The sequence below is a fragment of the Solanum dulcamara genome, chromosome 1, assembly GCF_947179165.1.
Source record: "Solanum dulcamara chromosome 1, daSolDulc1.2, whole genome shotgun sequence".
Classification (NCBI taxonomy): Eukaryota; Viridiplantae; Streptophyta; class Magnoliopsida; order Solanales; family Solanaceae; genus Solanum; species Solanum dulcamara.
Window position 1 is genome coordinate 22,741,554 of NC_077237.1, and position 72,089 is coordinate 22,813,642.

The 72,089-nt window shown below is 36.6% G+C and overlaps 1 protein-coding gene across 2 annotated transcripts; it reads right to left on the bottom strand.

The window, feature by feature from the left end:
• Window positions 1–15,843: 15,843 nt before the first annotated feature.
• Window positions 15,844–37,059, bottom strand: LOC129903111 (uncharacterized). 2 transcript variants are annotated; one of them, XM_055978606.1, is made up of 5 exons: window positions 36,571–37,059; window positions 36,308–36,358; window positions 20,024–20,157; window positions 16,413–16,513; window positions 15,844–16,319 (listed from the first exon to the last, which is right to left on the bottom strand). In XM_055978606.1, the coding sequence occupies exons 1-5, from the start codon at window positions 36,940–36,942 to the stop codon at window positions 16,141–16,143; spliced, it is 837 nt and encodes a 278-aa protein (XP_055834581.1). In that variant the 5' UTR covers window positions 36,943–37,059; the 3' UTR covers window positions 15,844–16,140. The 2 variants fall into 2 exon arrangements, with proteins under 2 accessions (XP_055834581.1, XP_055834589.1); XM_055978614.1 differs by lacking the exon at window positions 20,024–20,157 and having other exon boundaries at window positions 16,413–16,545.
• Window positions 37,060–72,089: the final 35,030 nt, after the last annotated feature.

Genomic DNA, 72,089 nt, shown 5'->3' on the forward strand with positions numbered 1-72,089 from the left:
AATCGACGGAATTCCATTCTGAGACCCGTAACTCTAATTGACCCCAAATACCACTTTTTAACACTTAAAGCTTATGAAACTCAAAATTTCCAAGGACTTAACTTTTAATAGGATTTTCTAAAAATCAACACCCGGTAACAATTAGAAATGACTCGGGGTATCTAAAGGGAGGGGTAAAATGGTCATTTTACAAAAATTCCAAAAATGACCTTGAGGGTCATTACACCTATTATGTCTGATTAATTAATCAAGAATTTGAAAAAGAAAAAGAAATATCCTGAAAGTAGTAATTTATACTGATCTTCTATAAGGAATGAGTTATTTGCAATTAATAATTAATATTATTATTAAGAGAAGAATAAAAAACTTTTGTCTTATATTGTCATTGATTTCCCTTTATGGCAATTGATGACTCCTAATTGGTGAAAATGTTTTGATTCTTTTCCCTTCCCTCTTCAGTAGAGAAGTGGATATAAAAGGTTGGATAGGACAAAGAGAAAATCATTCTTTTCTGAAATAAAAATTACTTATCCACACAACGGTCTCGATTGGAAAATTAATCAGGAAATAGTAGAAGGCTAAAGATTTGGATTCATCAGTTCTAAATAATTTTGAAAGCTTCAACAGATTGGTTAAGCTTTATATTTTTCATTTTAATTAACAATATTATGTTAATATATAAGCTTTTGATTCATGATTGTATTTCCGCTGCGTATATGATTTATATACTCTAACAGTGTTACCTTGTTGTTTATGTCAATAATATTAGGACTTGAAGAAACAAAGTCAAAATTAAAAAAAGAAACTTCTTTTAGGAATAAAATGCATTAAAATTTCTATTTTTCTATTCTTTATTATTAAAAAAAATATCATACAAGTTTTTGAACTTGGAAAACATTATAAAGACATCTTAGAAGACATAAAAATGACACCAGTATAGGAGTTAATGTTCACTGGTTGTAACAGATACTTTAACATCTAATGAGTTTTCATTAAATATAGAGGCAACTAATATATTCTAAAGAGAAGTTGTAGAACATCATCAAAACTAAATCATTCTTTAGCCACTACAAAACACCGGCTAATTCATAGAGAGCAGAAAATACAACCACTTAGATAATTTTATTTGCGTGCTAGAAACAACTTACCATTAAACTCTTTATTAAAATTGACAAAATTCTAGATAAATTAATGCAGCAACTTGGTAGGTGAAAGTTTGGTAAACTTTGACATATTAACACAATGTGATGTCATGGATGACATCAAGAGCAAGAATTTTTTCCTATAAATAGGTAGATCTTAATTCATTTGAAACAAACCTCTCATCACATCTCTTACTTGTCTTCTCATATTCTAAGGCATTTGCAAAATACATTAGTATTGATAGAGCAATTCTCTTAGATGTATTTGAGATCTCTTCCCTTTCTTTGTTAATATAAAGGCAGTTGTTCTCTGATGGACGTAGGATCATTCTGATCCGAACCACATTAAATATTGTTGTTCTTCCTTGTTCTTTATATTTTCACGTTTCTGCTAATAGTTGGTATCAGAGCCAAGGTTTTGTCTGAGTATGCTCTGTGGTTATAGCAGAGTCTGAACTTCCACATCAGAAAAGAATTACTTTGGTTTCCTGTATTGCCAAATACTTTGTAGTAGAAGAGGAAAAGAAAGTAAGAATGAGTTCCATGAAATTTAAAATTGATACATTTGGGCGCCAACTTCAATATCTAGAAAATTCAGATGATAGCGTTATTGCGGAGGTAAGGTTCAATCCAGGCTATTAACGGAAAGAACCCCGATACCACATCGGTTTTCGACAAGAAGAATATTGAAGGAGAAGTACTTTGTGAAGTGAGTACAAGTACCGAGGAAATGGACAAACAGTTAATTGAATTCTCAATACCACGATATTTTGAAGTCAATGAAAATAGCAAAGCATATGCAAGCGTCTCTTCATCCTTCTTAATTCCTGCAATCTGTAAGTCCATTGCAAATTTATTGAATGCATCTAGGTTGGAAGGGCTTTACCAAGATTGATTGGTTACAACAAAAATGTTATTACAATAGCGCCTTCACACATTTAAGATGGAGTCAGGTACTTTGTTGCAAGACCATCTAGATGCATTCAATAAATTTGCAATGGACTTACAGATTGCAGGAATTAAGAAGGATGAAGAGACGCTTGCATGGGCTTTGCTATTTTCATTGACTTCAAAATATCGTGGTATTGAGAATTCAATTATGTATAACAAGGCACCTATCACTCTTGAGAAAATGCGGCAAGCACTTAACTCTTTTGATGTGTAGAGGCACTTTGAAGGAGACAAAGATGATGAAGCTAGTGGGCTCTTTGTAAGAGGTCATACTAGCCAACAGGGAAGGAGAAAATCAAAGCACAAATTGGAGGAAATCAAAGTCTCGTATGTAAAAGAAAAATGTTGAGTGTTGGGGCTGTCACAAAAATGGACATTTTGAACAAGATTATCCTATTTCAAAGTGTAAAGAAAAGGTGAATGCATCCATTATTGAGCAAGTACATAATTCTGATGATGAATATGTATTAACAACATCATGCAATAGTAGAGTCTGACAACAAATAGGTGTTAGACACTTGTTGTACTCTACATATGAAATTCCAAAAAGATTGGTTCAGCACCTATAAGACAAGTGGAGGAACTTTAGTAATGGACAATAATGCAACTTGTAAAATAGTTGGCATTGGTTCAATTCGGGTTCACTGCCATGATAGAATCATAAGGACTATTACAGAAGTCTATCATGTTCCAAATCTGAAGAAGAATTTAATTTCCATGGGTACTCTGGATAAACAAAGTTACAAGTACATGAGTGAAGGAGGTACAATAAAGGTGGCTAAAGGTTCTTTAGTTATGCTGAAGACCAAGTTGGAGGATGGCCTCTACACACTAGTAGGAAGCACTATTATTGGCTCTATAAATGCATCTACAGTACAAATATCTGATGATAACAAGGCAAGATTATGGCACATAAGACTGGCCATATGAGTACACGAGGACTGGAGATGTTGGGAAAAAGCAACCTTTTGAATAGTGAGAAGATCAGCACACTTGAATTTTATGAGCATTGCATCCTAGAGAAGTAGAAGAAGGTTAGTTTCAGCACTAGCAAGCACAAGACAGCAGAACAAGGGTCACATTCATTGATGATTTTTCACGAAAGGTTTGGGTGCATTTTTTGAAGGCAAAAAGTGATGCTTTTGAAATATTTAAAGAATGGAAGATTTTGGTTGAGAATGAAATGGAGAGAAAAATCAAGTATCTTCGCACAGATAATGGCTTGGAGTTTTGCAGTGTAGAGTTCAATAATTTTTACAAGGTTTATAGGATCGCAAAACATAAGACGGTCGGGCACACACCACATCAGAATGGAGTTGCTGAGAGAACGAACAACACTCTTATTGAGAAGGCTCATTGCATGCTCTTACAAGCCAAAATATCCAAAATGTTCTGCGCTGAAGAAGTTCACACTACTTTTTATATTGTCAATCGATCTACGACATCAGCTATTGAATTTAAGACTCCGAATGAGGTATGGTCAGGTGAACCCTCTAACTATTCATATGTGCAAATATTTAGGTGTTCGACTTATTATCATGTTAATGAAGGAAAGCTTGAACCAAGGGCTAAAAAGGCTATATTCGTAGGGTATGTTGATGGAGTAAAAGGGTATAAACTTTGGTGTTTGTCTTTATTCAAAATTTATAGTTAGTACAGATGTTACCTTTGATGAATCCTCTGTACTTGATCCTCGTAAAGTTTCTGTAGAGTTATCAAGAAATAAGAAAAATAAGCAGGTGGAGCTACCGGTAGAGCTTACCAAGGAAAAGGATCAAGAGACTCAAATTAATTCAAAAGATGCAGATCTTAAAGAACTTTTTATCAATGAACCATACACAATTGTGAAGGGAAGGGACAAAAGGCAGATACTGAAATTGGAACGTCTTATAGAGCAAGCAAATTTGACTATATATGGGTTTGTAGCAGCAGAAGAAGAGATTAAAGACCTTGAGCCCTCCTTATATGTTAAAGCAACTTCTTGCAAAGATGTTGCACAGTGGAGGTTAGCCATGATGAAAGAGATGGAATCTCTTTAAAAAATGAGATATGGGTCTTAGTTAAAAGTCCAAAGGAGAAGTGAACAGTTGGATGCAAATGGATCTACTAGAAGAAAGAAGGTATTTCAGAAGTGGAAGATGTTAGGTTCAAGGCGAGATTGGTTGCAAATGGTTTCAATCAAAAAGAGGGAATTGACTACAATGAGATCTTTTGTCCAGTCGTGAAACATAGCTCAATTCGCATGCTACTAGCATTGGTTGCACAATTTGATTTGGAGCTTCAACAGCTTGATGTTAAAACTATTTTCTTACATGGTGAACTAAAAGAGACAATCTATATGGATCAACCTGAAGGCTTCCTAGCTGAGGAAAAAGAAGATCATATATGTCAACTGAAGAAGTCTTTATATGGTTTGAAATAATCCCCTAGACAATGGTACAAGAGATTTGATGCATTCATGACTATACATGGATTTGCGAGGAGGGCATTTGATAGTTGTGTGTATCACAAGAAGATGTCTGGTAACTCTATGATTTATCTATTGTTGTATGTTGATGATATGCTTATTGTTGCTAACAACATCACAAAGATAAATATGTTGAAGAAACTGTTGAGCAAGGAATTTGACATGAAGGATTTAGGAGCCGCAAAGAAAATTCTTGGAATGGAGATTTCAAGAGAAGATAGCATTGTACATCTTTCTCAGAAGTGGTACATCGAAAAGGTTCTTGAAAGATTCAATATGCAAATGAGCAAGCTTGTAAGTACTCTGTTAGCTTCTCATTTTAAACTTTCAGAGTTACAAATGCCTATGTCAAAAGTTCCTTATGCTAGCGTAGTTGGTAGCATTATGTATGTTATGGTGTGCACACGTCCAGATATTTCTCAATCTATAAGTGTGGTAAGAAAGTACAGGGCCAATCCAGGAAAAGGCATTGGAAAGCTGTTAAGTGGATATTGAGATATCTCAAAGGAGCTTCTGATGTTGCCCTAACCTTTTAGAAAAGTAAAGGTATTTCAGTTCTCGGTTATGTGGATTCTGACTATGCAGGGGATTTTGCTCAAAGAAGGTCCACAACTGAATACATATTTTACTCTCACTAATATTGGCGTTAGTTAGAAATCAACTTTAAAGTCGATTGTCTCTTTTTCTATAACAGAGGCCAAATATATGGCAGCAATAGAGGCAATGAAAGAAGCTATCCGATTGAAAGTTTTGGTGGCAGAATTGAGTTTGGCTCAACTGGAATCAACTCTAAGATGTGATAGTCAAAGTACTATCCATTTAATTTAAAATTAAAGATTTCATGAGCTCACCAAACATATGGATGTCAGGTTATATTTCATTCGAGATATCGTTGAAGAAGCTATCAAGATCGAGAATGTTATCACAGATGATAATGCTGCAAACATGTTGACCAATATTGTTCCGCTTGCCAATTTTGCACACTACAAAGACTTGGTGGGAGTATGCATCAACTGATGCAACTTTGGGAGAACAACTGCGGGTGGAGCTAGTATGTTCGACAAAGGTTTCTTACAACGGGATTTTCTAGTAATCTTAAAAGTTTTGGCTAGAGTTGTTCATATGCATGCTCAAAATGCAACCATAGTGGAGATTGAAAGAGTTAATGTTGAAGACAAAATCAAAAGTTATCAATAGAAAGTTGAAAATGGAGAATCTTGCCAAGGTGGAGATTTGTAAAATTGACAAGATTCTAGATAAATTAATGCAGCAACTTGGTAGGTGAAAGTTTGGTAAACTTTGACATCTTAACATAATATGATGTCATGGATGACATAAAGAGCAAAAACAAATCCTATAAATAGATAGTTGTTGATTTATTTGAAACACACCTCTTAGCTTGTAGCACCCCCTTTGGGAGGATGCCACTTACGAAAAAAAAGGTAGTTTTACTTCTTTTTTTCTTTACATCATAATAAGAAGGTGGGACATACTTCTTATGAAATTCTTTCAACAAATCATTCCAAGTAAAAACAAGAGGTTTTGCCCTAGCATTCAGTACATTTACCCACCAATCATAGGCATCTTTTTGAAACAGTGAGACAACATACTTAAAATTTGGCAGCGTCAGAACACTCTAACTACTCTAACACTCTTTCAATCTATTCCAACCAAGATGCCACGACTTAATTCCTTCATAAGGGAAGATCACATTGCATTAGGTACATGTACATGATGCATATGCACTATATACAAAAACAACATGTAACAAAAAGAAACAGTATACCAACAAGTTACAACAAGAGTCCTAGAAGCATAAACCTAGGCTTTGATACCAACACTTGTAGCATACCCTTTGGGAGGATGCCATTTACGCCTAGAAGCATAAACCTAGATACCAACACTTGAGCAACCCCTTTGGGAGGATACCATTTATGAAACAAAAGGTAGTTTTACTTTTTTTTTTAAAATCACAAATAGTCAACACCGTTGCAGGTCCATAAAATATACAAAACTCGAACCAGCAGTTATTACAAAACTATTATCTTCCTTTGTGAAAAATGACAAGACAACATATAAGCACAGAAAAGGCATGACTTGAGTTAAAAGCACACCCTAAAATAGCAAAATTAGTCACCCTGTTCATGTTACAAGCATACAGTTTTGTTTTCACAATCCACATGTATCATGCACAAGTCCCCCAAAATATTTATAAAAACTAGATGCATATGCAGATGTGATCTTCACAAGGGCTCCAAAAAGTCTACTCCAAATGGCCATATTCATACCTCGTCCTGCACATTATCTACGATAGAAAACAACTATCGCTAAGTATAAAGCTTAGTGGTGTAAAAACTTTGGGCTTGGAGCCATTAAATTTTTCAATTCTCTTGTTCATCGCAGGTGGATCAATAAGGTAAAAGTAAGCCCAAGTGAACAAATATATCAAAGTATCGAATACAAACCTTGAAGAGTTTCAAAATCAATATCAATATTCAAAGGCTCAAGTATCAAGAAACTTATAATTCAATTCGAAAGAGTTGTCAAATAATCAATTTCACCCAATAGGTACATCATGCCTTCACACTAAGCACAATCAATATCAAGACAGATAGAAGCCCCAAACTCAAGAAACACCAAAGCCCATATCAAGAAGGATCGTCACCCAATATCAAGAGAATCAAGAACCATGTTGAAAGTGGCTTTCCACTCATACTCGAAAATATACAAAAATCCCATGTCAAGACAAAATGTAAATCCAAAGTCAAGATGGGTAAGATCCGAATCAAGAGACATGCCAATATCAATGCCAAGTCACCGTAACAAGAAGGAAAAAGTCTCATCAAAAATGCAAAATGATCAAGCAATTTGTACAAGTGGGCGGTTTAGCGAAAGTTTTACAATACTTGAGATAATAGTCATACCAAAATACAAAATAAGGAGCAAGGAAACAACCCATCAAAATACTTCAAATTTCAGAAAATAACATATTTTAAGTTCAAGTTTATTCACAAACCTTGGTGTTTTAGCATACAACAGGTTCTATCAAAACTCGAGGAGCTCAATTCCTCTCCGCCATAGACCAACCAAAATCCACTTCGTTAAATAGTTCCTCTTAGCTTGTATAAGAACATATACATCTTAAATACACAATAAAATATCTAATTGAGTTTAAAAGTCTCATCATATCGAAACTAAATATGAAATTAATAAAAATCAACCTAAACTATTCAAACCGGAATTTTGGATAGCCTATTATCCTATAGTGTTGCTCGGTTTCGAAGGGGTAAATGGGGGAAATAGGCTTTATAGTCTCAATAAAAGTTATATACATGTGTCGTAGAGTCGCATACAATTTTGAATCACCCCTATATCAATTCTTTACACAAAGATATGCCCAAAATACCAACAACAGTCCATGTAGGATTTCCAAAATAAAATCTGGGAAGCACCTCCCCTATACTTCATTACCCTTTTTTGAGTAGATAAAAGCACAACTGGATTTTAGATCCTAAGTTAAAGTTATAGAACTATGAAATATCTTTCCAAAACATCTTGAATCACTTAAAACGAAGCTTTACACAAGGAGTTATACTAATATTACTAACTATAGTCATATCCAAAAATGGGTTTGCTACCAAGAACAAGAACCTCCTCGCTGCCCCAACTACAATTTTTACGTTGTTAAACACCGTTACTTAACCAAATAATACCTTATATAATTAATTTATGAAATGAAATCGGAGGACTTACCTTGCTTCAAGCCAAATTTGTGGTTGCCTCTCTCTTTTCTTTAAGTTTCTCTCTTCTTTTCTCTCACTTTCTAATTGCAAAAGATGACTTATCAAGAATTAGTCATCACTTTACATGTATATATATGCTCCCTTGAAGTGTGATATGTGGTAGCCCAAAAACAAAGTCCATAGTTATTCTTTCCCATTTCCATTCAAGTATCGACAAGGGTTGTAACAAATCAGTCGAGACTTGATGTTCGGCCTTTATCTGTTGACAAACTAAGCATCTAGAAGTATACTCCGCAATGTCCTTCTTCATACCATTCCACTAGTAGTGTTCTTTAATGGTTTGGTATATTTTAGTACCTCTAGGATGCATTGCATATAGTGAAGTATGTGCTTCATTCAAAATTTCTTTTCTCAAATTGTCATCTTTAGGGACACATAACCTGTTTTGATAAAGTAGAACACCATCCTCCCTTAATTTAAAATCAAGCTTTTCTCCAATTTGAGCTTCTTTGATCAATTTCACCAGCTTGTCGTCTAACTTCTGTGCTTCTTTCATCTGTTCAAGTAGAACTGGCTTGACTTGCAAACTGGAAGCAATAGATCCATCAGAGTTAAATCCAAGACAAGAATTCATGGCTCTCAATTTAACAAACAAAGGCAAGTGGCTTAGCGATAAACTAGTAAGGGCTTTACGACTTAGAGCATCTCCTACCACATTGGCTTTACCCGGATGATAATCGATCGTGCAGTCATAATCTTTAATGAGTTCAAGCCATCTACGTTGTCTCAAATTCAACTCTTTCTGTGTACCCAAGCATTTCAAACTCTTGTGATCAGTAAATCTGTGACATTTTTCGCCATATAAGTAATGCCTCTAAATTTTTAAGGCAAACACTATGGCAGCGAGCTCAAGGTCATGAGTAAAATAGTTCAGCTAGTGTGGTTTCAATTTTTGGGAAGCGTATGCAACATTTTTCCCTTCTTGCATCAAGACACAACCCAAGCCACGATGAGAGGCATTAATATTTATCACATTTTCCATCCCTTCAGTTGGTGGAGTAAGTATAGGAGCTTGTGTTAATAAGGATTTGAGCTTTTCAAAACTCTTCTGGCATTTGTCATCCCATACAAACTTGACATCCTTCCTCAAGAGTTTAGTCAAATGGGAGGCTATAATGGACAAGCCTTTGGCAAACCTTCTATAGTATCCCGCTAAACCCAAAAACTCCTTACTTCAGTTGGACTTTTATGTGGTTTCCATTCAACGATAGCGTAAATTTTACTAGGATCCACTTTTACACCTGCCGCCGACACAATATGTCCCAGAAAGGCCACTTCACTGAGCCAAAATTCACATTTAGAAAGCTTGGCACAAAGCTTCTTCTCTTGTAGAATTTGCAAAACAATTCGAAGATGCTTTCTATGATCCTCACTATCCTTGAAATATATTAAAATATCATCTATAAAAACCACTATAAATTGATCAAGATAAGGTTTAAACACGCGATTTATCAGATCCATAAATGCCACAGGAGCATTCGTCAACCCAAATGGCATCATCAAAAATTCATAATGGCTATATCGAGTCCTTAAAGCAGTTTTAGGGACATCATGTTCCCTTACCCTCAGTTGGTGATACCCAGACCTTAAGTCAATTTTTGAGAACATACTAGCACCTTTTAACTGGTCAAATAAATCGTCAATCCTAGGCAGTGGGTATTTATTCTTAATGGTTACCTTTTTCAGTTGCTGATAATTAATACACAGCCTAAAAGTCCCATCTTTCTTTTTCACAAATAGCACAGGAGCTCCCCAGGGAGAAACACTCGGGCGAATAAGACCTTTCTCAAGGAGTTCTTGCGATTGATTTTTCAACTCTTTCAGTTCTACTGGAGTCATTCGATAAGGAGTCATAGAGATAGGAGTGGTTCCAGGAACAACCTCTATGGGAAATTCAACCTCCCCCTCCAAGGGCAGTCCAGAAAGATTTTGAGGGAAGACATCAGGAAATTCACACACCCCGGGTATATCCTCAAGGCTTGGACCTTCCAGGCGTGTATCAAATATATGAGCAAGATATGCTTCACAACTTTGTCTAACCATCTTCCTTGCCACTATCGCAGAGATGATATTAGACGTCAATGATCTTTCACCTTGAACAATGATGTGTGAAAGTGGAGGAGCTCTAAAGGTCACATGCTTTGACCTACAATCAACTACCACATGGTATCTATAAAGTCAATCCATACCAATAATGACATCATAGTCTTGGAAAGGCATTTCAATTAAATTAGCAGGGAAGACTAGATTTTGAATCACCAAGGGACAACCTCGATAGATTTGATTGCAAACAACTTGTTTCCCCAAATGACTTTGGACAAGCACCCCACAATCGAGTCTCACAGATTTCACATTTTTAGGAAAAGTCAATGATGAGCAAACATACGAATATGTAGAACCAGGATCAAATAATGTAACAACACATAAGTCGAATAAGTGAAATTTACCAACAACCACATCTGCTACATCCTGGTTATCCCTCTGTCTCATCGCATAAGCTCGTGTTGTAGCTCTTGACCCACCAGCTGGATTGGCTGCACCTGCACCTGTTGCTTGTGTGTTCCTAGATCTTGCACCTCTATTCCCTTGAGAGAGAGTGGTAATAGGTTTTTGAACCGAGCCTTCTGTACGCAGAGAAGAAGTGGGGTTAGGATTAAGACAATCCCTCACCTGATGATCGAAGCTCCCACAATTAAAACAAGCGCCAGAAGCTCTTCTACAAATACTAAAGTGATTCCTTCCATATTGTGCACAAGTGGGTATATGATTCTTTCATTGGCCAGAGCTTGGAGTGCTGGCAGTAAAGGAACTTGATCTATTCTGCTTATGTTGTGCTAACTTGCGAAAAGTATTATCTTGGGAACTGTAAAACCTCCCCCTTTTTGATGGACCTCCTGAATCTGCATAATCTTTCCTGAACTTATGTTCATTTCTACCAGCTTGTTCCTTGTCGATCCTTTCCCAAGTAAGAGCAGCTGAAACTAATTTACAAAAGTTTTCATGTTGTAGGACCGCTACAGATTTTCTGATAGAATCATTCAAACCTTCTTCGAATCGCCTGCACTCATCGTTTTCATTATTAATAATACCCCCAGCATAGTGGGACAGCCTGAGAAACTTCTACTGATATTCAGAGATAGACATACTCCCTTACTCTAAATTTAAGAACTCTTTTTTCTTCTTTTGTGGGTTCGAAATCTCGTCTCAATTTAAGAACCTATGTAATCCTTGCTACCTAAGCTCGACGTGTACTCAACTAGTTTTGTTATGTAAGACATCCCAATCATTAGCTTACGTAGAACTTCATAGATAACGTGGATCACCTGGAAATCCTTTAGAAAAACCATAAAAAGAAAATTGGTGTGTTACACATCACATCTCTCACTTGTCTTCTCATATTCTAAGGCATTTGCAAAATACATTAGAAGAGTAAAGAATTGATAGAGCAATTCTCTTAGATGTATTTGGGATCTCTCCCCGTTCTTTGTTAATATAAAGGCAGTTGTTCTCTGGTGGACGTAGGATCATTCTGATCTGAACCACGCTAAATATTGTTGTTCTTTCTTGTTTTTTATATTTTCACGTTTCTGCTAACATTCTTCGCAAAGCTTGTCCTGTTGGTACCCTTTAGCCAAGATCGTTTTTCCTTATTCTCGTTTCTTTTCTTCGTTTTTTCCTTGGACATTGAATTTATTTAGTGATTGAAAACAAATATGAATTTTAGCTCATTTTTACATATATTTTAGTCATGAATGACTGAGGTGTAGACATATATGAAAAGAATCAGACATACAAGACTGAATGTTTAACTAATTTTTGCATGTACCTTAGTCAAAAATATTCAAACTTTTATCTTTGCAAGTCATACTAAACATCAAGTGAAACCATCTGATGTTTGGCTTTTATAAGGCCAAATCTTCATATGCGAATGTCTGAAGTTATCAAACTTCAAATACGAGTGTCTCGTCTTTTACCCAAAGCGAATAAAATTGCAAAAAAATAAATAAATTATGAAGCGAATATTAATTAAATGACGACCTTAAAACCAGATATCGGTGAACTTCCCCTCTTTTCCTCCGTCATTTTCTTCTTTTTATTTTCTGTTTATTCTTCCATTATCGTTGTCGCTGCCTTCTAGGAGTTTTGTTGTTTTCAATTTCAAACATTGTCGTCTTTTCATATGCTCTATAAATCTGATTTCCTTAAGTAAATACATATACAATCATTATCAGCATTATGTATAGTTAATTGGTATCATAATTCCTTTAGTAAAGTTCATTATCCATTGATTACATTGGTATAATATAATCCCACTTTGGCTGAAACTCATACTTAAAAAATGAAAATATGATACCACAATTAACTTTTTTTGTGTGGATAATTTATTTATTTTTAAAAATACTTAAGTAATTTATAAAATAAAGTGAGTTGGGCATTATTAAAATTTATTTTCGTGTATGAATAATTTAAAATTTAAAATATTGCAAAAATAAGTTCTTCTTTTGGTGTTAACAATTTTAAGGATAGTTTAATCATTTTAACAAAAAATTATTTTCACCAAACACAACTCTTTATTTTCAGTTTCAGGATTTTAGCCGAACAGGTAATTTCTTATTTTGAAATTCAGCTCAAGCTCTATAAAAGTGTTTTTAAGCCTAAATAATTAAAAACTACTTTTATTCAACTAGTTCAAACGGACTCTGATAATACAAAGTTTTTATGAAAACGTTGCTTAAGCTTTTTGAGTGAGTATGAATTGAATAGTCAGTGTATATTTCATGTATAGTTAAACTATATTCAGTTTTTTGAATGTATCATAAATATATAACTTATATATAGGTAAGTTACATTCAACTTTTCAAGTATATCATAATGTATAATCAGTGTATCTGTCACGACCCAAGTCTAGGGCCTAGACGTGATACAGCGAATGAGGAACCCGGAGGTACCTCACCCAAGCCTCTTAGCATTCAATTAGTCTTTCATTGGTAATGACGATAAATAATAAGTGAAAATAAAAAGGGGAAACGGGACTAAGGGAGAATATCATAGAATAAGAGTCACTATCAACCTTAGATCATCATACATTTGTGTCCAAACATACCTCTACTCCTAGACTTGGCGGGGACTAAGACATGTCCGTAACTCACCCTCAAAATAAAGGTCAAGAAATACCATAATAGAAGTATTAACGTTTTGCATGGAATAATGCTAGAATAAAAGAGATGTTGTTCCCGAAACATGGAAACTCACCAAAAGTAGCATTCAAACAAAAACTCGACTAGCTACTTAGAGGAGAACGAGGAGAGCACCGTCCCTACATGGTAATAACATGTAGGAAAAAGTATGTGTTAGTACTTTGAATGTACTAAGTATGTAGGCATGCAATATACAATAGTCAACATTAAAGCATTATAAGGTAAAGTACGTGAGTAGATGCATGCATGAGACATCAAATAAATAGCATTGAAAGATCCATTTGTGGGAAGATGACTATAACCGACATTAAGACCATGTGATCTATAATATGGAATCCAACATAACCCCCTACGTTGGCACAGGAAGATTACTTGTCGGGTAGAGCTCCATCAAACTTCATTCATTCCTTTAACTTTAACTTTAGATGGCTATATCTGGATCCACTAGCCTAAAAGCCTATAAGGGCTCCTATGTTGGCACATATATAATGAGACAAGGGGTTGCTACTAGGATTTCCTTACCGAACCCCACCTCAATGCCCATTCGGTGCTAAGTCAAATTCCACGGAATAGTATATCACAATAACATAAGTATGCATATAGTTTGAGACATCAAATCATCATTCGGTAGAATAGCTCCTTAAAACCCTTAGTGATTCAAGTATGCAAGAATTGTCCCTGTTACATAAGAATCCATCAAACATCATTCTTTCATTTCATTAGACTCCCTTGTGATCATAGACAGATCAAAAGTTTTCAAGTCAAACTTCATTGAAAACATAGTAGAACTAGGTGAGTTCTATTCAATCCAACTTTCAAATCATTAAAATCAATGTGAGCATGAATGAGAGTAATGGAATACATCAATTAATACATGAAACAACCCACTGATTCACTTTAAAACCCTTTCATGCCTTCATTTAAGGACCTTTGATAAATCAACAATTTTATGCATTTAAGAGTCAATATAGACTAAGTTAGGTAAATAGACTTCAAATACTCATTAATCTATACATTTGGAATCATGATGTGAAAACTCATAAAAGTTCACAATTTAAAATTGAACTACTAGGTTAGAAAATACTTGGGCTCCATGGGTGGAAGAACCCATGAATAAAGACTCACATACCTTGAAAAATAAAGCCCTAATGCAAGCTTGAAAATTGGTGACTTATCCTAGACTTTGCTTGAGATGAAGAAGACCTAGGGAGAAGCTTTGGGAAAGAAGGGTTTTGTGAATTTGGAGCTTTAGTGTAAGAGTGAAGGGTTGGGTATAGTTGTGGGAGATTAGATAGGGTAGATTTTGTTTCCAAAACGACCACACTTTAATGATAGAATGAGGATAGACTAAATTACCCTTCGTAAAAACTGAGCCGGACAACCCTACGATTGGTCCTTACAGGTCATAGAAGGGTTCACGAGTCGTAGAAACGACTCGTCCTGTGGGGTTTGGACAAGACCATGAGAACTGACCCTCAAGACTTTCCCTACGAGTCGTAGACCTTTCTACGAATCGTAGAAGGGACTCGTCCTGCAGAGTTTTTAGAACCCTAAGGACTGAGCCTCTGAACTTCCTCTACGAGTCATCGAGTAAAGGAGTCGTCAACTTGACTCGTAGGGTCTCCCTGACCCTTAGTCCATTTCCCAACCTCCACCTCACTTCTACGAGTTAGTTCTACGACTCGTAAAAGTACCGACGACTTGTAGGTTGAGTCATAGGAGTTCTTTTAGTCCATTTTTCAAAGTTTGTTCCTTTGTTTCGACTTTTCGATTTACAGAGTCTTACAGTATCACTCATGTATACATAATTTATGTTCAGACTTTTCAAATATATCATAATGTATAGTCAGTGTATGTTTAAATTATAGTCAATTTTATATTTTTATTACTTTAATAGCTATATATTTATTATAATCTAATTACTTTATTATATATATTTGAAACTATCCAAGAAAGAGCAACAAATGTTACATTTGGACCCGTGCAAGGGCATTAACTTAAAAAGGGCAGCCCGGTGCACTAAGGCTCCCGCTATGCGCAGGGTCCAGGGAAGGGCCTGACCACAAGGGTCTATTGTACGCAGCCTTACCTTGCATTTCTGCCAGAGGCTGTTTCCAAGACTTGAACCCGTGACCTCCTGGTCACATGGATACAATTTCACATTTAACATTGAAAATCATTCTCGTACTACTCTGGTTACTTCATATCTAGCATATTCTCAAGAAATATCTGTGGTTCACCATGTGCAAATATAAAATATTCAAATTGTTTCTGACAAATGCTTAAAAATAAAATTGAACAAATTAAGTAGCTCATTAGTGAATGACAAGATAACCATGGTTGCTGTGCAGTTTTGACAATCTCAAGCACAAAATCAAGCAGAAGAAACTCTCGTTCCCACACAGCAAGCATAAAATACGTAGCTGCCTATCTCATTCTTGAAAGATGGCTAATATTTACAGAAAAACATTCTGAATCATTGCTTTTACATGTGCTGTTCATGTTCAAGATTTTGTTTGGAACATATAAACTTGTTTTTACTCTGCCAATGATCAAGTAAAATAGTGGAGATGTGCTCTCTAAGGTTCCAGATCAACTTCACTGTTGTCTTCCATTTCTGAGCCAAGTTCACCTCCAGAGATCATATTCATGAATCTTCTCGTGGCTTGGCTAACAGCACGAGAAGTCTTCTTTGCTGCTCCAGTTACAACCGGCTGCAAAGATATGACTGGAAGATCTGCTCTCTCCTGAATCATTGCTAATGACACAATCGAACAGAAAGTAAGTAATCTTAAATTAGGAAGAAATCACATGATCTGCCTTTATGAAAGGAATATATGAGAGAGCATACACATTGTTTGCTGGTGAGCACGAGACCCAATTTTTCTGATTCCAGCTTCTGCTGCTTGCACAGCTCGAGCAGATTTGTTGACACCATCAGCTATCTCTTGACTGAGCATCACATACAATAGCAACATTACTCTCTGGAACATATATTGAGTTGTAGTTTAAATATATTGACTGGAAATCGATGGAAAAAGGGTTCAGCTTCAAAAAAAATTATCGAACTGACAATGGACATTAGTTCATACATTTACTCAGACCTTGGCCACCCTATTTGAAAGCTTCACGTGAATCACATCATATTACCTTGCGAAAGAGTCGAATTTTATTACGTTTTTTCCATAATAAGAATGGCCTAAAGCTTCTGAAATAATGTTGCCCAGGTTTCTCGAGTTTGACTGGTTAGCTATTTTGATATTTAAAACATGAACCTTTAATACCCAGAAGGTGCAATTCCACCGGGCACCTGCTACCTCCCACTTTAGATTGTCTCAGTGTGTTATTGGAATTATTTTTGAATATGACGAGGTCTCTTCTTAATTCCCATTTTTTCATGAGCTCTTAGGAAATGTCTAACATTTCTTTACATTGAAGTTCTTTTTTCCTATTTGTATTAACAGGTAAACTCTAGGAATTTCTCTCAACAAATAGCATTATAGAAATCTAATGACCAAGAAACTACCACAAATCTTCTATTTTCCTATTAATTTCTTCTCTAGTTTCACATTCAATAACCCTCTTGAAAACTGCCTCTTTTCAACCCTAGCAATTCAAAAACTTTGTAATCTCCAACCTTTGCACATTAAATCAATAGAATACTAGGGATGGCAATGGTGCAGTGCGGGGCGGGGCAGGTTAAAGACTTTGCGGAGCGGGGTGAAGAAAAAATCTAAGCTTCGAAGTGGGGTGGGGCTCTCAACAAAAGCAGAAGTAAAGCTCTTGAGTCTCTAGTCTCATTCCCATTGAAAGACTCTTTTTTTCTCATGCAATAACCGAGTAACCAACAGTTAAGAAAGTCAATCCTGAATTTTTATTTTAAAAAATAAAATAAAAGTTGTTAATGCTCTTCTATAAATATGCAGGCCATCATAGTTATGATTCGATTGCATGATTTGCACTACTCATATATGTGATAACTGATAACTCATAACTTTGTGCTACGGTTGATAATTTAATTGACGGACCAATTATTCTTGAAGAAGCTCTTGGTTTGCAAGATTAACTGTTTGGTAACATCAAAGTCTCTATTTTTTGTACAGGAAAAAAAGAACTGTCTAAAAAAATTAAATGTTAAACGTGCGGAAAAAAAAAACTTAAGCGGGGCAGAGCGGGGTGGGTTTTGGTGGGGCAGGTTGAAATCAGAGAAAAAGTTTATGTGGGGTGGGGCGGGTTAAGATTTTTGCGGGTTTAGTCTCAACCCGCAACTTAATCGCCCCATTGCCATCCCTGTAGAATACCCATCCTCAGACAGTACAAATGACACTATTTTTGTTCTCTCCTTCCCATAGTTACAAAAATTAGTTCGTGCCTAGAAGCATTACCAAAGCAGGAAATTACGTCCAATTGTGCCCACCAAAGAGGATTAGGAAAGGTGGTCAAATATAAAGGTAATATCTCAAAACCATTCAACGATGGTATCAGAGAGTTGCAAGAAACTCTTAGTTAGCCACTCAACCCAGTTAGGTGGAGAGTAAGCTGGAATTATCCTTGATCCAATCTGCTCTACCTGTACCTCACTAATGTTGGATTCATCAGAGACTCTGAATCCATAGGAAACTTAACATTCTTTTGATATTGAAAACCAAGTACGTAGAGCACACAAGAGCAACCAAAGAGGAAGGCTGTCGGAGAAATAAAATATAATCGGCTACTCACTGTTCCTAATTCTACTACTTAATAAGGAGAATAGAAAAAAATTCATCCAGTGTACTTCAAGTAAAATTCTTTAGACATTTCATACCTTACTCCAAACTGTCCAAGGAAATATCAAGAAGATAATGCTATTACTAGCTGAACAATTCTTCCCTGAGATGGATTTGAATCTTATCATGTTGTAAACAAACAACAACAACAGACCCAGTGAAATCCCACAAGTGGGGTCTGAGGAGGGTAGTGCCTACGCAAACCTTAACCCTGCCTTGTGGGGTAAAGAGGTTGTTTTCGATAGACCGTCGGCTCAAGTAAAAACATTATAAAGCAGTTTGAAAAAGGAAAACAACGAGAGAAGAAGCCAAGACAAAATGCTAAAGAAGGCATGACAAAATATACTAAAAAGTAACCGGCACTACAACAAAATAATAAGATAATCGAAATGCAAGAAACATCAAATAGTCACAGAAATGGAATAACAAGGTAATCTCAAAGTAATACTACGACTACTAGCAATAAGCGAGACAACTCTCGACTATCTAACTAACCAACTACCTTAATCCGTGTCCTCCATAACCTCCTATCTAAGTCATAAACATTTATCATGTCGTAAACAACTACACTAATTTGCATTTCTTAGAGGATATGTTTCCATCATACATGATTCCGAGAACAGACTACAAGCGGAAAGTGAGAATTAAAAGTTTTCAAAAATCAATAAATGTGACAGAGGTATAAGATAACACTTATTTTGCAGGAAATGAAATTTATGGAGAGTGGAATCAGCAGTGACACACAAGTAGTGAAAGAACGAAAAATGAACAAGGTTATGAGGGTTAGATATTCACCATAATGCAAAAGATATAGAATGTGGTAACTAGAAACATAGAAAAGTAATTGTTCGTTAGCATCTTGTCAAGTATGGGTCTATGGGGAAGCAAATTCAAAAGAAAGTTCAACTGGCCCAAGGTAAAGTTGCTGCCATGTGACCAGGAGGTCACGGGTTCAAGCCTTGGAAACAGCCTCTGGCTGAAATGCAAGGTAAGGCTGCGTACAATAGACCCCTTGTGGTCGGGCCCTTCCCCGGGCCCTGCGCATAGCGGGAGCTTAAGTGCACCGGGCTGCCCTTTTTTTTTTAGTGCAACTTTTGAGTTTTTTTTTTTTGATACGTGTAGTGTCTGGACCAGCTTTCATGCACCTAGGTTAATTCCACGGGATACGAACGACCTCCCACCAGCAACAAGTGCCAGCTACTTTTGAGTTCTTGTAGAAGCAAATTTGTTTATTTCCCTAGTTCTGATGAAAAAGTGATACCTTTCTACCCGTTCCATAGGTATACTTCCAATAAGCACGAAAATTTATATTCCAACCATTATTATACGACTATACAACTTAATAATTTTGATAACTCCAACAAGTTTTGCAGAATATCATGTTATTTTTCCTGAAGCTCTTAATAATATGCTGCACCAAATTATATTGCAAAACCAGCAACATGACACATAAACAACAAACTAACCAAATATTTCTTTTGGTTTCTCATTTGAAGAATAAGCTTTTAAATCATAAACCATAATAAGTACATAATTACGTTGAAGTAACTTAGTCCTTGAGATATCTAGAAATGATTATTCCCTTCGAAATACCAATACTATCTTGCTTCCAGATATTTGATATCTTCAAAGAACTTCAGTAAGTTTATCCTAAGAGAAACTGGTCAGGCCCCTTTTGAGTGAGGAAATTTGTTACCTTAAATCACTCAATTCCAGTGTAAGGTCACTGATTTCCATCCCAGAGAGTCTGATAGCAGCCATTGTACTAGGAAGCTCCTCTCGAGCAGTATCTGCCAACTTTGACAGAGATATTGCTGCTCTACGCATAGCCTACAGAAAAAGATCAAATGAGTTGAACTGAGGTGTTTCGAAACTATTGGCTCCACATTCACACAGTAATCAGCATTTCTCTCACAATTCATAACTTATAGGCCATTATGTTAATTATTTGTGTTACGTCTCAAATATTTGTTTCTAAAAAGGCATGTGTAAAAAATGAGACCAAGTTCACAGGTGGCCTAGTGGTCAATGAAGTGGGTGAGAACCATGAGGTCTTAGGTTTAAATTTCATCTGTCTTAGCCTTGGTGGATAGAATTACCTATTACTTGTTGTTGGTGGGAGGTGGGAGGTGGGAGGTGGCACGTATCTCGTGGAATTAATCGAGGTGGATGCAAGCTAGCCCGGACACCATAGTTATCAAAAAAAAAGAGACCACGTTCTATGAGTACTCCACTTATCCTTTGAATAAGAAGAGCAGGTCTTTAAGACAATTATTTTTGTATCAAGCAAAAATGCACCACAAGCACCACAAAAAGAATGTATTATGTCTCACTAGATGCATATCCTTCAGACTTTCATGAAGAAACTTTTTTCTTTTGCCTCGGTGTAAGAACAGGTGTTTAGGGTTTGACTAGTAGGCAGATAATATTAGACAGTGTAACATCTGGTTATAAACTTATAAGTTGAAAATCGCAAACACAAGGACTACAGACAGAACCAAGATTCTGGACATGATGTTTGTTTCATAAAATTCAGAAACAGGGTTGTATCGCTTAAATACCTTACATTTCTAACTTAAATAAAAAGAAAAATAACGTGCAAGCACCAACCAATATTCTATTATTATATTACAATCTTTCAGTAGCAAGGTAAAATCAGTAAGTTCGTATACATAAAAAGGGCAGCCTTGCGTCAAACTTTGAAGCAATAAATAAAACGCAGAAGGTTGCTATGACTTATGAAGCTATATTAAAAAAATAATATACTAAAAAAGGAAGATAACTAAGAGATGGTTTAGAGGACAGCCAGCATGAGGGTGACAAGGAGAGGACAAAGAGGGAAGTTGATGAAGGGTAAGTTCAAGATCCAAAGGGAGGAATGTTAAGATTATCCCTAAGGTTACTTAATACTTAGGTGGTGAGTTCCGATCTTAGAAACCTTTATTCCCATCCCGTGTAAGAATGCAGGTTTCTCCCGCAATTTCTACTCTCCTTGATTTAGCTAAAGAACTACATTTAACTTTAAGTAGGGTTCTAAGAGCTCTACCTTAGAATGAGTTAGATTTCCTGTGTTAACAAGAAAGAATGGGGGAACACTAAAGAGATGGCTATGAGACTAGTGCAATCAAGTAATTGACCAAGTAATCTACATACATGATAAAAGAGCATTTCAACGCTAGTGTACTTATCTACTGGCATTGGAGGGAGAAGAATGACAAGTTCTGCTTCCACAGTAAGAATTGTTTCTTAATCCAATCCAAGAGCAAACAAGGGACACCTCATTATGCAAGAGCTCAAGGTAAGAGTGCGGCAATTCAATTAAGGTATAGAGAAAGCTCCAAGCAGTTAAACATGATCAACCTTATTTAGGCACATCAATCAAAGATCTTGCTGACATGATAACTTCATTCTCCCAATGAGAATTTTCATTTCCAGGGTAATTGGCAAGAGTTATAGGAACTTACAATGTAGTGGATTCACAAACATCGTTAGGGCGGTTGGTGGGAAGTCGGATCAGGCCAAAGCTTAGCTTGTGAAACTTGGGCATTAACTCTACATGGAAAATGATGCAGTCTGATTGGGAACTTTCAACTTTCACTAAACAGAATGAGATCAATTCCTTTTTAATGATGGTGTTGTCTGGAGCAGCTTGCACGCATCTCGATTATTTCACTTGGAACCTTCTATTTCTCACCAACATAGGTACCGGATAACTCTGTCCACTAATACTTAGGCAGACAGGAAGAATTTCAAACCTAAGACCTCATAATTCTCCTGCCACTTCATTGATCACTACACCACACCCTTGGGTGCAACACGATGCGATCAATTTTGATCTTGATTAGCTGCCTAATCAGTATATAAGAAAAACACTTCATTGTAAATCAATCTCTTCATTGTAAAGCTCGTAGGTTGCTCAAATAGGACTACTCATAAATTGATTGATGTAGACCACAATATATATGTACACATAAGTCATGATTTTTTACTAAAATCAGAAAATCAATACATAGTATATTCCAACAAATTAAATAACTATAGGATCTTTATGATGAAACTTTAGGAGCTTGTATTGCACACTGTTATCTTCTCAAGGTCTACTGAACCTTCTAAAGACCATTCACAACCTAAACAAATGCAAGTGAAAGAAGAACAAAGCTAAACTATTTATTTGTTTTAAGATGTACAAGGATGGGAAAGGCTTCTAACATGTTATGACATTTTAAAAGGGTCTAAAATTCCCCCAACATATTGAAAATGGTTTAAATATTTGCCCTCCTTCCCCCTATTGGACCATAATTGCCCTTAACATTATTTTCTATTTAAAAATGTCCCTCCTTCCACTATTGGACCCCAATTTCCCTTTACGGTTATAAGTGTCACTCCTTTTAATGGAATTATGAGATGACACATATAGGACTTTAATTAAATAGGTGGTACTTATTTGTTAAAACCCCATGGACCCCAATTTCCCTTTACGGTTATAAGTGTCACTCCTTTTAATGGAATTATGAGATGACATATATAGGACTTTAATTAAATAGGTGGTACTGATTTGTTAAAACCCCACATATGACATCGCATAACTCCATTAAAAGAAGGGGCATTTTTGGTTCCAAATTTAACGTTAAGGGGAAATGAGATCCAATAGGTAGAAGGAGGGTCATTTTTAACCTGAAAATTAACAGGGAAATTATGGTCCACTAGGTTGAAAGATGACAAATATAAACCATTTTCAATATAGTAGGGACACTTTTGACCCTATTCCATTTAAAATATAACAATTAACCTCAGCGCTTTGGACCTTGTAAAATATAGAGACAACAGAACAATCTTCCTACTCATATCATTCCAAGAAGGAGAATTATTTATGTGTACAAGCAAGTCTATCTAAGGAAACAAAATTAGAAGCAAATTCATCTAAGGAAACAAAATCAGAAAATTCCTAAATATCTTCTATCTATGATTGTGCTATGTATACAATATGATAATGTGTCTATGTACATTCAGCAACCCTACCCTCAAGTTGGAGCATAGATATTAATCATGCCCAACTTGTGACAATGATATTCGACTCGAGTTCCATTTAAAGATTTGTCAATATTCCATCCAATTGCTCTCTTGTCTTCACATAACCAGTAGAAATCATGTTCTCTTGAATCTTTTCATGAATAAAGTGACAGTCAATATCAATATGCTTCGTCCGTTCATGATACACTGGATTTGAGGCTATGTGTAGAACAGCCTGATTATTACACCAAAGTTTAGCTGGAGACAAAGGCTTTAACCCAACCTCAGTTAAAAGGTGATGTATCCATAGTATTTCACATGTGGATTGAGTCGTTGCTCTATACTCGGATTCTGCATTAGATCAAGATACAACATTTTGTTTTTTATTCCTCCAAGATACAAGATTTCCACCAACAAAGACGTAGCAGCCAGTTGTAGATCTTCTATCAATTCTTGACCCAACCTAATGAGCATATGCAAAACACTCAATATGAGTATGTCCGTGAAGAGTGGTATTTTTACCCACTCTTCTTGTCTTTAAACTCATATTATTGTCTTATTTATGTGAGAATGGATGCATTTGACATGGTTTTCTTCATATTTTGCAGGAAAATGAAAGTTGATTTGGGGAATAACAAAAGAAACCAAGTGAAATCAAGCCAAAAAGAGAGCTAAAACTGAAAAAATTAGAACTGGCAATAAATGGTCTTCGTGACTGCGAAGTTAACTGTCCAATCGCAGTCAACAAGAAAGTTAAGCAACGTTATCGCATAGTCAAGTGTTGCGACCGCGATGGTCGAGTCAACTTTGACTTTGCGATTACAATCAACCTGTCGCAACCGCGATGAAGAAAACAACCCGACTTCAGGGCAGTTCTTTAATTTCACAATTTTGATCCCAAATTTGATAATACACTCATGCACAACCATTTTGTAGATATATTGATTATGCTTGGATAATTCTTGAGCTTGGGCATAGCTTTTTTTTTTATGACAAAGGAAAAACCGCAATAGCTACCCTTTGGGTGCGCACAGGGTAAAACCCCCGCTCCTATGCAATAACTCGCAAACCACACAAGAGAGGTAACCCATACTAGATAAGCCTGGTGCGACGAGCTCGACCCAGAAGGCAAACTCATTTACTTTCGCGGGCAAGGGATTTCGAACTTGAGACCTCCAACATGGAAGGCTCAAGCCCAAACCACTGGGCCACCCCGAAGGGTGAGGCAAGTTTCCACAACAAACACCATTAGAGTGAAAATTGAATGCTTAATTTGTAACTATTTTTTCATCCTTTCTTCAAATCTTTGTTTTGTAATGCTTAAATTCTAGGTGTAGTTGTTAATTGGTGATTTGGAATTTGTGTTAGAGATAGACAATTTGTGGGTCATTGATTTTCATCTTGTGCTTTTGTAATTAGTTGAATATTTTCTCATTTATGAAATGGGTTTTTGATTATCTAATCAATTTCATGCTTTAATTGTTTTCCTATGAATTTGATCACTCTTTGGGCTTGCCCATTTACTTTGATTGAACTTAAGAGAGTCAATTGAGGTTGAGAAAAGTTGATTAGTGCATAATTTGAGGTATAGCAACTCATATATCGGATTTTGGCTAGAGATAGTGAATCCATGCAATACCTATAATTGGCTTAATTGTGTTGTCACTTAACTAGATCGAGAGAATTAGTTGACAAATATTTGCTAACATTCGAGAGAAGTAGGTAGATAATGTAGATTCCAAGGCATATATGATCTTACCCATGATTAATTGAGCTTGTATGAAGCTAATATGCAATGAACCGTATAGATGTTGATTGAATTCCCATTCCCAAATCTCATTGGTATCCTTGCTTGAAAAGGCTTTGTTCCTTGTTCTTTCCTATCCCCCTATCCTAAATTGTTGCCAATATCTTCATATCATAATTGTATCTTTTATTTCGGGTTCAAACTAGTAGCTTGAAATTTTTTATTTCTTCAACTGCCTACACATTGTTTCTTATGGGATTCGACCCCGACCTTATACGTTGGGTTTATATTGCTAGTGACTGCTACATTTCGAATCGTAAGGGTGTAATTGAGCGTTATCAGTCCGTGATCACTATAAAATATGCCAAGACCAGGAGCTCCTTTCAAATAATATAAGATTTGCTCCAAGGCTGCCCAATGTTTGACTATCAGTGCAGACATGAATTGACTTGCAATACTGACAGCATAAGCAATATCTGGACGGGTTACCGTGAGATAGTTTGGTTTCCCAACTAACCTTCTGTATCTTTCCATATCATTAAAAGGGTCACCATCATCCTTAATAAGATGTACGCTAGGAACCATTGGTGTGCTACATGTCAGGGCTCCTAACTTTCCAATTTCTGCAAGTAGGCCAAGTACATACTTTCTTTGGGACAAGAAATCCCTTTCTTGCTTCTTGCTACTTCTATTCCCAAGAAGTACTGCAGTTGCCCCAAGTGTTTGGTATGAAACTTGGCATGTAAAAACTTCTTGAGAGAAGAAATACCAGCACAATCATCTCCTGTAATAATAATATCGTCAACACAGACAACTAGAAGAATGATACCAAATGTTGATTGTCTATAGAAGACCGAGTGATCACACTTGCTCTTTAGCAATCCAAACTCTTGGACTACATTGCTGAATTTTCCAAACCAAGTATGAGGATTACGCTTCAGACCATATAGAGACTTTCTCATATGACAAACTTTTCCATACTCTCCCTAAGCAACAAACCCAGGTGGTTGCTCCATATATAGCTCTTCATGAAGATCAGCATGATGACGGAACACATTATCCAACTGATGGAAAGGCCAATCCTAAGAAGCAACCAAGGAAATAAACAAACGGACAGAGGTGAGCTTGGCTACCGGAGAGAAGGTATCAGAACAATCCATCCCATAAATCTAAGCATAGCCTTTTGCTACAAGTCTAGCCTTAAGTCTTGCCACAGAGCCATCAGGATTAACTTTGAATGCAAACACCCACTTGCACCCTACTGCTTTCTTTCCTTTAGGTAAATCCACCAAATCCCAAGTATGATTTTCACCTAGAGCATGTATCTCCTCAAGCATTGCGTTATGCCATCCAAGATGACTTAAGGCTTCCTTCACTATTTTGGGGATATAGAAAGAGAGAGACTAGAGAGGCAATCAAACAACTAGATGCAGGAGATAAATGGTCATAAGAAACAACATTGGCAATGGAATGTGTGGATTTGCATTGACGTGTACCTTTCCGAAGAGCAATACCGAAGGTCTAGATTTTCTGAAGGATCAAGTGAAGAGGATTTGATGAAAAAGGAATTGATGTAGGACACGGGTCATCAGTTTCTTGCCTCCGCGTGTAAACTTGGACAATTGGTGGTCTTACTGGTACAAATGGAGCATGTGTTGAAGGCACAATAGTTGATTAATGCTTAATAGAAGAACTATGAGATGGCCATTCATCTTCCTCCCCCTGACTTGTAGAAACGGGAGGTGAATAAAAGAATGGTGTAGTCTCTGAAAACACCACATCAGTTGACACCAAATCTTTGTCAAGTTTAGTAGAATAACATTGATACCCTTTCCGAAAGCGAGAATGGCCCAAGAAAACACACTTTAATGAATTTGGATCCGACTTGATAACACATGGTCGAACATCTCGAACATAACATGCGCTACCAAACACCTTAGGTTCCACCAGAAATAGTGACATGTTTGGAAAAAGAACACTGTAAGGCACATTACCAGCAAACACAGTTGATGACATGCGATTAATTAGAAAACAAGTCGTAGAGACCGCATCTGCCCAAAACTGTTTAGGAACTTTCATTTGGAACAAAAGTGCCTGAGCTGTCTCAAGTATATGTCTATTCTTCCTCTCAGCAACTCCATTTTGAAAGGGTGTATCAACACATGAAGACTGATGGAGAATACCGTGTAGTCTCATGTAAGACTAAAAAATTTCTAACTTGTATTCTTTGGCATTATCACTCATTAGAATACATACCGAAGCATTGAATTGAGTTGACTTCAGCATGAAAGGCACAAAAGTGAGTACATACTTCAGAGCGACTCTTCATAAAATAAATTCAAGTCATTCGAGAGAAATCTTCCACAAAAGTGACAAAATACTTATGCCCAGTTTTGGAAACAATAGGATATGGTCCCCAAGAACTAACTCAAAAGCTGACTCAACTCGTTTATTAACCCATGTACCTAATGAGATGTGATGGTGTTTTGCAAATTTACATGACTCGCAATCCAATGAAGAAATATTTTGAAATTGAGGACAAAGTTTCTTCAACACAAGTAAAGAAGGATGAACCAATCAACAATGTGCTTCAAGTGGAGACACAACACTAGAGCAGGCAACAGATCGAGATTCCCATTCATCAAGGATGTAGAGATCATCGAATATATGTCCTTTACCAATAACCTGATTCGTCGTAAGATCACGAAACAAACAATGATCGAGAAGAAAGAGATATAACACTTAAGCTCTCTTGTAAGTTTACTAACAGAAATCAAATTAAAGGCCAATTTTGGTAGACTTAATACAGGTAACTAATAGATGAGGTTGTTTAACAATCCCTGATCCAAGACTATTACAAGTTGATCCGTCAGCTACGGTAACCAGAGAGGGTGTTTTGTGTGATTGAAAACTAGAAAAAATATTAGGATTACCCGTCATGTGATTTGTGGCACCTGAATCAATCACCCATTTATTTGAAGAGGTGATAAGACATGTTTTATTTGACTCAGCAAAGACATTAATTGAAGCGGATTCCTTCTCTGATTTATGATATTGATAGAATTTAGCAAACTCATCGGTTGAACCCCGAATTATTTTCATAGATAATGGACTAGAATCAAAGATTTTGAACTAATGTTTAGTCCAAAAGGATTTAAAAATAGATTACAAATGACTACAATTAACAAGGGCTACAACCAAATTAACAAGACCTATAAATAAGTTATCAGATGTCCCTCACAAACCAAGAAGATATTTCGACAATGGTGAGACCTGAACCCAATCTGGAAAATGGACTTGAACAGACCTAAAAGAAAAACTTGAAACTTCACCCAAGTCCTAGAAACAAACAGTCTCCAAACAGAATTCTTGAATCTAGACAGTACCACCGGAAAGGTTCAAATAGAATGAATCTGAGATCCACAAATACCAAAACCCAATGCTCAAAATTAATGGTGGTTAAAAAGAGATCAGAAAAGATCTTTTGAAGAGCTAGAGTAAAAAAAAGGAAGTGAACAACACACCTTCCAAGCAGAGTTTTAGTGTCAGAAGATTACTAAAATATGTCGTGAATGCCGACACGATACCGGAGTAGTAAGCCAAAATTAGTTCTGCCAAACCACGGACTAGCGAGTGAAAGAAATCAAGCTACCAGGAAGGTATGGAATTTATAATCAATGATTTTGAGCCCTAGTGGCTCTAATACCATGTAAAATATAGAGACAATGGAACAATCTTCCTACTCATATCATTCCAAGAATGAGAGTTATTTATGTGTACAAGCAAGTCTATCTAAGGAAACAAAATCAGAAGCAAATCTATCTAAGGAAACAAAAATAGAAAATCCCTAAATATCTTATATCTATGATTGTGATATGTATACAATATGATAATGTGTCTGTACATTCAGTAACATATCACTACATTCAATGGAGCCAAATGTCACAGACTTAGACTTCAACTAAGACCTCCGTGCGGCACTTGATAACTTACTCACAAATCTTTCATGATCTTACAAGCTCAAGTAAGCCTTTAAGACTAGATTGCTAAGGGAATGCTAGATTGTAAGAAAATCAAGAGAGCTTTTTATGAAGGCTTTATATTGCTTGGAAAAAATGCTTGATTTCTAGATGGTTTGTCACAAATGAATGCCCCCTCTATTTATACTACTCCTAAGGGGCTTGAGTGTAAATAAAAATTACTATACAAGTCCTCTCATATTTACAAAAAAGTCCCTCTCTAGAAATCTCTACACACTCTAGAGAAATCTAGGTCTTCCAAGACTAATCTACAAGGTTCTAGATTTCGCTAAGTCTTTTCAAGAATTCTCTTGGACATTCTAGAGCCTTCTATTAACCTCTCCAAGACTCTACATCTTTCTCCAGTCTTCATGATCAAGTGGCGGGTCATGACACTCTCCCCCACCTGATATGGCGACGATCACAGTGCACTGCTTCTACAATAGCTTTCGGACTTAGTCTTGATACTGCCATAAGTCTTCATGCCGTTCTTATGTGGCCTCTTCCGGAGATTGTCCCTTCTAGTGGACGACGAACATGGCAGTGGCCTGTTATCCCTATTTCTGCTTGGTTCAGTCAACACTGACCTCTATTCTTCTTGGCACCTTAGAGGCAAGTGTCTTGGCAACTCTTCCGGCATCATGTCGTTCTCCATGCAAGTTGGCAATGCCTTTCTAGCACCATTATCTTCGCTCAAACTCGCAATGGTGTCGTTGAACGTCGGTACTCCCTCCTCTAGGCCCTTCTCAAGATGCAGGGCCGAAAGTTGGGTTGGTCCTACTGTCTTCGGCATCTTGATTAGGGGCACCATACACGATCCCTCTTGCTCCATAACCACGAGTTGTTGGAGGTAGGGGTCGATCACCGTGTGACATTGCTGGAAGAACTCCTGCCCAAGGATCAGTGTTTTGAGAAGCGAGAAGCGGAATAAGTTCGACGGGGGCTCGCTTCACAGAAGCGAGAAGCGTGAAGCGAAGCGCATGCTTTTTTCAGAAAAAGCACTATTTAGTATAAAAATATAAAATATAAAATATGCATAGATAAATAATCAAGAACTCAAAAGACTTGGATTAAAAAGTAACTAGATAGTCAATAATCCTCATAAGTAACAACATATAAAGCAAATGCATAACCAAATCACAAAGAGAGCAAAATCTTATTCTTCAACAAGATCCTCAAACTCTTGAAGTGTCATCAACAAGGGTTCTACTTCTACTTGGTCCTCATCTTCTTCCTCATCGGAGGACTCATCAACAAGAGTTCTACTTCTATTTGATTTTGAACATGAACTTGAACCTGTAGCTACTCTTTTTTCCTTGCCCCTTAAAGTACTCCCCCTAAAACCATAAATATTCTCCTCCACACCACTAGCCGTAGCAACTTCACCATAAGTGAGACCTTCTCCTTCATATACTTCTTCATCTTCATGATTTTGGGGTGCTCCAGTTAACCATTCATTTGCATCATCAATATTATCCAACAAAATTGGATCAATGGTATTGCGAGCATTGTAGCGACGCACCAATGCTCTATTATATTTGATGAACACTAGATCATTCAGGCGTTTTAACTCAAGTCTGTTTCTCTTTTTTGTATGAATCTACATAGAATATGTAGAAAGTAATTAATGGGAGGACTTTGGACAACTAAGATATCATTTAATTTAGTAATAACGTAATATAGGTTCTCACATGTTCATACATGCTCCAATTTCTCTCGCAACCGGATGAGCTACAAGTTAAACTTTGCACTCTAATAGCAAATTGTTGCAAGTTTGGGACATTATGACCATATTGCATCCACCATTCAACAGTAGAAGAATTATTTTAAAAGTTAATATGTAATAACTTAAAAGTTAAAGATCTAATAGTTAAATGTTGAAATGCTCACCTGGTGACCTTAAGGTTCTAGCTCTAATGGCCGACTCAATTCCAAGTAGCCCATCAGCTTTCATGTACACACCAAGCTCATCCCCTATTTTGTCTTGCAAAGTTTTATCTAGGATCATCCTCTCAACATATGCATGATATCCCAACCACACTTCTTCAGTTAAAGTCTTCATCTCATTATTTTTATAATAGAGCCCCGGGTTCAAAATATGTCCAGCTGCATGTAAAGGTTGATGAAGTTGATCCGTCCACCTTGCATCAATGATTTTGAAAACATTCATATATTTCCTGTCATCATAATTGAATGCATTTTCAATACTTTCTTTGGCCCTATCCATGGCTTCATAAATGTAGCCCATTGGTGGTTTTTTCTCCCCATCCACCATACGAAGTACATTAATTAAAGGACCACCAACTCTAAGTGCTTGAACAGTGTCATTCCAAAAATATGGACTGATGATGTGTCTCGCAACTTCTTTCCCAAGAGTTTCCTTTGCATAGACACTCTCATTCCATTCAGTGGACATAAACAAGGTTCTCAGATTTTTCTTTTGCATATAAAAACTATGCAATGTCAAAAAAGCTGTTGCGAATCTTGTCTTAGCAGGTTTTACCAAATTTCTTTGCTTTGTGTATCTCCTCATCATATTCAACAACAGTGCCTTTTGACTGATATAAGAATGTATCTTAACAGCTTTACCAAAAACTATTCAAAAAAATTTAATAGTTAATAAGTAAGAAAACTAACATGAAGATTAAAAAAGAACATTAAATATCAAGATTCAAGTTCACTTGTAGAATACGGGGCCTCTTTGAAAATGTCACCAAACATCAAGTTGATACAATGAGCAGCACAAGGAGTCCAGAAAATATGCGGGAACACTCCCTTAAACATGTCACCCGCTTTTTTGTTCTCACTTGCGTTATCGGTCACAACTTGTACCACATTTTCCTTGCCTATTTTCAAGATAGTCTTCTCAAACAAGTTAAACATCTTATTAGAATCAGTAGAAGAGTCACTAGCATCATGAGATTCAAGAAACACACTCCCTTTTGGAGAATTCACCAAAACATTGATGATCATTTTCCCATTCCTTGCTGTCCATTTATCCATCATAATGGAACAACCATACGTTTTCCATTGAACCTTATGATCTTCTACAATTTTGTTTGTCTTTTCCACCTCTTTTTTTAAATAAGGAACTCTTACCTCATGATAGGTAGGGGGCTTCATTCCAGGGCCATATTGGCCTACGGCCTCAATGAATTCACCAAAACTTTCGGTGTAGTTAACACAATTGAAAGGCAATCCTGCATCATACATCCACCTAGCAAAAGCAGATATAGCACGATCCCGTAAAATCTTGCTAGAAGCCTCTAAATCAATAGGTCCACCTTTTCTCTTTTCATTTGGTTTTTGCGAGAAATAGAGATTAAGAGGACCTTTGACATTGCTAGCGGTGGATGACCCACTTTCACTAGTTGAAGGTTTCTTTTTTGAGGGAGGTCCCATTGGCATATTCACTTCAACTTCATCATCCATTTCATCATTATCAACAAGATTAACCATGGATGCTTCAGGATTCATTTGAGATTTAAATTCATTTTTTTCGTAAAATACTCCTTTATTTCTTCCTTCACACTATTCAGGACTTTTGGACACACTTTAACATCTTTATAACCACCAATAAGATGCTTCTTGTGACGAAATATCCCTTCATTATATGTCATATCACAAAAAACACATTTGATTTTTGTGTTACTTCCCATGGCAATTCCATATGCCCAAGCTGGATCCTTTTTTGTGTCATTAAGAAAATACAACTTACTACAAAGAAAAAATAGAATAATAATTCAGTCACACAAGTCAAATTGTCAAAACAATAATAGAGCAGTTGATAGATGGCAGCAAAATTAATAAAGCAGTAATAGAGTAGCTGAGTGGGTTTTAAGTCAAATATTGGCCATGAAAGTGGTCTATGGGCTCCACTTTTTGATAAATTCCCTTTATGCAGATAATTAAACATCCAATAACCATTCTCCACTTCATATCACCAGCCCACTAGCCTAATAAAACAACTACAGCAGTATTAAAAAAAATAAAGCAGCTACAGTGGGTAATAAAGCAGCCCTTGTTTTGTGTAATAAAGCAGCTCTTGTTTTGTGTAATAAAATCACTATAAAAAATTCAACCAAATTTTTCAGCTCAACAAATTAATTAATATTATATGATAAAATGATTTATGAGAAAAAGAAAATCATGATACAAATATAAAAAACAGAGCATAGCTTAACAAAATAGAGGTCCACTGAGAACCCAAATCAAAAAAAAGGGCCAAAACATACCAGCAGCTGCGCAGAACTGCACTGCTGGATAGAAACCGAAAAACAAGATGAGAAGAAGTGATGAAGAGAAAAAGAGAAGAACATCACAGCGGCAGAAGCTGAATAGAAATAAAAATAGAAAGAGAGAGAAGAAGAGAAGAAGAAGAGAAGAAAAACTAACCTGGTTGAAGTTTGAACTGACGAAGTCTCGAAGAAGTCACAGCAACGTGGAATAATTAATTGTAAGTTTACAGATTTGTTCTTTTAAAATAAACCCTAGTGCCGCTTTTAACAAATAAGCGCGTTTTTTCTCGCTTCTACATGAAGCGCGCTTCTCGCTTCTTCCATGAAGCGCACGCTTTTCTGTTTTCGCTTCGCTTCACGGTATTGAAGCGCTAGTGCCTCGCCTCGCTTCGCTTCACGCTTAAAGCGAGCTCTTTAGCGCTTTTTCACAACACTGCCAAGGATGATATCAAAAATATCTAAGGGAGCGACGGTAAAGTTGGTCTTACCTTACCTTGTCACTTGCCCAACGTGATGTCTACTTCATGAGCAACTCCGCATACCGGTGTCAGGGGTTAATTAACCTTCCTAAGGCGGGCATTACTTGGACTGTAACTTAGCCCCAGCTTCGTAGTTGTTGACTTGGTCATAATGTTGGCCTCTGCACTTGTGTCGACCATAGCATGAGCGGGTTGTCCATTGATCGTGATGTCTACATACTGCGCGTCGTACTCCTTCGGCTTTTTTGATTGCTTTGCAATAGCTCCGCACAGTCCAATCAAGCCCAATTGCGTTGTGTCTGAACCTTGCTCTTGCCCTTGTGCATCTTTCTCCTTCAATTCCCGTAAGATGGCACCAAGGTTCTTCAGTTCAGGACACCTTGCATAGCCATACGGCCCTTCCATATGTAGCATCCATTCCCCTTCACAGTCTATGCCTTTCTATCGGCATCACTTCATCGTTCAGCCTTCTTGCCATCGAACTTATGGTTATTATGGTTTTTGGGATGGGGTTGTTGCTCTTCACAATCTCCCCCACCTTGGTCATGACTACCTCTTGCCTCCTCTCCTCTTCTTCGTCATGTTTATCATGCCTGAAGTCTATCGGAGCCTCAACTTGTGTGATGGCTTCATCGATAGTCCTGACTTGTCGGCGTTCCAACTCCATCTTGGCCCAATTTCGTAGCCTATCCATGAAGTGGAACATGTCGTCATCCGTGAGGTTGGAAATCTGAAGCGTGAGAGTAGTGAACTCCTTCACATAGGCCCTTATGCTACCCGTCTATTTTAGCTCCCTGAACTTGCACTTCGCCTCATAGATGATGTTGTTGGGGAAGAAGACCTTCTTGAACTCGTTTCGAAACTGCTCCCAGGTGTTAATGGTGCATAGCCCCTTTCCTATTTTCGACTCTTTGCACTTCCACCACAGCATAGCCATCTCCGAGAGGTATAGCATGGTTGTGTCGATACTTCTCTCGTCACTCTTCACTTTGTTACACTTCAAGTAATTCTCCAAGTGCCAGAGGAAGTTCTCCACCTCTTGTGCATCACGGGCACCTTTAAACATAGGTGGCTTAGGAGCCTCAATCTTGGCCTCCTTATCCGCACCGAACGTCACGCATCTTCTCGCTTCCACATCTCCCTTGAGCACTTCCATCTCGGCCCTCATGGTCTCTACGTGCTCAGTGCATCCATGGGCTAACACTCCAAGGAAGTGATCGTCTCCTTCATCTCGTACTCGGCTGCCCTGCGCTCGTCCAACTCCTTCCGGATATTGTCATTCTCCTCAAGGGCGAAGTCCTTCAAGTTTTTAAACTTGTCGTCGAACTTGTTCAAGTGCTTGTCCGAAATCTCCACGGTCTGCCGTGCAGCATCAACCCTTGCAATCCACTCCATACCGGGCATGACATCCACGGGATCCTCACCTTGTTCATCGTCACTCACCTCAGTAGCCGAGGGTGACTAGGATGTTAGGCCTCACTTGGTGTAGGCTCAAGCGGCACCTCCTCATTCTTCTAAGAGTTTCTTGCCAACATCTTTCTTGAAGTTGGTGGCGGTAGCTTAGTAGACCTTGCTCGGATACCATGTTGTCACGTACTTAGACTTCAACTAAGACCTCCGTGCGGCACTTGACAACTTACTCACAATTTTTTCATGATCTTACAAGCTCAAGTAAGCCTTTAAGACTAGATCATTAAGGGAATGCTAAATTGCAAGAAAGACAAAAGAATTTTTTATGAAGAAGGTTTTATAATACTTGGAAGAATGCTTGATTTCCGGATGGTTTGTTATAAATGAATGCCCCCTCTATTTATACTACTCCTAAAGGGCTTGAGTATAAATAAAAATTACTATACAAGTCCTCCCATATTTACAAAGAAGTCTCTCTCTATAAATCTCTACACACTCGAGAGAAATCTAGGTCTTCCAAGACTAATCTACAAGGTTCTAGGTTTGACTAAGTCTTTTCAAGAATTCTCTTGAACATTCTAGAGCCTTCTATTAACCTCTCCAAGACTCTAGATCTTTCCCTCACCTTCATGATCAAGTGGCGGATTATGACACAAGACTCTCAATGACACTGTCATCTCATAAAACTATTTGTTCCCTCCCGTCAAAAGGAAATGAAACTAAGACCTTCTGAAGTAAATATAGGGAGGGTTGCACATAACTTTTTATATTGCATTCAATTATAACATTTATACAATATACCATGGACAGACATTCTCACCGTACACTCAAACAGAATCCCTCAATCATATTCTTAGTAGCATAAATCCTGGCTTTCTACCGCAAAGCACACGGTTAGCTTCTATTTATTAGCATAGACACCCGGCTTATGCAATTTTCAGGCAAAAGTTCAAACGTATAAATGCCATACACAAAAAAGTTGCAAAGGCCAATATGATCTCAATAACAGGGAAGAAAATTAAGAATGCTTAAACCAAAGTACTAAGAAATTGCCACGGAAGAGACAAGAGAACTCACAAATAGCGTTGGTACAGTTGCAACTACCAGACTTGTGAAAGCCACCGACGTCTGCATTTACCAATCATTAGCACCACACAGTTGCACCAAAACATAACAAAGAAAATCTCATAAAACTTATTTACCCTTAAAAATGCAATCTCGAAAACAATTTAATTTCCAAGAAAAAAAACTGGCAATTTCTCACATAAAAAAATGCACTCAATGTTTAAATCGCAAATATTAACGAAAGAAAAGAACATAGAGAATTTAATTAAGAGTACCGTGCAAGCAATGATGGCCAAGAGAAAGAAAGATTGGTCACTTAAGCTTAATTTGGGAGGGAAATAACTCGGTAAAATTTTAGGGCTTCCGACTTCAACATTGAGCGATTCCGTAATCTGTGGAGACGAAATTTCTCCATCTACTGTTTGATTGTAGGTTTCCGTTCCGGCACCAGCAGAATCCACTGCAGATGATGATTTGGACGGACAAATTGTCAGGGGGAAGTTAGAGACTTCGTAGCCGGAGTTGGGATTGAGGGAAGAGGGAAATTTCACACCGAACGTCGCCGTTCTAGCATGGGGATTGCCGGAGATGAGTGTGATGGTGGTCGGAGAAGAACGGGAATATGCAGTAATGACACCGAGCTTCATGGCCAGTATTTCAAAGCTTCGAATACTGCTTCGTATAAGCGATGATTAAGCTTTTCTCTACTATGAAATTAATATTTTTTGATATACAAACTGAAATTCTTATGATAAAATGATTAAATCAGTGGAGGGGAGATTTTATACCCAATGTTATCAAATAATAGCATGGTTTATTATTATTAAAATTTACTCATATTATTATTAAAATTTACTCATATTATATAATGCTAAGAATTAATTATATATATTTTTTTTAATTTGAAAATTTTCTGATTTTTTAAGACTTTTGAATACATAAGCTGCCTTCCGAATACATAAGTGAATCAAACATACCCTTTCAGGTTGAGCTATTTAAGGAAACAAAATGTAAAAAATTAATTAAATACCATAATTAACGTTATCACGTAATTCAAATAGGTAATTAATACCTTTCATCTTGTAACAGCTTCATCAATTTCAAATTTCTTCAATAGAGAATCGAAATTTCTTTCAATTTTGGATCAAGATTTTCGAAAATTTACCTAAAAAAATACATCATGAATATCTCGATTTTGCTGAGACATTCAGAAATATGAAAATTCGAAGTGAGGTATGAATGATACAAAAGTGATGGAATCGTAATTGGAAAAAATATTTTGTTCATGAATTTAAATCAGCCATTGCAACTTAATTGGGCATCGATGAATCAAGAAAAAAAATTATGATTCGGTACATTGTAGAAGGTAATTCGTCTTCAATGACAATTCAGAATGACGTGGGAGTGAAGCTATACATGGAGGTGAAGAAATATGAGTTTGGATTCTCAATGTATCCACTATACATTGATACATCAGACAAAAAGGATGGAGAGATGCATTGATTTATTGATTTGATTTGTGATCTTGAGATGGATGTATTAGTCATGATACATTGCTATTTCTAAAAAATTTTAGTAAATTGTTAAGTATTGTAATCTTACTTGATGCATTAAAGTAGTAAAGTTTGCCCGTAAGGTGCTTGATTTAAATCGATGCATTAATTTGCTGTAGTTATTACGTATCAAATATATGTAGTGTTAATATAATGAATATATCATGGCCAAAGATTTTTTTGATTTGTATTTTCGATCTGGATATATTACTCATGATATTTTACTATTCCTAAAAATATTTAGTAAATTGCTAAGTATTGTAATCCTACCAGATACAATAGAGAAGTAAATATTGCCCGTAATGTGTCTATATCCATTAACGTGTGGTCATTATTAGGTATCAGATGCATGTAAATTAATTTTGTGTGAATGTATCATTACCAAAGAATGAATATTTAGCAGTAATATGTATGAATGTATCATGATCAGTAATGTGTATCTGATACATGTAATATAGATTAACCATTAATATGTATGAGATACATGTGGTATTAATTTGAATATAAGACTTCTAATCAAGAAAATTGGCATGATATATTACTATTTATCTATCTGGGTGTGGTTCTGAATTAATGTAGGTTTTATTTTTGAGTGACATGAGATAGTGTTGATTTGAAATGTACTTGATACATATAATAAATTGAAAAATAAATTACGCAGCTATGTCTTAAAATGTTATTCAGATTACTATGCTTGGAGTATGAAAGCATCTTGTATAAAAAATTCAGATGTATCTAGATGTATTTGATAAATGTTGTCTTTGATTGTAGCACTGTTTAAAGACAAAATATTGTGTATCTGATACTTTCTGTCGTGTATCGGATACATGATTTAATAGATGTATTAATATATTCCACATTTATTATTTCAGATACATAATCGCAAGTTGTTCACATTTACCACAAACTAAATAAACACCTGATAATAATATTTATGTATCACCATTTATGTATCTGATTCATACTTGTGTTTTAAAACATGACACCGATATGTATCGAGTAAATTATTATGTATCAAGTATACTTTTATGTCTCAGAAGAATTATTATGTAGTCATGACATGTTGTTATGTATCCTTAGTTGTCTATTTATAATTACAAAAGACACTATGGACAACATGCAACAACATGGCGTGACTAAGATAAGATATTCAAATCCAAAAACATTAGACATTCATACAAATTTTAAGAGTATTACTCTAAAACATAAGCAAAAGTATCTTATAAAAAACAAAACATTAAAGGTATCATGACTACACAACTATGATATACAATTATTTTACATTAACCAAATCCTCTTCAGCCAATGGTTTGAAATGACCCTTAGAATTTGATTGATTATCTTTTTCTCTAACATAACCTCTCTTAGCCTTTTTGCTACCATATTTTCATAACAGTATTGCATATCTTGTATGAGGATAATCAGATTGGAAACTACCAGATGAAATCGGAATTCCATCGCGAAGGTACTCAACAAAAGAAGCTACAAACAACCAGCAGTTTTTGCAAAATAATGCATATTACATTAGAAAATGAATTAAAATAAAATTAAAAACACAAATAATACATACATATATATGTATATATATATATATATATATATATATATTATCGGATTTGATACACAATGCGCCAGTTATAGTAAATTATGATTTATGTACCAAGATTATTATTGGATAATCTTGATATATAACACACAACTAATTTGGTACACTCTCTCTCTCCCCCTCTCTCATATATATATATATATATATATATATATAAACATTGATACAACCAACCAAGGCTAATTTAAGAATCAAATAGCCTGGTCATTCCTTACCAAGTCAATCCCCAAGGGCTAGAAGCTTAGCTTGGATGCTCCTTACCTTATTCTGGGCATCCCTTACCAAGTCAACCCCCAAGGGCTCCACTTCTCCAGCCTCAAACCACCCTATGGGAGACTTGCATCCCCTCTCATAAAGGGCTTCGAATGGTGTCATCTCAATGCTGGAGTGATAACTATTGTTGTAGGAGAATTCGCATGAGGGCAAGAACTTGTCCCAATGACTCCTAAAATCCATCACACATGCCCTCAACATATCTTCTAGCACTTGGATGGTCCTCTCTGACTGTCCATCTGTCCGTGGATGAAAGGTTGTGCTGAAGGTGAGTTGAGTGCCCAACTCTTCATGTATTTTTCTCTAAAATTTAGAGGTGAGTACCACGGTCTGAAATGATAGAAAGTGGCATCCCGTGCAACCTCACTATCTCCTTCACACAAATCTTTGTCAATTGTTGTGCATTTTAATCCACTCTAACCAAAATAAAGTGGGCTGAGTTTGTCAATCTGCCAACTATCACCTAAATGGAATCATACTTCTCCAAGGTCTTGGGACTATAAAGTCCATAACTATTCTTTCCCATTTCCATTCAAGAATAGGCATCCTTTCGAGCAAACCTGCAGGTATTTGGTGTTCATATTTCACCTGCTGGCATTTCTAGCACTTAACTACATGTTTGACTATGTCTTTCTTCATACTCGACCACCAATGTAGACTCTTCAAGTCTTGATACATCTTGGTCACTTCGGGATGAATAGAGTACCACAAACCATGAGATTTAGATAAAACTTTCTGAATTATGTCATCTACCCGGAGAACACAAATCCTTCCCCTAAAGTTGAGTACCCCACCTATATCAAGGACTGCATCTTGGGCCTTGCCCAATAAAACTTTTTCTTTAATCTCATTCAAGTTTACATCCTTAAACTGTTTGGCCTTAATTTTGTCAATATAAGTGGGCCTTAGATCAACACTGGCCATCGCCCTACCCTTCTCTAAGAAGCCTAGTCTTATGAATTTAGCCTCTAAGGCCTGAATCTCTCTAGCCAGGAGTAGCTTGCAAGATCCCAAATAAGCTATATTTCCCATGCTAATCGATTTCTAGCTCAATGCATCTGCTACCGCATTAGCCTTACCTAGATGATACTAGATGATGACATCATAGTCTTTGAGCAACTCTATCTATCTTCGCTGTTTCAAGTTCAAATCTTTCTAGGTGAACACATGGTGCAAAATATGATGGTTAGTAAACACCTCACACTATAAAGATGATGCCTCCAGATTCTTAGAGAAAACACTATCGCTGCCAACTCTAAGTCATGAGTGAAGTAGTTTATCTCATGCACCTTCAACTGCCGTGAAGCATAGGCTATAACATTCTTATCCTGCATCAACACAGCACCCAAACCTGAATAAGAATCACTATAAACAATAAATTCTTTACCTTCAATCGATAGTGTTAAGATACGTGCCATGGTCAGAAAAGTCTTGAGATTTTGAAAGCTCTCTTCGTATTTGTCAGTCCACTCAAAGGGTACCTCCTTTTGAGTCATCCTTGTTAAATGGGTAGTGATAGAAGCAAAGTTCCTCATGAACTGACAATAATAAATGGTAAGCCTTAGAAAACTCCTAACTTCAGCACAAAGTTAGGACGAACTCAGTTCTTAACCGCTTCAATATTTTATGGGTCTACCATCACCGCTTCCTTCAAAACAACACGACCCAAGAAAGCAATTGAAGGCAACCAGAATTCACACTTAGAAAATTTTGCATACAGTTTTTGCTTTCCTTGAACACCTAGAACAATGCGAAGATGATCTGCATGTTCTTGCTCACTCCTCGAATATACTAGAATATCATTTATAAATACAATTATGAAAGTCTAGGAATGACTTGAAAACCCCATTCTTCAAATTTATGAAGGTTGTAGGTGCATTGGTCAGCCCAAAACACATCACTAAAAACTCATAGTGCCCATATTTTGTTCTAAAAGCTGTTTTGAGCACATTCTCAGCCCTAATCTTTACTTAATGGTATCTAGACCTGAGATTAATTTTTGAAAAGTCTGATGCACTTGCAACTGATCAAAAAGTTTATTAATGTGCGAAAAGGGGTACTTATTTTGAATGGTGACCTTATTTAGTTCCCGATAATCTATGCACATTCTTATGCTACTATTCTTTTTCTTAACAAAAAACACCGGAGCACCCCATGGAGAATGACTAGAACGGATAAATCCCTTATCTAAAAGATCTTAGATTTGGGCCTTAAGCTCTCTCAACTCTGTTGGAGCCATGCGGTTGGGAGGGATATAAATCAGGTGAGTGATGGCTTCAAGTCAATTAAAAATCTATATTTGTATCTGGAGCCATACCAAGCAAGTTTGTACGAAACACCTCTAGAAATTCACACATTACTAGAATCGCCTCAATGGAGGGAGAATCCACATTAATATTTTGAACATGGGCCAAATAGGCCAAACAACCCTACACCACCATTTTTCTATCCTAGACAAAATATATGACCTTAGCTGGCTTAGGCTTGTACACCCCTTCCCACTCTAACTTTTCCCTAAGAATCGTAGTCTTAGCCTTATAGTTAAGCACAATATAATAGGGGAAAAACCAAGTCATTACTAAGATTAGATCAAAATCAGTCATATCTAAAATCACTAAGTCAGCCCAAGTTTGGAATCTCATAAACATAATCGAAAAAGCACGATAAACATGGATGACTATGATAGACTCTCCAATAGGGGTAGAAACATAGATAGGGGCATCAAGTACATCACAAAGTGCATCAAAACCCAAGACATATCCCACAGACACATATGAATAAGTGGAACCCGGATAAAAAAATAGTAGCCATCCAGTCATAGACAAGAATAGTACCTGTGATTATTGCATCAGATACCTCAGCCTCGGTATTGCCTGGAAAGGCATAAAAATGAGCCCTGCCATCCTGACGGGCCACCTCTTTCCCTGGCTGGACTACTCCGCGACCTACATTACCATTACTTCGGCCTCTCAGTTTTTTCCTCGCCTACCTTGTAGACGTCCTCTACCATTTCCACCTCCACCCGTGGGTACCACTACCTTGTCTTGTTGGGGTGCTGAATTTGTCCCACGAGGGTAGGGACACTCCATCCTAATGTGCCCTGGCTCTCCACAATTAAAGCAGTCATGCTCAAATGACAGCCTGCAACCCAAAAAAGAAGCTCCTTGGCCCTCCTAGCCAGGATGCTGCTGTAGAGTACCTCAAAAACTACTAGTAGAAGTAGGCAGTGCTGACTGAATCGGTTGGGCTATAATTATTAGCCTGCCTAACCCTCTATAATAGGATCCCTGGAAGTTACCTGTACTCTTGGGCATCTTAGCCAAAGCTTTGATCTGCCCGTCTCGTCTAACTCCCTCTACTTTCTTCACAAAATTGGTGACCTCATTGAAACTCTTCCCTAATAAAGTCATGTGAACTGACAAAACCTGCAACTCGGGGTTAAACTCCTTTATAAATAATTAAATTCTCTCCTCCTCTGTATTTACCAACTGGGTAGCATACCTGGACAACCCATGAAATTTGGCCTCATAAGCGGCCACTGATATACCACCCTATTCCAATGCCTTGAACTCGTCCTTCTTGCTATCCCTCAAGGTACATGGAACATATTTATCCAGAAATAAGACATGAAACTGGACCCAAGTAAGTGTGGTAACATCGATGATTGACACTCCACATAAGCCCTCTACTATTGCTTGGCCTCACCTTACAGTTGGAAGGTAAAAAAATTCACTCCGTGCTGATGTACTATCCCTAGTTTGTGCAACCACTCAAAGCAATCAAGAATAAACTCATAACATTATTATTGTTATTGTTATTGTTTTTGTTGTTGTTGTTATTTTTGTTATTTTTATTATTGTTGTTATTGTTATTGTTATTGTTGTTGTTGTTGTTATTATTGTTGTTGTTGTTGTTTCGTAAAACAAATTCATTTTTTGTGGGGGATTGAGTATAAATTACCAAAGAATATATCTATCGTGATAATACATGTATCCCCTAAAATTTTGTTTTAGTAAAAAATAATATTAACCATATTATTCTAGGGCTTTGATTTATTAATGATATATTCTCACTTATTGGTACAATAAAAAAGTAATGGGAACATAAAAAGAAAAATCTATTATTTTTCAATTTATTACTAAACCGTTTACAAGAATTACAAATGAATTAACCAAGTAAAATGATTCCAAACAATCAACTAGTAAATTTTAGAAAAAAATGAAATTTATGGTTTAGAAATCCATACTATTTTGGAAGACCCTAAATTACATAAAAATTATTCTTCTAAAAAATCAGTTCTTCACTGGAGACCGCCCAAATACTTTTTGGAATAGAAAGAAACATGTCGCTATTCTTCCTTATGAAGAAAGTTTTAATGAGTCAAATATTCATATTAAAGCTAGACCATGTCAAATGAACTCTGAATATTTAGATTTATGTAAGAAAGAAATTGAGGCGTCTCATACTCTTCTTTTCTACTATTTTAATAGTTGAATGTCTTTTATAATATTCATTTGAATAGATTGTGTTGAACATATAATACACCTATTATTACTATCAGTCCATGGCTGACCCCCTCGACTAGTTATAAACTATAAACCTTTAAAATGGATTAGATATTCAATATCTAATAAAAAAAATATGTTAGACATATTATATGAAGCAATTATATTTTCAAGATTTGGTTTAAAATTTGGCTATTGGAAGATTCAAATCGTTGAAGAAGATAAATATAAAACTGCTTTTTATTTTTCCAGGGGACAGTTTGAATGAAATGTTATGCCATTGGAATTAAAAAAATGCTCCCTTTGAATTTCAAAATATTATAAACGATATTTTCATTCCTTATGACAGTTTTATAATTGTCTCTATTCATGATATTTTAGTATTTTTAAAAATAATTAAAATACATTTTAAGAATTTAGATTTATTTAAAAAGATTATTATACAAAACAGATTGGTCATGTCCAGTCCAAAAATGTCTATTTTTCAAACTTAAGTTAGATTTTTAGGTCATAATATAGAAAAGGAAAAAAATAATTCCTATTAATAGAAGCATCAAATTTGCTTCCAAATTTTCTGATATTATTACTGATAAAACACAACTTCAAAGATTTTTAAGAAGCTTAAATTATATTTTTTCCTTTTATAAAGGATCTAGCTAAAGATACTACTATTTTATATAATAGATTAAAGAAAACATTCTACAACATGGACTGAATGTAGTACCCAATCAATCAAAAATATCAAAACAAAAGTTAAAAATCTTCTATGTCTTACTTTAGCTAATCCAAATTGGAAGAAAAAATATAGAGATCGATGCCTCAGACATTGGCTATAGTGGAATATTGACACAATATTCCCCAAAGGATTAACAAGAATATATTGTCCAATTCTATTCTGAATAATAAAATGACAGCTAGAAGAATTATGCCATGGTGGCAAAATAGATTCTTGCCATAGTTAAGTGCGTTAAAATTTCAAGGAGATTTATACAATAAAAAATTCTTAATAAAAACAGATTGCCAAGCTGCTAAATTTATGTTTCATAAAGATTGCAAGTATGATGTTTCTAAGTAGATTTTTGCAAGGTGGCAAGCTTTATTATCACCATTTTATTTTGAAATACAATATAAAAAGGGACTAGTGTCACGATCCGATTTCTCAAGTCATGATTGCACCTACTACAACCCACCAGTAGGTAAACCTAACCCGTAGCCTATAATCAGAAGCAATGGGCTATCAAGTGAAAGATAACCAAAAAGGAGTAAGCGACCAATAACAATAAGAGAAAAAAGAAATAAACAGAAATATATTCAAAGAACCATTCCCAAGACCTGACATCAGTTTAATAATCGAGCATGTAATCAAAATAAGAGCATAATACTTTTACACACACAATTATAGATATAGACAGTCTTCGAAAGCAAAGTAAAGACTAGTCCTAGCCCAAACTAGATGGAAACTGATAACTCTGAATACCGGGATCTCACCAAATCTTTGAATCCAAACTGCTTCACAGAAAATCCAAATCAAAGATGACAACCCATTCTATGATATGAAGGGTGCAAAAGTGTAGTATGAGTAAATGAATGGTACTCAGTAGGCATAGGTCGATAGAGCTCCGCAGATAAAGCAAATATAAACAACATGTCAATAAGGTAAGTAGAACACAAGTAACTACGCCAAATATATAACATGGTACGACAAGAATAAGAGAGAAGTAATAGAGTACACGGAGCAAAGAAACTCAGTCAAGAAACATACCTGCAGCAAGCCCACAACTAATTTACAATAAGAAAATACTAGAGAAGTCAGCTAATCAAGAGCAGAATGCCGACGATCACCGCTAACCACATAACCACCTAAGGACTAATCTAACTCAATCTAACAGGGAGTACTAATAGAAAATCTAGAATAAGCCACACGACCAACCAACTACCAGTGAAACACAAGATAAACACAATTATTATCAAACAATAACCAACTGGATAAAATTGGGGTGCCAAATAACAAATAATTATACTGGTGATAGGCGATGCGTATAAATGCAAGTGTGTAGTAAAAACCCATAGTATAGACCGGTGTAGTGGTACTCACAACTCTTGGTCTGCCAGGTAGGACCCATGTAGCTCCCTTATTTGGTATAGTGGTGCTCAACTAGGGGAGAAATATCTCTAGGAATAACTCCTTACCCCAACTATACCACTCCATCTCACAATCAAGCAATGCTAAGACAAACTATGGCTACGACATACATTAAGGTCTCAGGCACTAGCATAATGAACATCATCCGAAACAAGCCGTACCGTAAGCCACATCTAGCTACAAAAGCGATAAGGCACATACCAAGGCATCTAAGGTTCAAACGTAGCCTAAGGACGACATCAAGTATCGATCCTAATATGGATAGTCACACCAAACAATACAACATGAAAGGTTCATAGCCAAAACTAAGAATTTTTTGAGACTACTCTAGTCTAAGGCTCAACCGGAGTCAAGAAAATAAAATAGAATGAAGAAAACCTAACATTCGGATATTACCAACATATATCACATGTAATTCATAATAAAATATTATCTAATAAATCTCAATCAAATAGGAGATTGTAGCCTACTTCAAAGCTGATTATGCACATTTCAAATCCTTCAAATTGAAGCTTTCAACCTCTGGATCACCTCCAATTGCTGCCACACTAACAAACTATCAATCACAATGTTATTACGTACATTTAGACACCAAATTTACAATAATCAGAGACAGATCCAAAATCGAGTCTAAAATAGGATTGTGGACCTACGTCGGGAATCTCAAAATTGACATCATAAAAAGGTGCATATCAACTTACTAAGTGTGTGTCCCAAAATGGAAAACAATTCAATGCTGAGAAAGGAAGAAATCAGCCAATGCAATATAATTCACAAGAAATCATCATTAATGAAGCTTGGGCACCCCTTTTAGGGAAATAATACCTCAAACGAGCGGTCCCCAACTATCCCCAATCACTCAAAAACGTAGGCACAACCTTCCCGAACATGCTAGGCTTTGGATTACCCAAAATGTAGCTTCCTAGATCAAGATATTCTATTTTGAAGTTTGGAAAATAAAGTAGAAAACGGGTCTGTTAAGTCTTAATGGTGCTAGGCAATTAACACTCCATGAATGTGGAGCCCCTATGCCTATGAACATGGAGACCAGGCCACAAAAACCCTCTGTGAATGTAGAGAACAAATTTCTGTAGCACCTGCACTAGCGCACCAGCACACCTCTAAGTTGAGGAAAAGTCCCGACAAGGGCTCGGGACTCGTTTGGAGCCCTGTGAATGCAAATGAACGATGCTACCTCACTAAATTCAGCATTACAAACTCAACAAAGAAGTCAAAACTTCCAACCGAGGTTCTCTAAAGAAAAAGTGGGTCCCATATCCTTGCCTATTTTTACCCAAATTCCATAAGGGGCTTGGAATGAGCTCGAAAGCCTCGAGACCCGCACAAAAGGTTGTTCTAGACCAAACTCACTATTTTGGAGCTAACCCAATGTCAAAATTCTCATTTGAGCATGTTTAACAAGAATGTTGACCATGGTCAACATTAGGCTAAAAAAGCTAAAATGTCTATTGGCACAAATACACACCGAAAGACTCGGGATCCAAGCGACCATGTCACTAGACTAAAATGACCCTTTTGGAGCTAATAGAGCTCTCAGTATTCAATTTTGAGGCCATATTTTCAGTGTTTGACCAAAGTAAATCGTTCAAACTCTAAGAGATCCAAAACTCAAAGTTGGCATAAAAACTAAACGAATGACTAGGCGACCGAATTATCATTCCCAGCAAGTCATAAATGACTTAGGGTTGATAGTAAAAAGCTCTAAATACTGAAAAGATTGGAAAACAGAAGAAATGACCAGGAGGGTCATTATAACATTCACTATACATAGGACTTTTATCAGCGAAAGTAGAAGGATATGTACAAATTAAAGGCATGAAAAGATGAGGGTATGGTGCCCGCACACTTTGCCATAACCTCAAACACCCTCTAGAATTTAAAAATGCTATCACAAAACTCAGGACGAGAGGAAAAGCATCAAGTTAACTTCAAAGCTCCAAAAACTATTCCTAATCACTTTTGGGCTCCAACTTTTGTCGAATAAACCCGAACTTGACATAATGCACTAGATTCATCTAATAAGATCGATACCACTAAAAAAAGAAACAACACCATAAAGAAAGATGCTGCTTAACTCCCAAATCAAAATACCCACCTTATGCTTCAAATATATCATCTTTTATTCACCAAGAGCATTCTGTTGGTCCTTATCTATCCTGAACATCTTTCGTACAATATGAATTCAACCTACAAGACCCTATACCACCAACTTTGAAGGACTTACATACTTTACCTAAATATAGAGGAATGACAACCACCAAAACAAGGAACTCAACCCAAGGCAAAGCCAAAAAAATCCAACTCCAACTCCTAGAACCATCAATTCAAGGTGAAACACAATCTTCTAAAATTGAATACTATGCTCTAAAGGAAGATTATCCCTTAAACGACAAGGCCGCACTAAGTTTATAGAAGTGATTTACTTATATCCAGGGAACTTCTAGAAAACCAATGCCACTTGTCCGCGAACTACCCTACGAGTACAAATCTGATCCAATCACCCTAGCCCAAGGGAAACCAAGTCGGTGGGAGGCGTATACACATGATCAACTAGCCAGTAATTGTCCAAGGGCACTGATTCCCACCAATGAACACCACAAGCTACTTGATACGACAAAGGTAAACCTTGCATAACAAAACTAAAATCACACATTTCATGAATTAGTTTGATCCTATCTTGTAGATGAACCTTTAAGCAACTTTTCATCCTCTAGCTAAGGCTATATCTAAGGCTACATCTAAAGCAACCAATGAACACCACTGCTCTAACTCCAAATGATAAATAAAACCTCAAGAGATACCAACATAAACATTGAGAACTAACCATAAGAGTAACAAGGAATAACAAGAAATCACACTTCCAAATCCCAACTAGCCATAGACAAGCACCAAAACCATCAAAAGAGACGAATCTTAGAAGATTGAACGAGCAAGTCACAACAAACACCAAGTCTACCATGAAGAGATGAAACAGGTATACTGGACGAGCAAACCACCACTACACCACCTAAGAGGCAGAGAACAAAACTAAGGCAAGGGAGGGAAACAACAACCCCAACTACCACAATACTACATAAGGCTATACTAACCTTCTCATAACTCCAATAGCCAGAAAACTCTGAACTACCATTAATCCAATGGGACATCACACAACTAAGAAGACCTTCCAAGCCGACTGGATCAACTATCAGAACAACTCCTAAAATAGATAAAGATGGTCTAGCCACCTATCTAACAAAGATTGACATCACAGAAAAAGCACACGGTAAAGAGACACAAAGGGAAAGCTAACTAGCCTAGACATAAACTCATAACAAAACACCAAGGCAAAGGCACAAAGAGTTTCTCAACAACTACTTCTCAAACACGGAAACTCGACCTAGTCGATCTACTATGAAAAGAAATCAACTAAAGAACTAAAACACAAATATACAAGTCTAAATAAGGATGCTACCACAATCATGAGATAAATAATAAAAAGTCAAAAAGGCATGTATGGGTATGAAAACCCCTAAACCACCTAATATAAGCAACAAATACCAACACAATAAATTCGCATAAATATAACTGATACTTAGATCCTCGGCCTCTAATCGAATTGTAGGATCATAGAATAGATCCTAACTGACCTCGGCCTGAACACCTGAAGTACCACAATAATACTCTGAGCACTACCTCTGATAGGAGGCGACATAAACCCATGAGACTAACCTGGTTGAAAAAATTTCCCAATGGTCTTATGTTAGAGACACTCTCCAGACCAATGACCAAGATCTCTATAGATATAATAGGGTCCGAAAGCTCCTAGGGAGTAGAAGAAGTTTGCAATGTCTGAAAGATCAACTCCCGCCTAAGGCACTCTCTAGACTAGTAGCCAACTTCCCTACAATCATAATAACCTCTATATTTGAAACCTGACGTGAAAAATGTGATGAACTTCCCTAGCATCCTCTCACAACTTATAGGCCCTCTCTAACGCTCTAGGAACCACCCCTAGCTGAGTGTATCGGGGCTCCAAGGGTCTTAACCTGCCGTGCCTATTGCCAGCAACATATGATGATAGATAATCTCTAACACAGTGGCCCTGCCTGCCACATTTGTAACATTCCCCACTAACGCGGCCTGCTGAGAAGATCTAATTGGAACATAAGGGACCCTATGAGCTGAATTTCCAGAATGCAAAGCTCGAGATCCCAACCCTGAAGTTTTCCACTACAGGCACTGTGACCTACCTTAGGAACTCTTAGAACTCGGGGTGCTACCGCCATGTGCCTGATAGGTTAAGAAGGAAGATAACCCTTACTGAACTAATATTTACCTCAAAGTGAGATACTGCCACTATTGTAATTATGATGAGGCCTCTTGCTGCTCTCTCTGTATATCCCAAGGCACATCTGCTCCATGACCCTCATATGGCTAACAACCTGGAAAAAGTAGACCTAGCTGCTATCAAATGCTCTAATACTAAACAGAGTGGAAAAGACAATCCCTTGACAAACTTCTGACTCATATCCCGATGTATAGGGAATAGTGTGGTGGTAAGCCCTACCCACTCAAGAAATCTCAACACTTACTTAGATACCTACGATGAACCCTGCTAGGGACCAATCCACCCAACTCTATCCTGAGAAGAATTTGCTGTACCAAGAACCACACCCACCTATGGTGTACACTCAAATAGACTTGGGTCTCCTAACATTGAACCTTGAGGAGCCAAGATAGCCAATGACTTTGAAGTAGCCTAGGCTACCCTCAGACTCTCTATCTATTTAAGTACATCTTTTATCTTAAGGTCTAGGCCTAGCTAATGCCCCATAGACTAAAAAGTCTTGAACCTCAAGTAGACTTTATTGATGTTCCATTCACGCATATTGAATATCTTGTGTTATCCATCTAAGAGAGAGTGGATTCCAAAGAAGCAGTTTTTAGAGGTTATTCGAAGAAAAAACACATAATAAGGAGTAAAGAATAGAATTTCTTATGAAAGCCCTATAGACACCCAAAGATAGGAGATAGACGTCTCTGCACCGATCCATATGACTCTACTAGGCTTTTTTTCTTATACGAATGATGCCGGTCAACCTAGAGCTTTGATACCAACTTATCATAATCTATTTTCTTAATTCATCATGGCACCTACTGCAACCCACCAGTAGGTAAGCCTAACCCATAGCCAGGAATCAAAAGCAACAAACTATCAAGCAGAAGGTAACCAAAAAGGAGTAAGAGACCAATATCAATAAGATAAAAGAGAAATCAACATAAATATATACAAAGAACCATTTTCCATACCTACATCACTTTATTAATTGAGCATCTAATCAAAATAAGAGTACAAGGCTTTTAAACATAAAATTATAGATATAGATAGTCTTTGAAAGTAAAAAAAAAAGACTAGTCCTAGCCCAAATAAATGGAAACTGATAACTCTGAATGTCGGGAGATTACCAAATCATCGAATTCAATTTGCGTCACACAAAATCCAAACCAATAAGGACAACCCATACTACGATATGCAAGGTGCAGAAGTGTAGTCTGAGTAAACGAATGATACTCAGTAGGCATATACGGATAAAGCTCCACAGATAAAGAAAGTATAAACAACATATAAATAACGTAAGTACAACACAAGTAACTGCACCAAATATATAACATGGTAGGACAAGAATAAGATAGAAGTAATAGAGTACACAGAGCAAAGGAACCGAGTAAAGAAACATACTTATAGAAAGCCAACAACCTATTTACAACAAGAAAGTACTATATAAGTCAGCTAATCAAGAGCAGAATACCGACAATCACCACTAACTACATAACCACCTAAGGACTAATCCAACTCAACCTAACAAGGAGTACCAATAAAAAATCTAGAATAAGCCACACGACTACCAACTACCAATGAAACACAAGATAAACACAATTATGATCAAATAATAACCAACTGGATAAAATTGGGATGTCAAACAACAAATAATTATACTGGTGATAGGCGATGCATATGAATGCAAACAACCAAGTGTATATGCCCACCCAACCCTCAGCCTGCTAGGTAAGACCTATATATCCCTCATCTCGTACAATGGTACTCACGACCAAAAGGGTCCATAAGGGATGTGGGTAGTCTGTATACACTGCTTGGGCCCAAACCAAGTCATAAACATATAACATCCCCATCGTGGTACCAAAGGAGTGAGTAACTAAGTTAATGAAGAAAAAGGTAACGCTGAGTGCATCCCATATGCCTCTAATATTCCCAATAGGAAAGTTGTACGTCCTCAACACCTTATATGTCTCTAAAGACCAGTTTATCAAAATAATCCAAGTGGTACGACTCCCGTTAAAATTAATTTAAAAATATTTAAAGTGTGATAATGTGTCTTTTCAAAAATGGTAGTGAAAATTCAATGTGTGAACTAGGGTCATACAACAAAACACATAACCAAATGGAAAGCATGTCATCACCAATATCTAAACAAGGTATATAAAATCAGAACTATAATACCAGTCTTACCATGCTACCAAGGCGAAGGAAACTAACATGGGATCCAACTTGTCCTCAAACACGGACTCAAGTCCAATAATATAGTAGCAATTTAATAAGGCATCACAAGCCTACCGCTAAATATAAAACGGTGAAATCAGGAAACTGCTCAAAATCAAATTGGGAGAGAAATATCTCTAGGAATAATGCCTTACCCCAAATATACCACTCCAGCTCACAACTAAGCACTACTAAGACAAACCTACATCTACAATGAGCCACTAAGGTCTCATACGCTAGCACAATGAGCATGATCCAAAACAAGCCATACCGAAAGCCACATCTAGCTACATGGGCAATAAGACACATAACAAGGCATGTAAGGTTCAAACCTAGACTAAGGCCATCAAATATCGATCCTATATGGATAGTCACACCAAACCATACCACAAGAAAGGTCCATAGCCTAAACTAAGGATTTTTTGAGAATGCTCTAGTCTAAGGTTCAACTAGTGTCAAGTAAATAGAATAGATGGAAAAAACCCTACAACTATGCCATTACCAACCTATATCATATGTAATTCATAATAAAACATTATCTAATAAAGCTCAATCAAATAGGAGACCGTAGCCTACCTCAAAGCCGATCACGCGCGTTCTGAATCTATAAAATTAAAGCTTTCCACCTCTAAATGACCTCCAATTACCCCCACACTAAAAAAATATCAATATCAAATGTTTAGACACCAAATTCACAATAATCAGAGATGAACACAAAATTTAGTCTAAAGAAAAATTGCGGGATTCGTGCCAAAAAATCTCAAAATCGACTTAGTCGAAAGGTGCATATCGACTTAATGAGATTATATCCTAAAATGGGACACAATTTGATTCTCATAAAGGAAGAAATAAGCTCATGCAATATAATTTACAAGAATCATTAATGGAGCTTGGGCACCCTCTTCAGGGAAGAAAATACCTCAAATGAACAATCCCTAATGATCCTTAAAACTCAAATGCGTAGCCACAATCTTCCAAAACATGATGGACTTTGAATCACCCAAAATGGAGCTTTCTAGCTCAAGATATTCAATTTTCAATTTGGAGAATAAATCTTAAAACTGAGTCTGTTAAGTCTGAAAGGTGCCATGCAATTAATCATCCGTAAACGCGGGGGCTCCATGCTTGCGAATGCAGAGATTAGGCCATAGCTAACTTCCACAAAAATGGAGTATCTCCCACAAATGCAGATTACAAATTTCTGCTGCACCAGTAGCAATTTACCAACACACCTCCAAGTTGAGAAAAATTCCAACGGGGGCTCGGGACTCGTTTGAAACCCCTTGAACACAAATGAACTATGCTACCCCACTAAATTTGTGAATTTCAGACTTAATGGCAAATTTGAAACTTCCAAACAAGGTCACCTTAATAATAAATGGGTTCAACAACCAAGGGTCATTTTTAGCCAAATTCTACAAGGGCCTCAAAATGAGCTCAGAAGCCCATGATCCACATAAAAGGTCGTTCTAGACCAAAATCATTATTTTGGAGCTAATCGTGATTTAACAATTCTCATCTGAGCATGTTTACTATGGTCAACCTTAGGCCAAATTTTAAAATCTAAAATGTCTAATGGCATTGACTCAAACTGAAAGCCTCAGAATCTGAGTGGACCATGCCAGTAGACCATAATGACCCTTACAGGGCTAATAGAATAGAGAGTCCCTTTTCTTAGAGATTTAATCGAAGTCGAGTGTTCAAACTCCAAGAGCTCCAAAATATAGAAACTAGCAAAAAAACAAATAAATGATCAGGCGACCGAACTTTCTGTCCCAACAAGTCATAAATGACTTGGGGTCGATACTGAAAAGCTCTAAACGCTAAAAAGATCAAGAAATAGAGGAAATGATTAGAAGGGTCATTACAATTTTTTCTCCTAGAATACTTATATAAATACTTGTGTAATTTTTTTCTTAATCATAATATTAATATGTTGAGCCATGACAAGAGTTGTATCATTTCCAAATAATTTTTAAAATGCCATAAAGTTGACTATTTTATTATCTTTTTCAATTTGAAAAGATTGTTGAGGGGGAATATTGACTTAGTAATTTCTCCATTAATTAATTTAAAATCTCTTTCTAACATAAAAATATAATTATCAACATATATTACCCTAAACCATGGTACAAAAGCAATTATTGTATTATAATGACCCTCTAGGTCATTTTTGAGTTAATGCATTCTGTTCATCGCTTAGAGAATTCTTATAGTGGTCCAAGTCATTTATGACTTGCTAGCACTGGCTGTTTAGTTGCCTAGTCGTTCACTTGGATTTTATGCCCGTTTTCCTATTTTAGACCTTTTAAAACTTAAAATGTAGATTTCGGTCAAAACATCAGGTAAAAGACCTTAGAATAAAATTTTGATGGGTTGATCATCTCCAGAATGGTCATTTTAGGCTTTTATCATGGGCAACACTAGTTTTGAGGTTTTTGGTGTGAGTTTAGACCATTTGGCATTTTAGCCTTTGTAATTTGGCCTAAGTTTGACTTTGGTCAACTTTCTTAAAAAACGAAATTAGTTAAAAATTCCATTTGTGAAGTTAGTTTTGAAATATTGAGTTTGGTCTAAAATGAACCTTCATGCACTTTTCGAGGCTTCCAGACGAAGATCGAGGCCTATTGTGGAATTGGCTAAAAATGACACTTGGGTGTGAGACCTAAATTTTTTCAAAAAGATGTTATATGGAAATTTCTACTATGCCATTGAGTCCAAAATATAAAATTTAGTGGGGTAGCATATCCCATTTATGTGCATGGAATTTTAAACGAATCTCGAGAACCCCATCAGAGAGTTGGACAATGCAAAAATATGTGTTGCAGTAGTTAATGGTGAAAGTCAATTTTGCCCCTTGAGTTCGCGGCCTTATAGTCTGTGTTCATGATGCTGTACCATCTTCTTCTTTGCATTCGTGGTCCCTAGACGTGTTCACGGAGGTCTGCTAACGTTTCCTCCGTATTTACGGGCCTTGTATTTGCGGAGGTCTGTTCCCTCTTTCTACCCCTTTGTTGGAGGTCTGTGGTCCTCCACTTCGCATTCGCAAGCCACTTTGGCCACATTCACAGAGGTTGTTTTTGTCCGTTCTCTTAAATAAGAGACTAAACACGATCAACTTATTTTCCAAAACTTCAAAAGCTAATATCTCTCTTATTTTAGCTCATGTTTAGGTGTTTCAAAGGCTAGATTGTGGATAATTGCTAGGAGAACATGTGGAAGACTTCAGAAAGTATTGGGGATTTGTTGTTTAAGGTAAAAAGAAGCTTTTACCTTCTTTCATTGTTGATTTCTTATGTTAAATTTGGTATTTCATTATATGTAAAATTTCTCACTGTTTCGAGCCCCGAATTGTGTTTTATTTGTGAACACAAGTTCGGGGAGGTAAATTGTAGCTTTTCATGGAGTCAAATTTGGAATTTCTAGAGAAGGTCTGACATTCTCGTTTAATACTCCGAATTTGGTTTGTCTTCAAATTTAGTAATCTTAGTGTGTAAACAACTGTATTGATATTGTGATTCTATTTTTGATAGCATAACAGTGCTCTGAGGTTGTACAGAAGGGAAAAGATCCGGCAACATAAATTGGAACACGCGCGATCGGCCTACATGTAGGCTACAACTTCCCTCTCCTTCGACTGAGCATAACTAAGTGATTGTATATTGATTTTTATCAATTTGGTAGTAAATTGGTAGTGTATCATGTTAAATTCCTAAAATCCACACCTTAGGCTAGTTTCCAGGTATTACTATTTTGAAGCATGTGGAGTGTATTATTTGATCATCATTACCTTGTGGCATGCACTTATTATGGCCTGCGTATGTTGTTAAAATAATGTTTGGCCTTAGTCTAGGCATAGACTAGTGATTTCCATAAAGTTGCAAACTTTTGGATTTATTAGGCCTTGATATCTCTCTGATGCCGCTTCGACGGCTTTGCTCCCTCTAGACTAATATAGTAGACTTGAGTCTGATAGTTTGGGCCTTAGATAGGCAGTAGCACCGATATTGGAACTTTATATTTATAATTCTTTCATATTCATCGGTTTTGATATACTTGGTTTTTTATTCGAAGGCTTCTCATCGATTTTTGTTGGATTTGTTTCGGGCTAGAGTGATTTATTGATGACACTCAGTTTGGGGGTACTCCCATGATGCTTGGTTTGCTACTGATCCTATTTCTAACTGATTCGCTTCCATTAATGGTTCAAGTCCCAATTCACTCCATCGAGTGTGGTTCAATTCCATGCCTTAGTGTTATAACCTCAATTCAAGTCCTGAGCCTTCTTTATCCATGGTTTAAGTCCACTTCCATTTAAAACCGTGGTTCAAGTCCACTACTACTGATAGCTTGGTTCAAGTACGTAGCCATACTCAGCTTTAGTTCAAGTCCTTAGCCATGTTTGTACTTTGTTGAAGTCCATGATTATCCTAAGCCTTGGTTCTATTCCTTAGCTACTATAATCTTGGTTCAAGTCCTTGATTCCTTCATCTTCACACCAGTTCAAGTCCTTTTCTCTTGATCAATTATGGATAAAGTTTCTGGCAATTAGTTTTTTGGTTCAAGTCCGTAGAAGGTTTTAGTAATCTTGGAAACCTTTTCAATTTCTCTCTATTGATCACTACTCTTCTATGTACCCATCAGGCTTATGGGGCTTCTTTTGGGTTTTTACTCTATATTGCACAAAAGTGTACCAATTAGGTTTGTGGGAGCCTAGTCGGATTTAGTTAGTTGTTCTCTCTTTCTTTGTGTGTTAGTACACTCGTGTGCATCCTAGTTAGATTTTCTTTCTTATTTCTGGTTGTGGGTTAAATTCTAACATTTCTTAATGGTTTTGGTTTTCTTGTTTAGTCGTCTTATGATGCCTACTGGATACCTATTGTTTTGTTACTTATACTACACTCTGTATATGTTTTTGTGATGCAGGTTTGAGACTAGCTACCAGTGTTAATATCGAGCTAGCTATAGTCTTTTTCAAAAGAGAGGGTGAGTACACGACATCCTGGATTTACCCATTTCCTTCTGTATATATTATGACTAGTATTTTACTTATTGAGAGAGTCTTGTTTCTATGGTGTCCACTTTTGGGACTTGTATCTATTTTGTTCTAGCTATGTACTTATGATTTCCAGGTTCTAGGAGGAATCTTTTTATGGTATATCATTTTGGGTTTGGTTCTACTCTTTCTTCTGTGATTCTTGTTATTTATATTATTCTCTAGTTTTGGTATTAGTTTTCTACCCTTAAATCTCATTACTTGTAGTTCCGGGATGTAGGTTGGCTTACCTACTGGTGGGTTGTAGTAGGTGCCATCATGATTCAAGAAATTGAATTATGAGAAGTTGGTATTGAACCTCAGGTTCACCGGTCTCACCTGTACAGAGCTAACATATAGTAGAGCCCTACAGATCAATATGGAGAAATCCGTGACTTTACGTAGGGAGGCTACATGATGTCTTTAGGATTTTTTTCACCTTTTGTACCATTTTCATGCAGTGTTGTCTTATTAGTTTCTTCAAATCTCACTTGTTTTATAGGCTATAGTATTTGGGATTGGTCGAGTCGCAAGGAGCCGACTTCATTGCATATTAGCTTGACAATCCTCCAGATAGTGGTGGCTATCATGCCTAGAGACCAGGCTAGATGGGTCTCCACTAGTGTCGTGGTAAATATTTTCAGAGGCCTTCTTAGCTAGGTTCATCCTCTAGAGTGTTAGAGATCAGCTCTGTGATCAGTTCTCGTGATTGGAGCATAGTTCCATAACCATATCAGAGTATGAAGCAAGATTCCATGAGCTCTCTCATCATGCCACTATGATCTTACCTATTGAGGAGGAGAGAGTTTAGTGTTTTATTAAAGGGTTGAAACTCAGTTGTTGATTGAGATAGTCCATCATTTCAGCAGGCCACTCCTTTCTAGATATTGTAGACCATGCCCGTATACTTGATAAGCTTTATTGCGAGGCCCAAGGGGTCAGCGACAAGAGGAATATACTAGAGGATAGTTATATTGGGCCCTATTTTAGGTTAAAAACTAATATGATAGGCCCACCAGAGGTTTTAGCAAGGTCATCCCAATCGCCCGTTCTAGGCTTTGCCACATTCTTTAGAGGGTGACCAGCACTGTTAGGGTGGTTCTAGTACTGATCTAATTTAGGGCTGAGATGGTGTTCAGTAAGGTTCTTCTAGCTGGGGTGGCCGACCTCTAGTTATGAGTAGACCACCACAGGTTTGTTATGTCTGTGGGGAGATCGATCATCGGTCCAGAGAGTTTCCTCTTCGTAGATCAACCTTACTAGCTCCACAGACAGCTAGACCCATACCAGTAGCAATACCTCTAGTTAGAGGTGGAGGCCAAGGTCAGGACCGCCAGGGTGGTTATTAGGGTGCATGGTAAGGTCCTTCGGGAGGCAGGTCAGGTGGCAAAGTTAACACTCAAGTTAGAGACTCATAGAGCCACTTTTACACAGCTCTAGCTAGAGTAGAAGCTGAGGCATCAGACGATGTGACCACATATATGATTCTTTTATGCTATCATCCTACCTCAACTTTATTTGACCCAGGCTTCACTTATTCATATATATATATATATATATATATATATATATATATATATATATATATATATATATATATTATGCTCTTTGTTTGAATATGAGTCTAGAGCCCTTAGCATTGTCATTGTGTGTTTGGATCTTATTAAGTGATTCTTTAGTAGTGACTCAGGTTTTCATATCTTGTTTGATGACTATTCAAGGGTGAGACAATCGGGTAGATCTTATTTTGCTTGATATGTTGGATTTTGACCTAATTTTGGGCATGGACTAGTTATCCCCTCACTAAGAGGTATTAGATTGCTATGCCAAGACCGTTATCTTAGCATACTTGGTATTCCACCGGTGGTGTGGTAGGGCTCTTGTAGTCACACACCAATTGGAATTATTCCTTTTATTCAGGCTCAGAGGTTAATGGCTAGCGGGTGCTTAGTTTACTTGGCTTATGTGAGAGATATTAGTTGGGAGGGCCCTATGGTTGATTTAATTCTTATAGTTTGAGAGTATGCATATAGTGGAAGTGTAAGACCAGTAATCTCTCATGGAAAAGCCCAATCAATTATTTCCTTCAGACCTGTCTAGCCTTCCCCTAGATCGTGATATTGACTTTTCTATTGACTAAGAGTTGGGTACTCGTCCTATTTCTATACCACCATATCATATGAAACCTACAGAGTTCAGGAGATTGGCGTTCAACTTTAATGTCTCTTAGGTAAGGGATTCACTTAGCCTAGTGTGTCGTCTTGGGGTTCCCCAGTCTTGTTTGTGAAGAAGAAGGATGAATCTATACGAACATATGTTGAGTACAAGCGGCGGAATAAAGTGATAGTGAAGAGTCGTTACCCTATAACTCGAATTGATGATTTATTTGACCATTTTCAGGGTGTCAAAGTGTTTGTTAAGATTGATTTGAGGTTCGGTTACCATCATCTGAGGGATAGGGAAGCATAAATCCCTAAAATTGCATTTAGGACTCGTTACGACCATTATGAGTTCCTAGTGATGTCTTTTGTGTTGACTAATGCCCTTGCCGCCTTCATGGACTTAATGACTTACGTATTCATGCCATATCTTGATTCCCTTGTCATAGTCTTAATTGATGATATATTGGTATACTCGCGGAGCCAGAGTGAACATGAGAAATATTTGAGGATAGTGCTCCAGACTTTGAGAGATCAACAACTTTATGCCAAGTTCTCAAAGTGAGAGTTTTGGCTTGAGTCTGTAGCATTCTTGGGGCACGTGGTGTCTAATGATAGTATTATGATAGATTTGGCAAAGATTGAGGCTGTTCGTGATTAGGCCAGGCCCATCTCAGTGACTGAGATTCGTAGATTTATCGGATTGGCAGGGTACTACAGGCACTTTATAGAGGGCTTTTCTATTATAACAGTACCTTTGACTCGGTTGACTCATCAGGATATTCCTTTTGAGTGGTTAGAGAAGTGTGAGAGAATTTTTTTGAGACTCAAGGAGTTGATTACCATCTCTTCTAAATTGACTCTTCTGATTGAGGGTGAGGGATTTATGGGTATATTATGATGCATCCGACATTGGTTTGGGTTGTGTATTGATGTAGAGGGGATGGGTTATAGCTTATGCATCAAGGCAACTTAAGCTGCATGAGCACAACTACCCTACTCATGTGTTGGAGTTGGCGGTGATAGTTTTTGTGCTTAAGATTTAGAGACACTACCTATATGGAGTTTGTAGTGAGATCTACATCGATCACAGGAGCCTTCAGTACATTATGAGTCAGCAGGATCTTAATTTGAGGCAACATTATTCGATTGAGCTCTTGAAGGACTACTACCTCTATATTCTCTTCCATCTAGGAAAAGCAAATATAGTAGCAGACGCCTTGAGTCAGAAGGAAGTTAGTATGGGCAGTCTAGACTTTATTTTTATTTTGGAGCTACCTTTAGCTTTGGACATTCAGTCCTTAGCCAATCGGATGATTCAATATGATATTTTATATTCTAGACGGGTGTTAGCCTATGTGGGAGTTCAATCATCCTTTTAGGATCGAATTTTCATTTGTCAGTTTAAGGATGAGGACTTGATTACCCTTTGAGATTAACTTTTGGGAGGTGATGTCGGTCAGGCTACTTTTGATTTAGATGGGTGTTAAGATTTGCCAATCGTATTTGTGTTCCAAGAGTAAGGGGTTTGCTTTAATTGATTCTTCACGAGGCCTATGATTCTATATATTCTATCTATCTGGGCACAATGAAGATTTATCGAGATCTTAGGTAGCATTACTAATGGAGCAGCATGGGGAGAGTATATCAGACTATGTATCTTATTGTTTGAGTTGTTAGCAAGTGAAGGCACAATATTTGAGGTCTAGTGGTGAGTTTCAGAGATTACCCATTATTGAGTGGAAATGGGAGCGTATTACCATGGACTTCATTGTGGAGTTGCCTCATACTTCTAGAGGTGTTAATAGTATTTAGGTTATCATTGATCAATTGACCAAGTCAGCATACTTTCTTATGGTTTATACTTTCGTTAGTGCTGAGAGATTGGCTCGTATCTACATTTGAGAGGTGGTTCGTCTTCATGGTGTATCAATATTTATTATCTTAAACCGAGGTTCATAGTTCACTTCCAGCTTTTAGAGGATATTTCAAGAGAAGTTGGGCACCTATGTCGATCTTAGCATAACTTTTCACCCGCAAACCGATGGTCAATCGAAGCGTACTATTTAGGTTCTTTAGGAAATGTTGTGGCCTGTGTTTTGGATTTTGAAGGTTAGTGAGACTAGTGTTTTCCTTTAGCGAAGTTTGCGTACAACAACAACTACCACTCTAGTATTCAGATGGCCTTGTTTGAGGCCTTATATGGTAGGCGTTGTCTCTTTCCAATCAATTGGTTTGACTCTATAGAGACTAGGCCGCGTGGTTCAAACTTGATTCAGGAGGCCTTAGATTATGTGAGGGTGATTGAGGGTAGGCTCAGGACTAATTAGAGTAGACACCAGAGTTATGCGGATCATAGGCGTCGATCATTGAGATTTACTATCGGTGATAGGGTATTTCTTCGAGTGTCACCCATAAAAGGTGGATGGGATTTGGTAGGCGGAGAAAGATTAGCCCTAGGTATATTGTTACTTTTTTGATTTTAAGGATAGTCGGAGAGGTTGCCTATGAGTTAGCTTTTCCCCCAATATTCTAAGTTATCCATCCAGTTTTTAATGTTTCGATGCTGAACCGGTATGTTCCAGAAGAGTCTCATGTGCTCAATATATGATGCGGTTGAGTTGGATGATCATCTGACATTTATTGAGTAGCAGTTGCCATCCTAGCTAGAGATGTGAGGCGATTACAAGGTAGAGCCATTCATGTGGTAAAAGTCTATTAGAGGCATCGTCCTGTAGAAGAGGCTACAGCTACCTAGGAGACCAAGTAGGAAATGTGGGAGCACTTCCCCGACTTATTTGAGCCTTCAGGTACATCTTAACTCTTACTTTTGCAAATGAAAGTTCTTTTAATAGTGGATGTTGTAATGACCCTCTAAGTCATTTTGAGTTAATGCATTTCTTTCATTATTTAAAACATTTGTATAGAGACCCCAAGTTATTTATAACTTGTTGGCACTGACTGTTGATTGCCTGGTCGTTCGGTTGGGTTTTATGCCCGTTTTCCTGTTTTAGAGCTTTTGAAACGGTTGATTTCAATCAAAATGCCAAGTAAGCAACCTCAGAACCAAATTTTTATAGTTACATTAGCTCTAGAATGGTCCTTTTAGGCTAGTAGCACAGTTGGCACAAGTATCGAAGTTTGCAGTGCGAGTTTGGACTATTAGACATTTTATCCTTTGAAATTTGGCCGCCTAAGTTTGACTTTGGTCAACATTCTTCAAAAACATGCTCAAATGAAAATTCCATTAGGGTGGTTAGTTTTGGAATGTAGAGTTTGGCCTAGAATGACCCTTTTGTATGCTTCTTGAGGCTTTTACTCGAATTCCAAGGCCCGTTATAGAATTTATTAAAAATAATACTTGGGTGTGAGACCCATTTTTTGTCAAAACGACCTCGTATGGAAATTTGAATTGCGCCATTGAGTCCCAAATGTCTAATTTAGTGGGGTAGCATATTCCGTTTGTACGCACGAAATTCCAAACAAATCCTGAGCACCCTGTCAGAGACTGGGACAATGCTAAAGTTTGTGTTGCAGCAGTTTCAAGTGCAAGTGCATTTTTCCCTTCGTGTTTGCGGTCCCCTAGCCCACATTTGTGGAGCTCTGCCCTATTCTTTTCCTCATTCGTGGGCCCTTGGCCATATTCGAAAAGGTCTGCTAACTTCTTCTCTGGATTCATGAAGGTCTGTGGTTCTCCACTACGCATTTAAGGGCCATTTAGTCGCGTTCCCAGAGGTCAATTTTGTCTGGTCCCTTAAATAAGATATCAGATGTGATCAACTTCTTTTCCCAAACTTCTAAAGCTACTATCTGTCTCATTTTAGCTCAGATTTGGGTGTTTCAAAGGCTTGATCATAATTGCTAAGAGAATACGTGGGAGATTTCGAAAAGTGTTGGGGACCCATCGTTTGAGGTAAAAACAAGGTTTTTACTGCCCATCATTGGTGATTTCTTAAGCTAAAATTGGTATTTTACTGCATGTACAATTTTTCCCTATTTCAAGCCCTAAATTTTGTTCCAACTTTGAGCACTTGTTCTAGGAGGTAAATTGGACCTTTTGGCGGAGTCAATTCCACAATTTCTGGAGAGGCTCCCATATTTCTATTTTAGACTCCAAAATTGGCCTGTCTTTGATTTTAGTAATTTTAGTGTCTAAACAATCATATTGACGTTGTGATTCTATTTTTGATAGCGTGGCAGTGTTCTTAGCCGTACAGAAGGGAAAAGCTCCGGCAACATGATTTGAAGCACGCATAGTCGGCCTATATATAGGATACGACTTCTCTCTCCTTAGACTGAGGATGATTAAGTGATTGTATATTTATTTGTGTGAATTTGGGGGTGAATTGGTAGAGGATTATGTTAAATTCCTAAAATTCCATGCCTTAGGCTAGTTTTCAAGTTTTACGAAATGTGAAGAATGTCGAGTGTATTGTTTGATCATCCATACTTTGTGGCGTGTACTTATTATGGCTTGTCTATGTTGTTGAAATCATGTTGGATTTAGTATAAGCTTAGACTAGTGATTGCCATAGACTTGCATACTTTTGGAGCTGTTAGATCTTGAAATCTCTCCAATAATGCTCAGACGGCTTGGCTCTCTGTAGACTAATATAATAGACTCGAATCTGATAGTTTGGGCCTTAGTTAGGCAGTAACACCTCTCTTGGAACCTTATATCCATAATTCCCTCATTTTTGTCGATTTTCGTATATTTGATTCTTGATTCAGATGCTGCTCATCGATTTTTGTTGGATTTGTTTAGGGCTGGAGTGATTGATTGAGGGTACTTGGTTTGGGAGTACTCCTCATGATGATCGGTTGACCGATGATCCTATTTCTATCTGATTTACCTCTATTCGTGGTTTAAGTCCCAATTCACTCCACCTAGTCTGGTTCAAGTCCATGCCTTGGTATTATAGCCTCAATTCAAGTCCTGGCCGTGGTTCAAGTCCACCACCATTTGCAGTCATGGTTCAAGTCCACCACTACTTACAACTTGGTTCAAGTCCATAGCCATACTCAGCCTTGATTCAAGTCCTTGGCCACATTTATACTTGGTTCAAGTCCATGATTATCCTCTTCCTTGGTTCAAGTCCTCGACTACTCCAATCTTGAGTCAAGTCCTTAGTTCCTTCATCTTCACATTGGTTCAAGTCCTTTGCTCCTGATTAGTTTTGGATAAAGTTTCAGGCATTTGGTTGGTTCAGTTCAAGTCTGCTGAAGGTTATAGTAATCTTCAAAACTTCATTTATTTCTCTTTATTGATCTCAAATCCTTTGTGTATGAGCTTATGGGGTTCCATTCGGGTTTTTACTTAAACTTACGCACAAGTGTACCCACCGGGTTTATGGGAGCCCGGTTGGATTTAGTTAGTTGTTCTCTCTTTCTTTGTGTGTTAGTACACTCATGTGCATCCCACTTAGATTTTTTTTCTTGTTTCTGGTTGTGGGTTAAATTCTAGCATTTCTTATTACTTTTACTTTTCTTGCTCAATCGACCTATGATGCCTTCTGGGTACCTTGTTTTTGGTACTCATACTACACTCTGCATTTGTTTTCATGATGTAGGTCTGAGCACTATCTACTAGCATTAATATCGAGCTAGCTGTAGTTCGATTTGGAGGCGAGGATGAGCACACGGTGACCTAGATTTACCCGTCTCTTTCTGTATATATTATGACTAGTCTTTTGCTTTTTGAGATAGTCTTGTTTTCGTGGTCCACTTTTGGGACTTGTATTATTTTGTTTGTATCTCTGTACTTGTGACTTTCAAGTTTTGGGAGGGGTATTTTTATTATATATATTTTTGGGTTTGCTTCCGCTCTTTCATCCGTGATTCCTGTTATTTATATTATTTTTTAGATTTTGTATTAGTTTTCTACCCTTAAATCCTATTACTTGCTGTTTCGAGATGTGGGTTGGCTTGCCTACTGGTGGGTTATAGTAAGTGCCATCATGACTCGAGAAATCGGATCGTGACATGTATTATCCTTAAAAAGAGTTTTATAGAATTGTTCTTGAAAGGATATTTTTTCTTCTTTATTAAAATTCTGAAAAACCCTTTCTCTAAAAGGTTTCCATCTGGGTTTAAAGAACTCATTTGAGATTTTTTTTCTTGCCGATAATTGTGGACTAAAATTAATTTTGTTGTAAGTTAGGATTAGGCATATCCTTAGCAATATTATCTCTATCAATTTTAATATTATCATATCTAAGATTCTCTCTAATTTGAGAGGTAGAAGCTCTAGATGGCGATTGGACAACATAATTTATTGGTTATATATAAGAAGATGTAGATCTAGTTAATCTAGAGCCAACACTAAGATTATCAGCTATTTATTGATCATTAAAAAGAATCAGAAAATCTTACCTTGACAGTTCCATCATTCGACTGTTCCACATCAACAAATTCATTATTTACATTATTTTTGGGATGAGAAGCTCCTTCAATGATCCATTATTTTGGAAAATCAATCTTATCCCACTTTATAGGTCTTCTAGTAATAACTTTGGATTTACCAAAAAATTTTCCTTTTAAAATAGTTTCATTTTAAAAATCTATCAATTTGCACATAGGATTTAAAGTATATAAAGGCTTATAATAAATTCAATAACATATGTATATAACATCAGTTCTTGGCATACAATCATATCCATGTAACTTAACATTTAATAATAATGCATTTAATGAATCATCATCTTGTAAAAATATTTGCGCATTAGGATAAGAATTAAAATATACAGGGACATATGCTAAACTTGTTTGAACTGTCCCTATGAAAGACTTTTTCCAATTTTGAATTCTACCATCTCTTAAAGCTGCAATAATATTTTCTGGTAGACCTCTTAAAGTTAGTGGTTTAAATGTAACCTGAACTAACCCAATATGAATAAATCGATGTGATTCCCTATAAGGGGTCAAGTCACTTTCAAATAATAATTTAAAAGTCGCATGATCACTATCAATAGTTATTGTTTCCTCAAAGGTTTCAACCTTTTGTTTAAGACCAAGTTTTTTAAAAGTACATATTTTTAAATTACTTTGGAAGCAATTTTTGGGATAGTCGTCTTATTAAGGAGACCCATATGTTGAAGCGTCTCATACTCTTCTTTTCTACTATCTTTAATAGTAGAATGTCTTTTTATAATATTCATTTGAATAGATTGTGTTGAACGTATAACACCTACTATTAATATCAATCCATGGCTCTGATACAAAAGGGAACCAGATTGCTTGATGATGCTCAAGGAACCTATTTATTTATTCTTATTTATCCTCTGAGAATACTGTGCTAATATTCCACCATAATCAATGTGTGAGGCATCAATCTCTACAATTTTCTATTTTAATACTAGATAATGAAAGGCCCGTTTACGGGCCCAATATGACAGTCTTAAATGTATTTGATAGAGATTTCATTATTTTTGAAAAAATAATTATTTTTATTTTTAAATAAACATGATAAGAAATAATAAAATAAACTCATTTTATAACTAAATGTATTTTTAGTTTTATAAAATTGAGTATTAACTTATAACTTTTAACTTATTTAACATCATCTCAAATAATTTCATTCGAATCAAATAATTAATTTTAATATTTTTTTATACTTTATTAGAAAAATTATACAAGAGAGTAGATTAAATTATAAGTGTTAGCATATTAATAATTTTTATAGAATCATACCAAACAACAAGTGATATTAATTCATATATAAATTGATTTTGAACACAGTAATTTTTTATAGGTGTTTTCCAAATGAAAATAATGACCTACTTATTGAACGTCCGAATAAATCATATCATTTTTTACAAAGTGATTCAAGTTGAAAAAAAGTTATGGCTTTACGTTTTGTATTATTTAAATCAACATCAAGCGATCAATTTAATATAAGAAATAAAAAAATAAATTAAAAGTGATTTGTATACTTGATGAGAAATTGTACTACCTCAAATAAAGAATCAAAAGATATCAATAAAAAAATAACATTATATATAGTACTGTAATTACATTATTAAATTGACATACAAAGCTAATCCACAACCTTGTAACAAATTAATGAATCACTGAGTTGTTAAGAAAAATACAAATTACACAGATTTTAATTCAGAATTATAGTACTAAAATATTGAGAAAAAGATCAAAGTAAAGAGCTAATCCCGTAAAAAGGGGCCCGACATTAAGGTAGATTTTTTAATTTAAGTTCTTACTAAGCTATTGTTAATGGTAAGAGAAGGTTAATACAAGGACCCCGAAATTGAGATTGATGGCCAAAGATTTAGAGATGCTTTTACTTGAAATCCAAATGGTAAGCTTTTATATTTGGCTTTTAACCACTATATAATACAAATGATAATACAACAATATGCAAACGATTTTATGCTTTTGTATTATAGAAAAAAAAGACATAAACTTAATGAGAGCAGATTTAAAAATAAAAGGTGGTAGATGCATGAATAACTTTCTACGAATACGTATAAGAGAACGAAAAAAAGAGAAAAGAGTAAGCATGTGGAACTTATGAGAGGAGAGAAACTTGAGGAGTGAGTAAAATTAGAAATGGGTTAGTGCTTATTTATTTGTGTCAAAGACTTAGTAGTTATTTATTGTTGTTGTTATTGTTTGACTTCTTCTTATTATTGTTGTTGTTGTTATCTTCGTTCTTGTTGTTGTTGTCGTTGTTGTTGTCATCATAGTTGTTGTTGTTGTTGTTATTGTTGTCATTGTCGTTATCGTTATTGTCATTATTGTCGTCATCATTGTCATCGTCCTTGTTGTTGTCATTGTTGTCATTGTTATTATCATCGTTATTATCATCGTTGTTGTCGTTGTTGTTGTCGTTGTTGTTGTTATTGTTGTTTTCATTATTGTTGTCATTATTATTGTTGTTGTTATTATTATTATTGTCATTGTCATCGTTGTCATTGTCGTTGTTGTTGTTGTCATTGCCATTGTCGTTGTTGTTGTTATTGTTGACATTGTTGTTATTATTATTTTTGTTGTTGTTGTTGTCATTGTTGTTGTCGTTGTTGTTATCATTATTGTTGTTATTGTCGTCGTTGTTATTGTCGTTATTGTCGTCGTTGTTATTGTTATTGTTGTTGTTGTCGTTGTTATGGTCATCATTATTGTTGCTATCATTGTTGTTATTGTTATTGTTGTTATTGTTGTTGTTGTCATTATGGTTTTCGTTGTTGTCGTCATCGTTGTTGTCGTTATTATTATCGTTGTTGTTGTTGTCATTGTTGTTATTGTCATTGTTGTTGTCGTTGTTGTCACTGTTGTCATCATCGTCATCGTCGTCATTATTGTTGTTGTTGTTGTCATTATTGTTGTTGTCATTGTCGTCGTCATCATCGTCGTCATCATCATCGTTGTTGTTGTTGTTATTGTCATTGTTATTGTCGTTGTTGTTATTATTATTTTGTTATTGTTTTATTGTTGTTGTTGTTATTATTGTTGTTGTTGTTGTCATCATTGTTGTCGTCGTTGTCATTTTTGTTATCATCATCGTCGTTGTTGTCATTGTCATTTTTATTATTATTATTTTCATTATTATTGTTATCGTTGTTGTTGTTGCCGTTATTGTTGTCATTGTTATTATCGTTGTCGTTGTTGTTGTCATTATTTTTGTCGTTATTTTTATCGTTATTGTTGTTGTTGTTATTGTTGTTATTATTGTCATTGTTGTTGTCATCTTTATCGTCATCATTGTCGTTATTGTTGTCATTGTTATTGTTTTCATCGTCGTTGTCATTGTTATTGTTGTTGTTTTTGTCGTTGTTGTTGTTGTTGTTATTGTTGTTGTTGTCGTTGTCATCATCGTTGTTGTTGTTGTCATCGTCGTCATTGTTGTTGTCGTTGTTGTTGTTGTTGTTTTGTTGTTTTGTTGTTGTTGTTGTTGTTTTGTTGTTTTGTTGTTGTTGTTGTTGTCGTCGTCGTCGTTGTCATCGTTGTTGTTGTCGTCGTCAGTGTTGTTGTCGTCATCGTTGTTGTTGTTGTTGTTGTTGTTGTCGTCTTCGTCATCGTTGTTATTGTTGTTGTCGTCGTTATTGTTGTTGTCATGATCTGATTCCTCAAGCCGTGATGTCACCTACTATAACCCACCAGTAGGTAAACCAACCCATAATCCAAAACAACTAGTAATGGGTAAATGAGTAGAGACTAAACAACAGAAAGGAAGAAATACATAAATACTATAAGGCAAGAATATATATAAGCAAAATGAATCCTCTCAGAACATGAAAGTTAGTAGTACAGATCCACTAACAGAGTACAAGTCCCAAAAGTGAACCAAAAATATATACAACCACAAGGAACTATCTCGAATACAAAAAACAAGTCACAAAATAACAGAAGGAGATGACGGTGACCCAGAACTCTATGTGCTCATCCTCGCCTCCGAATCTTGGCTACTACTGGCTCGAATGAAGACGGTGATAACAAATGTTCAAGCCTGTATTATGAAAACATATGCAGAGTGTAGTATGAGGACTAGTAAAAAGGTACCCAATAGGCACCATAGGCTGACTGACTAAGAAAAGTAAATGCAATAGGTAATGCTAGAATAAAGACACAGATAGAGGTCAAGAACAAGAATAGTAAAGGTATGCACACGAGTGTAGAAAAACAACCAAAACTAAAGAATTAAACCCAATTGAGATCATGTAATCCTAGAAGGTACACCCGTGAGCAAGTTAAGGTGAAAACCCGGACAGACCCCCATAAGCCTGACAGGTACACAGAAATGCTAAACTAAGAATAAAAAAATCGGTGAAACTAAGATATTTCAGAAATGCCAATAATTTTGAGTTATAAATAGGATGAAGCAAAGAGCTCGGACCTCGACTCGCAGAGGAGTCTCTCTGCTGTAGAATGTCAATAAATCGGACCTTGTAAGGGTTAGGACAGAGACCGAACCTCAAACTGCATATGTCACCTTCCTATAAGTGAAATAATGATATCAAAGGGGCCGGAATCTGTATGTTGACTCCATGTAGGAGGATGTATCACCAAATCAGGAAGTATCGAGCCCAGATCTCAAACGCTGGATGAATCCACCTGATAATAACATATCAAGAATATCCAATTTGAAGTGAGTCTCTCAAAAGCTTTCCATACACACCATTATCACGCAAGTATCTATGGATCATCGTCCGCTCTTTCAAAATAAGACCAACATAACAAAAGGCGCATCATAACTGATCGATTTTTCCAAATGGGCCCAAAAGCATAGTCGGAGATAAAAAAATAGGGAAGTAAGTGGATTATGGATAATAAGGCTTCGAGCTGAGTTACTACCTAGATAACACCCATATCTATCAGACCCAAGTCTGCTACATCAATCTACAGGGAGCTAAGACGTATGGTACGATGCCAGAAAAATAAGGCCTATCGGCACTGAAATATCGCAAGTCTATGGAAAACACTAGCCTAAGCCTAGACTAAGGCAAACCATTCTCTAATATGATATAAAGGTCAATACAAGCAACCAAAGATGCAAGAAAACTCAATTATAGCAATTCACATAGTCGCCTAACTCGAAAACAATCTAAAATATGAAGTCTATCAAGCATAGCCTACTCAATCAGTTCCCCGCCCCCAATACTCATGTAAAACCACATACATTGACATATTCAAACTCAATTTAAAAGAAGTGAATTCGTAGCCTACCTGTTGGCCGATAATGCATTCTCCAAATCACAATGCTAGAGCTTTTTCCTTCCATACAGCCTCTATACACTGTTGTCAAGCTATAAAAAATAGAATCACAACATCATTATGGTCGTTTTGACACTAGATTTGCAAGAAATGGAGACAGATCAATTTTGGAGTGCAAAACTAGAATATGGGACCCATATCAAAAATTCCAGAATTGACTCCGTTAAATGGTCTTGAATAGTTCTCCAAACTTGTGTCCCAAAATAGAATACAATCCGAGGCTCAAAAATCAAC

Coding starts and splice junctions, on each gene's coding strand:
- LOC129903111 (XM_055978606.1), bottom strand. CDS start 36,942: ATGAAGCTCGGTGTCATTACTGCATATTCCCGTTCTTCTCCGACCACC. Junction 36,359..36,570: donor TGGCCATCATTGCTTGCACG/GTACTCTTAATT, acceptor TGGTAAATGCAG/ACGTCGGTGGCTTTCACAAG. Junction 16,514..20,023: donor CTGGAATTGAGTGATTTAAG/GTAACAAATTTC, acceptor TGTGATGCTCAG/TCAAGAGATAGCTGATGGTG.